Consider the following 60,948-nt stretch of genomic DNA (forward strand, 5'->3'; position numbering starts at 1 on the left):
CATGGCTGATTTTTTTGTTGACATTTTGTAAAGCTATGCTTCTTAAAATGGAAATTAAAAAGTCTAAATAATTTAAACTAAATCAAAATCTGGGTTACTTTTGGTTAAAATAATACTTGTTCACAATTTTAGTTGCGAAGCTACTTTATAATTAAATTTGTCTGTCAATTCGCCCGTCATTCCATCCGTAACGCAGGTTGGGAAATTATTGATATATTGAATTTCTCGGCTGCTATTTAAAATAAACAGCTGAATGTTTAGGTGAAGATACCCTTTTCCGAAGAGGCTACGTGATTTTCTACTTCTGTAATATTCACATATTCTCAGTTTTCCTTTTTATGGCCACTAAAAATCTGTTCTATAACTCACTTTGTCCATGTGTGATTCGCTACATATGGATGTTGGCATCCTTTAAATCTTTAAAATCTTACCTCGATATCTTGACAATGTGTAGCACAAAATATAAAACTAATAACATATGAATATCTATTATCTATAAAACAAAAACAAAGTAGGACGATGTCTGTATGTCTGTCTATTAGGATGAAAGTCTTTTGTCAATAAATCATAAAACAAATAATTTTTGTTAAATATTTGTTGGTAAGTACTGACGTTTAGATATACCCTACTTATAAAGTAGCTCAACTACTAAAAAGATAGATAGGTGCTTGCTTACATGTGAAGACCGCTTAGTTTTGACAAAAATCAAAAATAAGGGGGGGGGGGGGTAGTTTTTTAACCCCCCGCTTAGTTTTGACAAAAATCAAAAATAAGGGGGGGGGGGGTAGTTTTTAACCCCCCCCCTTAATTTTGAAGAAAATCAAAAATAAGGGGGGGGGGTAGTTTTTTCACTGTACAACACGCTAGAAAGTTGAGTGAGGTAAATCAAGTAAATCCAGTATACCAGAGGGGAAACCTTATTACAGGGATATTCATGTTTTGGGGCATAATTTCCTTATTTATTGACTGATTTTAGTAATTGATGTATCCCTGAACAGAAAATGAAAATAAGGAGGAGGGGGGCCAGTAAAAGGTTTTAATTTTGCGCAAAATTTTACCCCCCCCCCCTTATTTTTGATTTTTGTCAAAACTAAGCGGGGGGGGGGGGGTTCGGTGCTCCAGTCTACCACATGTAAGCAAGTACCGATAGATAAATATAAGAATAAAAATCATAAAACCAATTGAAGTTCGTTAGCCCGGGCTTTCTGGTTATATTCTTATAATTTTTCATTTTAATATCAGTTGAAACATGTCTATAATACGATGCAATAGATTAGATATTCTTATTCCTTAAAGAGTATAGTAATATTCTGTATAAATTAAACGGATTCATTTTTATCTGAAAAAAAATATAATCTGTAATACTATGTAGAAAGACTAGCCGCTACGCCCCTAGAAGCCTCTAGGGGTACTTAAGGTAAGAGAGGTAAAAGTTGACCGTATCCCATTTTAAATTTGAGTTTCAAAAAAAATATTTTTTGGGGGGATGGGGATGAAGACACCCTCCCCAAAAATAGTTTAAAACCTTCCCAGGACCTATCAGAAGCTTCATTATAAAGGAGAATAATATCGGTTTAGCGGTTAGCGAGATCCTTCGGGACAGACAAAAAACGCTTACTACTTTATATATTAGGATATCTGTCTGAATCTTGAGATCTCAATAACCGCTGAACCATCAAAGCTTCTCAAGGAATACAACCTCTTTCTGAAAATGCCCCTTCCCCCCATATTTATATTTATTCCAAAATTAAAGGGCAGGGAGGAATCCTAAAGGATAAAAAGAACCAAATTTGAGCAAAATTGTTACTATAATTTGAGAAGAAATTTTTCCAGTGTACAAAAAATGTGCAAAAAAGCAATGATTTTGGTAAATAAAAGATTAAACCAATAATAGCATAGTATAAAATGACATTAACAAATGAGGGAAAATTTAAAATCTTCATACTGTCTAAACCTTGTATTTGTGCTCTACTATTAAAAATATTGTTTGTATTTTTAAAAGCGAAGCTTTTCTACAATTAGGGTCGATCAGTCTGGCCGTCCGTTAGGGACCGTTAGCTCTTTAAACAGGTTAGAGTTGTCCTTTCGATTTCAAACTTTGTATGATGATTTCTATAACAATAAGGTATGATTTAGGAAGCGTAGCAACTCTTTAAATTTTTTTTAAAATTATGGTGCGGTATGTAATTTTATAGTTTGGCAGCCCGACAGCCGTCAAGTTATCCAAATTGGAGAGATAAATAAAAAAATATATCAGATGAGAAGATTTTTTTATACTGGAATTGCGCCTTTGTGGTTAATGTCCCAAAATTGATTTTTTTATCTTTAGGTCTAGTTGGCCACTATTACTTGGTAGCTTTGAATGCTCTGCTGCAAAGCGATATTTAGCTTTCAGCTGCGGTTTGTCCAATGCGGATACATTACATTTATAGTATAGATGTATAACTAGACAACTACCTGGATCTCCCTGTTAAGGACCTTTTTCGTCTGCTAGCAAATTGAATTCTGCTACTTGGCTGTGTTAAAATTCTCGACACTATTGGCTGATTTTCAAAAACCAAATTAAGAGTAGGCACAAGGTCCTTGTGATGGGAACATACAGTTATTTAACCCCCTCCCCCTATAGCGTTTGACTCTAATGCGGATGCCGAGCCATGTGTAGGTAATGATTTAGAAAACATGGTTTAAACTAATTAAAACTTATGTAAGACATATTATTACACATATTCATGAGAATATAAATTTTACCATGGGTATTCACTTCCGCGTATGTATCGAATTATCTGCACTTAATATATTACCATAGCACAAAACACCTCTCATTTAAAATTTAACATCCCTTCTAACTTAACAATATTACTTTTTTTTTTACTTTTTGGGGCTTTTAGGATAGCTACACCACAAGACCTTAGTTTTGTGTTTTTTTAACCGAATTTTCCATAATTATGGGCATATGCTCAAACGCCCATCTGACAACCAACCTTTTGATTGCACGACCTTGTTCTGGAGATCCCAACTGCGCATGGTACTTAGTTGCGCCTGTTTTCCCCTACTCCTACTAATTCTGTCGCGCCTGACAAAGTAGAAACAGGATGCGTTGTTGAGCCGTGATTCGAACCTCTCACCTTGCGGACAACGAGCGAATAGTTTGTGCTATCATGAAACACTTACGTTTTTGATTGTGCGGAATTGAAGTTTAACCATTTTACATATGTGCTACTTTTTTAACTAGGGAAAATATGATTAGTTATTGGCGTTGGGCTACTACAGCTAAGTTTAAAATAGTCACTATTTCTTCAAAATAATATTATTGCGCATTCAGAAAATAGACTAACAAAGAAAGGTAACCCAAACAGATTTATTTCAAATTTATGCAAAAATAGGAAGAAGGGGTAAATTTTTCTTGAGGCAGGGAAAGAGTTTACACCATCAACAAATAGCCTAGAACATTCGAAATTTTCTCAAATTGTGAAACAATAAATCCAGCAATTGACTAAATCTTAGAGGACAAATATTAAACAAATATCCTGTTTTTATATTACAAAAATTGTTAAAAAATGACTAAAAATTTTGATAAAAAATAAATTTAATAATATACAAATGACCTAATATTTCTGCTTTATAACAATACTAACGGCTTCGCCCCTAGCCTCTAGGGGCTTTGCCCCAAGAGGTGATAAAAAAATAATATTTATTGTTTTTAGTGAGAGAATGTTGCTATTCTTTCATTCAAAATAAATGCTGGAATAAAAAATAATAAAGGGCAGCCTGCGGCAGCCTGTAGCAGAGCAAAATAAAAAATAAGGGGGGGATTTTTTTTGTTTTTTTTTTGGGGGGGGGGGTTAGGGGTGTCCCACCCCCCAAGAAAATAGCTTAAAACCACCACAGGACCAATAGGTATATACCCTCAAGAGTAGAATCCGATCGGTTCAGTGGTTACCGAGATCTTAAGCTTCAGACGGACGGACGGACGGACAGACAGACAGACAGACATCGTACTACTTTGTATTATTGATATATCATGTTGTAATTGCTTTCAACAAAGTAATAAAACACTTTATATAATTCTTTAGAAAAGCCATCTCCCCTATAGTAATATTGCTGTCAATGATATAGCTGTGTCTATTCCACGCCAATATAGATGTAATATAAATGTTTATAGGTGAGAATTCACTTCCGCAAATATGGAATAATATGGCTGTCAATGATATAGCTGTGTCTATTCCACGCCAATATAGATGTAATATAAATGTTTATAGGTGAGAATTCACTTCCGCAAATGCTAAATAATCAGAACTGCATATTATTACAACAGTACAAATTTGCTATCCACCCGTCTTAAACTCTTTATTAATCTCTTATAACAAGGATGACAACATTCATAAAAGAGAAGCTCTGAACAATAACACTTGTAGAGTGTCAGAACTGAATAATCCTAAATTATATAAAGTAGTAAGCTTTTATTGTTTGTAGCGAAGGATTTTGCTAACCACTGAACCGATATGGTTCTCCTTAACAGTGAAGCTTCTTATAGGCCCTCAGATGGTTTTAGGCTATTTTATCTTTTTTTATAAATAAGTCTGGGTACGGTTTTAGGCTATTTTTCGGCTCTTCCATATCACTTTCAATAGAGATCCCCCTATATGCTAGGGGCACAGCTGCTAATCAGAATATAAAGTATAAGAGTCCAAATAATAAATGTAAGTAAATTTGTTTAAAAACTGCTTGAATACAGGATCATGTTTAAGGTCATACTTACATTTTTAGGACTTGATTATAGAGATGCTTCGCTTATAACATTGTACTCTATTGTCCTAGGAATCAGTATTAAAAAAATCAGAAAAATCGGATATTTATACGACATCAATTTTTTTGTGAAACAAGGTAAAAATCAACATGTTTAAAATGGACTTACTGACATTCTGGTAACGTTTATAGAGTTGCTACGCTTTCTAAATTGTACCTAACTACTACCAGAATCCCAATGTAAAGTTTGAAATTGATAGGACAATTCTAACATGACTAAATCAACGAAATAATCTATCCGTTCATTACGTACAACAACAACAACAACCCTAATTATAGAGAACCTTCGCTTTTAAAAATTCGAAGTGATTATGACAACATGGGGAAATGAAGGCCCACCATGTTTATGAGAGAGAAGCAGCAAATCAAACTTTCTCTCAAAATTTCACAAAATTAAAAAAAACTATAAAGTTCTCACATTAATTTTATCAAGAACAATATTAAAAAACTTTATACTTGTAAAATTGTATAAATTCTGTGATGGAATAATTTTAATTATTATTGTTTTATGCTGATTTTTATACATTTTTTCCATCAGCGCATTTTTTTATTGTTAAATGTTCGTATTTTATCATATCGTATGTTATTTTTCAGTAATGTTAATCTTTCTAATTAATTATGGTTTTAACAAAAATATAGCATATTTTTGAGTATGAACTTTCCTTCCTTCCCACTTAATTTAAAATAGGGGTAAGTTTTTTTTCCATTATGTCTAATCCTTGTGGGCGAACCAAAACTCCACGGGGGTTATAACTGCGTTATCCTAACCCTGCAGGGTACCCGGTACCAAAAATAACCTAACCACCTAACCTACAGCAAAGAACTAGCAAATGTAAAACTTTTCCTCTCCTATTACTTTTAATTTTAGTAAGTGTTTGAGAGGTTTCTATGCTCGACTAGGCACTTTAAGGGAAACCGCCAAATTATCATTAACAAACTAAAAAATATACCTGTTAAAAAATGTTGAACAAAATGTCAACTTAAAAGAATTAAATTAAAAACACTTATCTATAACAATGCACTATTAATACTTTCTAATCACTTTAAAAACAAATACATTGACAAAAAAGTTAAAATCGTAGATTAAATTAAAAGTAAATTTTTTTTACTTTTTTAACAACAAATTTTTATGTGATCTAATCATCCGATTGATCTGAATTTTAGTATATTGATTCCTGGTAAAACAAAGCAACTCTATAATCAAGTCCTAAAAATGTAAGTATGTACATAAACATTATCCTGTATCAAGCAGTGTTTTCAACAAATTTCTTTACAATTTTGATGGACTCTTATCTACATGAATTTGAGTGTTTAAGCAATTTCCACTGGGACAAACTTTTCTTATATTTTCTGTGCATAATAATAATAAGCTTCAAACAAAATGTTTACAGCTTATTTTGTAGATTTTTGCTCTTTTTGCACTACTTATGGACAATATTGTGCCTTTCACAAATCAAACTGCTAATCTATTCACTTAGGGATCTTTAAAGAATAACCAACTAAAAGACATTATATATTGCTTAGTAGATTTGATACCACGTAATCATAAACTAAATGCGTCAATCAGAACTATTAGAATATTATCAAATGCGTCACAACTATTATAACATTACTGAATGCGTCAAACACAACTATAAGAACATTACTGAATGCGTCAGTCATTACTATCAAAAGTTTACTGGACGCCGCTAATTGAGATCTCGTATAAATTCTCTCACATGGCTGGTTCTCAAATTGTGACCAGTGACAAAATCACAGCTATTTAATACCCTATCGCATTGGTTGAATTGTAATGTGATTTACATAAGTGTCTTATTTTTAGAAACCTTATTAAGTGCGTCGTTTGCGTAAAATAGAGTTTCCTAGATTTGTAAATTTTTATAATTTCCAAGGCAAATTTCTTTTGATTTCTAAAATAAGAAAAATATATTATTTAGCTTACAATTTTGTGTGTTTGTGTGTCTGTACGTGTTTGTACCGAAGGATATCGCTAACCGCTGAACCGATCGGGTTCTCCTTAACAGGGTAGATTCTCATAGGTCCATGGAAGGTTTATAACTATTTTGTGGGAGGGTACCACCACCCTCCCAAGAGAAATCACAATAAATCGAAATTTTTTCCCCTCGAACAAAGACTTCTACGTAACATTGCAAAGTATCGTAGAAATTTGATAGAGACTCCTTCGCAACATTGCAAGGTATTGTATCTTTTTTTAACACCAAATATTTAAAGTGCCACTAGAGGCCTCTAGGGGCGTAGCCGCTAGGAAACAAATATAGCCGTAAAATATGTAAAATAGAAGCGAAGTAAAAAGTAGCTTAAATAAGTAAATATATATTGATTAAAAAGCGAAGCACAAAAAAACCCAAAGAGCAGATGTTCAGTGGCCACTAAATCAAAATAAATTTAAAGGCAATAGGAAAATCACGAAACCTGTCACATATGTTTTATATATGCTTTAATGTTCATGCAAAAATAAAAAGTGAGTTAGACAAAGCTTTATTGAACACGTTTTTCGTGTTGATAATTAAAGATTGAATTCACATCCCAAGCTCATGACATGTGTAATAGAACCTAGATAATGGTTTTTCATCAATCTAATGTTATAATTAATTTTAATTATGCATAGCAGCGCTTGTGAATTTTATTTTCTATTCGGAATTTACCAGGGATCTAAAGGGATAAGACAATGGCCACTAATTGATGTACATACTCTATGTTAATACACAAAGTTATCCCTTCTTTAGATTACAATTGGGTTGAAAAGTTAGACCCTCAATTAAATAAGCCAACAAATCAAAAGTCTCATCTACTCATAATATATCTAATCAAAGTTTAAAATTTTATTTAGTCACCCAAAATTAACATGATATCAATTTAAAATTTGATGGATATTTTATATCCATAATACAAAGTTGAATGCTGTCTGTCCGTCTATCTGTCCCTTGAGATCTTGGTAACCACTGAACCGATTGGATTCCACTCTTCAGGGAATATACCTACTGGTACTGTGGTGGTTTTAGGCTATTTTCTAGGGGGTGGATACCCCCAACCCCCAAAAAAACAAAAATCCCCCACCCAATTTTTTTTGGAAGGCTTTAGCAGTGCCTATTTTTTAAAACAAATTCTATATAGGAGGGTTAACTTATCCATACCTCATAGGGCGAAGCCCCTAGATGCTAGGAGCGAAGCTTCTAGAATTCATATTTATACAGATATGTGCATCTGTCTGTTGCTTGTCTTTCTTGATAGAAATTCACTTCTAACCTTAATTGACCGACAAGGTTCTACTTAGCAGCTTTAGCTTAACTCAGGGGCCCAGTGACATGATTCTGAAAGCTATTTTTAAAGATGGTAGTTCAAATTCCCTAAGAAAATCCCCTCCGCGAATTTTGTTTTAAAAAAATATTCAGAGGTGAATAGAATTACACCAAAGATCCAAAAACATGATAAATATATTTTTCTGAACTACCAAAATAGCATAAAACCACTATCTTTCATAAGAGGCTTCAAGTAAAATGAAAAATAGTTGAACATTCAATTATATGGTATTAGTTATTTTACATCGTATTACAGACTGTTTTCCGTGGATAATAAAATTAAAATTACAAGATTAATTCCAACTCGGGGCTAACAAACGGCCTGGTATTGATATAATGATTTTTATTTTATCATTTATAAAAAATTGTCTTTAAAACGATACATGATTTTTCAGTAAGTTTTAGAACCAGTTCTAATTAATAGCTTCAAAGCCATACTGAAAATAAGCTTTATGGTAATTGAAATAAAACTTATGACGAGGTTTGGTGATTTTTCTCCAGTAATTATAAAAATAAAAACATCATAAAGAAAAAAGCATAAAAAAAAACAATTAAAAAACATATTATTATAAAAACGAAAATAAACAAAACAAAAAAGAAATCAAATTAAATCGCCGTTCTATAAATGTACGAAACATAGAGCAAAACAAGCTTGTAGTACATGCGGTACAAAGTGTACACTCTCCGGTAGTTAGTCGGCTGTCGGCTACTGTACAGTACGGAATAATTTTTCTGTGAAAGAGCATACTTATATTTTTCAGAGAGAGAGGTGATAATGGACGTTGTATTACATTAGTCCCCAAAGTTTTATAATGTATCTTATTCGTTGGAATAACTGTGGGTCCTGACTTAAGCAATTTTTAATTTGTTGGTTAACTAGATTGAGAGTTCAAACATTACAACCATTAATTTAATTTACAGAATGGGTAATTTTGTGTATTATCATTGGGAATATACATAAATTTATCGACCATTGTCTTATCCCTTTACATCCCTGATTTTCTTTTATTATAATTGTGATAAAATAGTTATTAATCGCAACGTATTTTAAACAACTTTCCGCGGAAAGTAAGATGATCTGATTTTAATACTAGCGGCACTTGAAATATTTTTTTATATAATATATTTCTATGTTGCGTTGAACTCTACGTAATAAATCGAGAAAATAGGAAGAAAAAAATTCGTTTTTTTGATATTTATCTTGGGAGGGTTGTACCCTCCCCCAAAATAGTTATAAACTTTCCCAGGACCTATAAGAAGCTACCCTGTTAGGAGAACCCGATCGGTTCAGCGGTTATCGAGATCCTTCGTTACAGACAATCCAGACAAACACACATCTTGTTACTTTATTATAAGGATTTTTTAAATATCGTCTTTAATGCGGTACGATACATGATTTTTATTTCAGATTTGTAAATAAATTCGGTAGTTGGTGAATTATATAGTCCTATCATTGTAAAAATTCTAAATACTTATTTGTTTAATTTGTTTCTTGTATTGTTTGTGTTAAATTTGATAATGTCTGAGGAGAACATAGCGGCTAGCGCCACTGAAAACAATCAAGGAATATGAAAATCCATTAAAATTATCTTATTTACAGCAAAATTTTAAGATTAAAAGAGAAAATTACAGTGTTATATTATTTCTTAGCGATATTAGGTATATTAGAACGATTATTTATAGGACGATATGATGAATTAGCGAAGCATCCGTATTTTCAACCGTTTAAAGCTTGCACGTCCATATCAAATGTATTTAAGCTCTTTGAGAAACTATTTATATAAAGATTTTGCTCATATTTCATAATTATATTCTGTATCATAACTATTAATAGTGAGGTTTTATATTTGTCACTAGCCGCTACGCCCCTAGAGGCCTCTAGTGGCACTTTGAATGTTTTTTTTTTATTAAAATATCTAATTATAGAAATAGTTGGTTTATGTTTCGTTCAAGTCTCTTTTTCGGGAGGGGTAATTTTTTTCTATGGGCGATTTCTCCTGAGATGGTGGTGGTAACCTCCCCCAAAATAGTTATAAACCTTCCCGGGACTTATAAGAAGCTACCCTGTTAAGGAGAACCCGATCGGTTCAGCGGTAAGCCAGATCCTTCGGTACAAACACACAAACATACAAACACACACAGAGAAACACAGACAAACACACAGACATCCTGTTACTTTAGTATAAAGATTTTAAGTTTTTTCGATAATTCATTTAAAAACATGTGATAATAGGCTTTTTATCTTTTTGAATTAAAATTCTCTAAACTTTTTTATTCTTATTATTGTTTCAAATAGTTTATTTCATGAATTGTTGTGTTAAGGACAAGCATCTATCGTCTGAAGTTAAAATAACCTATTTGAATTTCATTCCCCCTTCCCCAAAAGTTTACAAAATAAAGGTTTTGATGGTTTACTTGTAAAAAGAACTGGTTGCCAGCACAAATGACCATGAGGTTGATGATGATCCTCATACAAACCTTACACAACCAATGGCAACCTCTGAGGATGACAACATGGAAGCTCCTTCAACTGACGAAGCAAAAGATACTCCAAGTCAACTTAATCATTTGGATTCAGGAATGTGCTCTCAACTTTTGAAGAAATAAAGTTTAATTAAGTTTAGGTAATGTGCAGGAGTGGCCTACATAGTTAGAACTCGGCTTATATATGAGGTGTCCTGTAGATGTTTAAAAAAATATTTACTTGTGTCCCCCAGGTATTAGGTAAAGACAACCAACTCTTTGTTTGCACGACTTTTGTCAGGAAGTCCTAATTGTCCCTTTTTTGCCAATGCATTCCATCTAACTACTCTATGTCGCGCATCTTAATAGCAGCAGTAGGAACCCTTTTTCATTGTCTTTAGTTATGATGCGGTTTAGAACACATTACCTCCTCGACGACGAGCAGATGTGCTTTTGTTCAATCCAGGGGAAGGGGGGAGAGTAGTTCGGTTCATACTTCATATTATCAAATGGAAATTATAACATTCTTATAGATAGGAAAATGAAAGATAAACTATTCTTCATATGATATTGTTTGAACATCATTCCAGGCATTGGTATGATGGAGGAAGATGAACCCGAAACACCAAAATCATCTGACGAGGTTAAAACCGGTTTTGTGAAGACGGCTGTTGAACATATTGAAAAACAGAGCGGATTTGATGCACCTGGTGGGTATTTTTAGTAGCAAAGATACTCTTTTAATAGGATTGTTCCGTCAGTATGTCCTTCCATACGTCCATGTGGCAGTAAGTTGGGAATCATAGATTTTCTCTGAGACTGTTCAAGATGAAGAGGGCGTGTTTTACTTTGATTGACAATAAAAAACAAAGACAGCAGCCAGACTTCTTGATTTTTAGCTGCTTTAACATATTTTTTACTATCTCTAAGCTTTAATCTACGATATCCACCTTTTTTTTGTGTATATTCCCCTAATTAACAGGCATGTTTTAATATCATAAAATGACGTTGGCTGTCAGACCAAACCGTAACTAGCTTTTTGCAACTTTTATTTAAAAAAAAAATTAAAAAGTCAAGTTGATCGCCACCAAAGTTCAAATGTCCGTTTTTATCCAAGGTTTTAATAATATCAAAAGAACATAAAAATGAAAATTTTCTGATCTTTAAAGAAATTTTGACTAAGTACAGTTTTTAAATGAGGGAGATTTGATACAACCACAGAAAGTCAAGAAGTGTTTATATTAAAAGCTCTATGTCTTACTGCAATAAAGATTATTTAATTAAAAAAATTGCATCTGCTTTTTCATATAATTTGAGAGATCTTACCGACATACACACATCTTATCTTGTTTTTAATATTCAAAGATTTTTTTTAGTTGGATCAAGCCTTGAGAGTGTTAAAGCAGTAGAAAGTATACCAAATATTCAGGTATTATTATTTAGACAAAGTGGATTACTTTTAGAACCTTATTGTACTTTGTAGCATATTAGCGGCGACGCCATTAGAGGCTTTTAGGAGCCTAAAGTCGACCCATTTTGAAAGAACTACATATTTATTAAACTTTTTATTTTTACCAAAGGTTTCGTGATTTTTACTTAATTAAATATAAAACTATTTGCGGATACGCCCCCTTAGAGGCCTCTAGGGGCACTTTTGTGGTGTTGTGGTGGAGATTTTTTTAGGGGGGATTTCTCCATGGATAGTGAAAGTATCCTCCCCAAAAATAGTTTAAATCCTGTAAGTAGCTTCGCTGTTTAGGAGACCTATAGCTGTTCGTTCAGCGGCGGTTACAAAAAAATTACTACTAACTAGAATTGCATTTTTTATTATTTTCTACCGCTCATTAAGGCAATGCCACCTAAAAAGAGAAAAACCGAGGAAACTCAGGCAGATGAAGGATGCCCTAAAGAAAATAAATATTCCAGTCACATGACCGCTTTTGATCCGACCAAACATGTATTTGGAGTTTCTTTGTCAGGTAAAGATTTTTTTTCTTTGTTCTGTTGAGATATTTTAGAACAAAGAAGAGAGGGTTGGATGGGTAGATTAGAATAATTTTACTCCGGGATAAATTCATAATTAGAACAATTTTAATTTTATTTTTTTATGCATAGTTTGCTATCGTTTAAAAAAATATTTAGATATTCTCAATTCTGCCAAACGCCAAAATCGTAGTCATTTTTTTTTATTTCTCGTTCATATTTCTGCAACTTTTATGAGGAAAACATTTTTTTTTGAGAGATTCAAAAAGGATTTTTGAAAATATTTTTTCCAATTTTTCTGTCTCTTCTTATAGCACATTAGTCATTAGGTATATACTTTCTATCCTTTAGTAATATTCATAATTTTCTTAAGGCCAACCATCTGAAAATGCTTCTTCTGTAAATAACACTCTCAAAGAAGCTAAAGTAACCCCTGGTGATGCTACTGTTGAAGATAAGATTATGGAACAGATGGAATCTATTCATGGGTCAACTGAACAGGTAAGGAGACCTTAGGATTGGGTCATTTTACATTACTAAAACCTGCCCGTACCCATAGGATATGAAAGATGTACTGTACATACAACTTATCTTGGGATTTGTGTGTGGCATAATACCTTATTTTAAAACTTGGAATTTTGGAAATTTATTTTTGCATTGTCTTCCATATTCTCTGGTTAGGTTGTTATACTCGAATATAACCTGAGGATCTCCAATATTGACCGTATTTGTATTCAAATATTGTGTATCCATTTTGTTTTCATTTAGCGACTTCGCCCCTTGAGGCCTCTAAGGGCAATTAAGTATTGTGGGAGGTGTAGGTCAAACCTCCACTTTAAACTTCACTTCTGAAAAAAAAAATATAAAGAGGACTATCCACAAACCAGAGAAAGTGATTCTAAGCATCTTCCAGAATTGACCCATAGTATTTTTAGTGAATATACTAGGTTTATGTTTAATATTTGCTTTATCGATTAAAAAGTTAGGTTTCACCATGGTTTTATATGAAATAAACTTTGAAATGTAAATCAATTTTTAAAGCAATATCATCAAATGCGTTGTTGAGTTCAAAGGACAAAATAAAATAACCATCAAATGTTGTAAATTGCCAAAGTACCAAGTTACCAACCCTTTTTCTAAATATACATTTTTAATCACAATAATATACTTTTGTGTCAAAGCTTTTAAACAACAGTTTGAACTCATCAAAACATTCGATAATATTGCACCAAATAATGCTTAAAATTTCAAAAAAAATTTCATAAAAAACCATGGTGAAACCTAACTTTTTAGTTGATAAAGCAAATATTAAACATAAACCTAGTATATTTACTAAAAAAATACTATGGAAGATGCTTAGAATCACTTGCTCTTGTTCGTGGATAGTACTCTTTCACCACAAAGAATAACTATGAAGGTATATGCAGCGGTTAGCAAGATCCTTTGGTACAAACAAAAGGCAGCCACACAGACCAAATTAAACATTCTGTTTTATATAGGTATTAAAAATATTAACACTTTGCTGCGATTTTTATTTCTGCTGTCATTTTATTTAGGGTGATAAAGCTTCAACCTCTTCTGGTACTAGTGCTGATGACACTGCAGCCAGTAACACATCTGCTACCGTCGGTGCATCGGGTGATAATGCTGCTGAACCGGCAGCAAAAAGATTCAAGGTTGACATGCATGTTCAAAGGTTAGATTTTCCTTGTTATACTTAATTCAAATACTATGGTAACCGAATGCATCTAAACCTTATGCTTCAAACAATTTTTAGAAAATCCATCCCCCATCTCCCCCTCAAACATTACCACCTACCATTGGCATCATACCTAAACTATTTATAATCATGCTAGGGGCCACGCCCCTCTGTCTTCCAAGGGAGGGGGGGGGGCAGAATAATAGCCTAAATCCATCCTGGGACCTGTGTTGTAAAGATTACAATGTATTGAGAACTCAATTGGTTCATTGGTTGTCGAGATCTCGAAGGAAAGACTAAAAATTTACTTCTGTTATATAATAAACATTTAATTATGATACTTTAACTTAAACACTAAACCTTTTATTTTATTTACAGTTTTAATTTTTTGGTTATCTGTCCGATTATAACAAGATATATATGTATGATTTTGATTGAATTTTTTTACAGGGATGCTGTAAATAATTATGACGCCAAAATAGTTCATCATACACTAGCAGGTCTGTACTAGTTATTCTTTCATCGTATTATAAACGGCTTTCCGCGGATATAGAATGTACAATTATAAGATTAAAAACTAGTTTTTTTAGCCCCGAGATGCCGAAGGCATGGGCTAAAAAAACTTGTTTTAATCTTATGAATGTACATTTCTATATTCGTAGAAAACTGGATATAATACGATGCTAGACATAGTTTTTTTTGTATGGATGAGAACCGGTTCCTATCCACCGGATTCGAATGAATACGAGAAAATTTTTTCTTGTTATTTTAATCATAAGATTAAAACAAGTTTTTTAGCCCGTTCCTTCGGCACCTCGGGGTTAAAAAAACTGGTCTTAATCTTATAATTATACATTCTATATCCGCGGAAAGCTGTTTATAATACGATGCGAGAAATAACTATTATGTAGTTTTTTTTTTAAATTGGCTTCGACCATCAGTTTTATTACCTATTCAAGTAATTTTAATAAATTCTTGTTGGGAGGGACAGAAATCATATTCATAATATTTATAAACCTTCTATGCAACTTTAGAGAGCTTTCATTGTGAAGGTTATTTATATTGGTTCAGCGGTTAGCGAGATTTTAAGCTACATTCAGATAGACATCCTGCTCCTTTTATCTAACTTTTATTTGTAAAAATACGCTGAATTTTGGGGTTGGATCGTCAATTAATCTGATAATTTATCTTATTTCCTATATGGACTTTTATTCAGAAGTTAGTTGGTAAGGGGATATTATTCCTAAATGGATTTGAAATCTTATCCCTTCTTCATATTTTAGGTCAAACCCCCGCCAATTCTCCCACAAGCTCACCATCACACAGGACTTGTCAGATGCCACCAACTGATCAATATTCAGGTACAAAGATATGGCACCTCAGAATAATAATATTTACTTCACCCTATCTGGAGAACTAGAGTAGCTTTTGGTCGATAACTTCAAACTAAAGCTTTTATATGAAAAAAGTTTCTTCTAAATTTATAGTATCCTACCAATCGTTGAAACATGCAACATGTGGCTGGCGGATTTCGGCGTTCTCTTTTTTTAAATAAGAATCTTAATACTAAAAGACTTAATTTTGCTCCCTTTCCATTAGCTTGACTTGTTATGGAGTAACTAATAAAGTTATTTGGTGGTGGGGGAGGGAGGGAGCTTGTTTTCATTCAAAAAAAAGGCGGGGGGGGGGGGGTTTAATGCAACCATCTTGTAATCAGTGATCAAATGGCACTTAGAATTCGAATGTTGATCTAAACTTTTGCATGAGTAATCCTTAGTAGGTCTATTTTCCCTAAATTGAACAAAAAGTTGGTGGAAAAGTAATGGCTGGTGGCTCAGCTGTTTAGCCATTTTTTTGCCTATTTTCAGGGTAAATTCATCATCAATTACGTAGGAATCAATTATTTAAAACATATTTTTGGTTTAATTCATGTTAAATAATAGCAATAACCATTTTTGAAACTTCTAGTACCAACAGCTTCCGGCTAGAAACGTTTGAGAGCATTTTAGAGTGGCAACGAGAATAAGGTGGAGATAGGTTTCGTGAAGAATTTGTACTATAGATATCCAAAAAATGGCAAAACTGCTGAGTCGTCAGCGGTTAGCCATTACTTTTCCAACTTTTTGTTCGATTTAGGGAAAATAGACCTACCAAGGATTACTCATGCAAAATTTTAGATGGAAATTCGAATTTTAAGTGCCATTTGCTCACTGATTACGAGATGATTTCAAAACTCAATTTGATCAGAGACTATTCTAGCTCATCTTAAAATACAATATCAACTCAGCATAACCGTATATTATTTTAACAGCACAAAGTACCTTTCCATTTTGCTTTAGTCTAATCACATCACATCGCGTTGTTTGTTTGCTTTATGTCTTTGGAAATATAAATCTTAGAACGTTGTTATAAAATGCGGAATTGAAGACTAATTAAAAAGCACGTAAATATTTTTTTTTAGGTGGAAATGATAGTTACAGCTCACATGTAGCCGCTGCTAATGCATTGGATCAAACTCTGTCAGCTAAACAGGAAAAAATGATAATGTCTTTAGCGTTCCAAAAATCTAAAAGGGTTTTAAATACGGGATTATCAAAAATTCTGCTTAGGTAGACTATGTAAATTTATGGAAGAACAGATGTATTACCTATCTGTTTTCGTCCTTTCCATAGTGCACATTATTCTGATAAGACGTTTAAACTGCCACTTATTCGTTCTGTTTGTCCAAAAAAGATCTCGCTAACAACTCAACTGATTGACTAGAAAAGCTTCCATGGTTGCTTTTATCTTATTTTTTACTTTGATTTAAGCATTGCGATGGTTTTGGGCAATTTTTCTGCCAATTTCTCTTTCTTCAATTTTACTGTAGAGGCCACTTGTAAGCATATGATATCTCATAAGTATTTAAAAGAACTTTTCAATTTTATATCATAAAATTTTTCATTATTATACTGATGAAAGGCCCAGACAACACCCCTGGCTTTCCCCACCCTTCCAGTAAACCTGCAACCCAACAGAGCAGCAGTCATCCAGCCACCTGTACTGGCTAATAGGGAACAAGCACTGGAGGTTAGTATTATTTGTATTAATGCATCGTATTATATACAGTTTTCTGCGGATAGTAAAATAAAGAAAAATATAAGATTAATTATAGATTTCTTGGTCCCGATGGGCCGATGGCCTATGCGTACTAAAAAGGAATAAAGGGGGGAGGCGGATGTGCCACTTTTTGAAACCAAAAGTAAAACGCGTATGATCTCGGCCCATAAAAGAGTTACAGCTCTAAAATTCAGCACATCAGTTGCTTTTGTAAAGAACAAGAAATTTGTTTTGCGAGAAAAGGCAAAACAAATTCGGCGGAAACGGCGGTTCCGTCGCCGTTTCTTCACAGCTCAATGTTGTTCTCTACAAAAGCAATTGCTGTGTCGAATTTTATAGCTTTAACTCTTATATGGGCTGAAATTATGCGCGTTTTTCTTTTGGTTTCAAAAAGTGGCACATCCGCCTCCCTTCTTTTATGAGTTATTTTTGAGGGAAAATTCTCTAATTTATCATTATAGTACCTAACTTTTGTATGGGTGTTTCTATATTAGCGGATTCAAAGAAATACAGGAAAAACCTTTTTTGAACTGTTTTATACAGCTGGTTTACCCCTTATCTATATTTACTAGGATATATAAGTTGGAAGGAATTTTAATGTTAAGGGGAGATTTGAAATCTGCATCAAATTTTAAGTATTTTTTTTTATAAAATTCTTTTTTGTATAATTCCGTATCTAAAAGCGGAAATACAATTTAAGTAAATTAATTTTGACCAATAGGATAGGTGGCTTTGAATTTACCTGAGCTCTAATTTGGTGAATGATGTACGACACTTAAGCTTCTCCAATCAGAGCGCAGATAGTTTTCAATACACCAATCACAGATGTCAAAATTAATTAACTTAAATTGTATTTCCGCTTTTAGATAAAGAATTATACAAAAAATGAATTTTTTAAAAAAATCCTTGAAAATTGATGCAGATTTCAAATCTCCCCCCAACATTAAAATTCCTTTCAACTTATATATCCTAATATTTACCCTGGCGTGGTCTATTATAAGTGAAGTAAATCTTAAGGTTTCTATTTTAGTTTCTTACAATAATATTTATAAATATAAAGGCACCAATATTAATTTAGACCCTTAAATGAGTGTTAGAAAATACACTAGGTAATCTTTTTAAATAAAATACATACTTTTAAAAATCAAATTTCTTTTATTAGGGTTCACTTGATGAAACACCACCAGTAGCTAAGCGGCAGCTGTTTGTTGGAGGTCCGTCAGCACACACGGGATATAAACAAGGCCCCGCTCTCATGGGACACAACCAAGTCCCCGTTCTCATGGGATACAAACAAAAGGTAACTCTTTTCATACTGTTAATCTTCGAATGAATTTTTGATGAAAAATAAGCTGTCTAAAAACTCTCAAAGTATCAAGTATTTTTATTCATCATATCAAATCAAAAATAACCCACAACTTGAATCTAACTATCCCAGAGACCTATATAGATCCTCTCTACTAAGTAATTTCTTTAAAGACAACTTTTAACACCTGACTAAAATTCTTAAAATCTGTAAAAAAAAAATCATGCTAGGTACCTCGTTTGATTTTTATCATTATATTTTAGAAAGATCGAGTTTCTTATTCTAAAAAGAGTGGAATAAGTTTCCCAGTATCAAGGACCATGGCAAAGTTAAGAAAGGGAAGGTTTGTAAGATCTTTTCATTAGGAGCAAAGCTTCTCTGTAATTATATAATATCTAAGTTTATTTTTTTTCTGCTAATATCACCAGATTGCTGTTTTGTATTTCTGTCCAGCAGTAAAGCTCTAGACTTTGTAACACTTCAATTTATACATATATGTTTTAATTGAAGTGCTTTGCTTCAATTATATAAAAAAAAATCGTGCCTTCCAGGTAAATTCTTTTTCTCGGTAGTTAGATTTCAGTTTTTTTCATTTATGTTTAAAAAGTTAAGAATGAAAGACGCTAAACCTTTTATACGTAAGGGGGGGGTTTTTAATGCAACCATCTCGTAATCAGTGAGCAAATGACACTTAGAATTCGAATTTCGATCTGAACTTTTGCATGAGTAATCCTTGGTAGGTCTATTTTCCCTAAATCGAACAAAAAGTTGAAAAAGTAACGGCTAGCGGCTTAGCCGTTCAGCCGTTTTTAGCCTATTTTCAGAGTAAATCCATCATCAATTACGTAGGAATCAACTTTTTAAACATATTTTTGGTTTAATTCATGTTAAATGATAGCAATAACCATTTTTTAAACTTCTAGCACCAACAGCTACCGTGTAGAACCGTTTGATAGCGTTTTGGATTAGAAAAGAGTATTATGTTGAGAGAGGTTTTGTGACTAATTTGCAATATAGATATCAAAAAAATGACAAAACAGCTGAGCCGCCAGCCGTTAGCCGTTACTTTTCCAACTTTTTGTTCGATTTAGGGAAAATAGACCTACCAAGGATTACTCATGCAAAATTTCAGATGGAAATTCGAATTCTAAGTGCCATTTGCTCACTGATTACGAGATGGTTGCATTAAAATCCCCCCCTTTTTTTGGGCCTTAAAAAGTACGCAACCGCCAGTTAAAAAATAACATATATGTTCATTTTTTTTTTTTTTTACTTTTTCGGCTGCGCCCTTGCTTCTGGGATTACCTTCAATATAAATGAACAATTCACTGAACAATATGAAACTTCCTTATATTTGATAATCATTAGGTCCAGTAGTTTGCGAGATCATAATGGAAAACTTTTTAATTGTCTACTCTACTATATCAATAATGTTCAGGTATGCCAACCATATCCAGATTAAAGCTGGTATCTATATGGCCGCTGTTCTGGAATACCTGGTTGCCGAAGTTCTAGAACTTTCTGGAGCATTCGCCAAGTAAGTTTCACCCTTGTTCTATAAATTCCTGACTGTTTTTTTCTGGAGCATAAACCTAGTTTTATTCATGTTATAGAATTTTTTTGGAGTAAAAATTAAAAGGGGGGGGGGGGGGCGGATGTGCCACTTTTTGAAACCAAAAGTAAAACACGCATGATCTCAGCCCATAAAAGAGTTACAGCTCTAAAATTTGGCACAGCAATTGCTTTTGTGGAGAACAATATGGAACTGTGAAAAAAATTATTAATTAGATTGATCCAGAAGTAGGTATGAAATTTACTTTGTGAATATTTCAGAAAGTCCTAGAACAGTAATAGAGGAGGGGGCGGATGTGCCACTTTTTGAAACCAAAAGTAAAACGCGCATGATCTCAGCCCATAAAAGAGTTACAGCTCTAAAATTTGGCACAGCAGTTGCTTTTGTAGAGAACAATATGGAACTGTGAAGAAACGGCGGCGGAACTGCCGCTCCCGCCGAAAACCGCCGTTTTCCCGCCGTTTTTTTTGCCTTTTCTCGCCATAATAGACAATTTTGAATCATCTGAGATAAACTTTTTTTTCATAAAAAAATTCCCTTATATTTTCACATGACACTTGTAATATTTCAAACATGTCAATATTTTAAAATATTTAAAAGTGTAAAATCTTATAAGTGTCAAGTGAAAATATAAGGAAAATTTTTATGAAAAAAAAAGTTTATTTCAGATGATTGAAAATTATCTATTATGGCGAGAAAAGGCAAAAAAAAAATTCGGCGGGAAATCGGCGGTTTTCGGCGGGAGCGGCAGTTCCGCCGCCGTTTCTTCACAGTTCCATATTGTTCTCTACAAAAGCAACTGCTGTGCCAAATTTTAGAGCTGTAACTCTTTTATGGGCTGAGATCATGCGCGTTTTACTTTTGGTTTCAAAAAGTGGCACATCCGCCCCCTCCTCTATTACTGTTCTAGGACTTTCTGAAATATTCACAAAGTAAATTTCATACCTACTTCTGGATCAATCTAATTAATAATTTTTTTTTCTGAAGCTTTACCAAGTTAGTTTATGTGTCAAATGCGTTGTTTATATCAAACTGCTGTAAATTGTAGATAGGGCAAACCGTCATATTTTTTGATCGGATTCAGATTCTTACAAGAATTCCGTCTAAATAAAAAGCGGATTCTCCGCGGATTCTCCGCGGATTCCAGATTCGGATTCCGGATTCTATTTAAAAATTTAAATGCTACATATGTCCTAAAAATTAATGTTCTTGGTGTTCTCTATAATTTACTTCCCAGAATTGAACCAGATTTTAAAAGATATTATGTAGTCTTTGCCTTCAAAATAAATAGGGTAGTTACAAGATATAACTCAAGATGCTAATTTTAGCCTACCAATTACGAATCCGAATCCGCTATTAATAAACGCCAAACGGATTCCGAATTCGCCAAACAAATATTATTAGCTTATGTATGAAATAAGCTTCTGAAACTTCTAATATTGAATTTATTATGTCTGACCGTTTTTTTGGCCATTTCTAAGCTTAGCAACTAATTTATTTTGTCATTCGTTTTTTACTATTTTCTAAAAATGCATTTGGTTTTATTATGTTAGGTATACCATTTGATTTTTCCTCTTAGCTTATATGCATTATCTCAATATATGTTTGATTTAAAACGTAAATTTTCATATTTAATATTTATTTAAAATTGGTTGGTGCAAAAGGTTTTAAAGGTAAATGTCACATTTTGAAAAAAAAATTTCAAAATTTTAATATTTGTTAATGCATTTTATTTAAAAGCCAAGATTTTCTTTAATTAGGTGTCCGTCTTATCGTTAGTTTAAGCACGAATGGATATAGAATATACATAAGTTGTTATTTATTAAAGTTTAGGTTGCTAACATGCACATAATTTATTGGTCAGTTCGTTCATCTTGAGGCAGAGTGTATAATTTCGAAATTGACCCTGCTCAGGGGGGGGGGGGGGATAAAAATAAGTGATTGGAGGGGAAAAAATTTAAAAATTAAAACTGAAAACATTTTTTCCATTTCCCTCCCCCCCTTGGTGAAAAAAACTAAATAAATGTGTGGTAGGAGGGATAAAATAAATAAAATATAGAGTTCTTTAAATTATTTTTCCATTTCCCCCCCTACTAGGTGAGAAAAAACTAGGGGGGGGGGTAAATTTGTAGCCTGGGAAAAAAAATCTTGTGCAGAATATACACCCCTGTTTTGAGGAGGGGAGGGGATGAATAAAAAGGGGTTGGATGATGGATTTCGTTATTTTAGCTTACTACAAGTTTCACTTTATTAGAGTACATAATTAGGTAACTGGTTTAAGATCAAGTAATAATAAATCCAAAGGGGGGGGGGCGAAAGTGGCACTTTTAGAAACCAAAACTAAAAGTCAACAAAGGAACTCAACTAAAAAAAGAGTTACAGGTCTGAGATTTTGCATGGCAGTTGCTTTATATGGGTAAAATATGGAACTGTGAAGAAACGGCGGCGGAACCGCCGAAAACCGCCGTTTCCCGCCGAAATTTTTTTGCATTTTCTCGGCGGTTTTCGGCGGTTGCCACGCCGTTTCTTCACAGTTCCATATTGTACCCCTATAAAGCAACTGCTATGCAAAATGTCAGACCTGTAACTCTTTTTTTAGTTGAGTTCCTTTGACTTTTAGTTTTGGTTTCAAAAAGTGTCACTTTCGCCCCCCCCCCCCCCCCCTTTACATATTAGATATGCAGTATAAAATTCATAATTGTCCTGATTTGTTGGGCTTAGCCTCTACTGCTGTTGAAATCCTTGTTTATTATGAATTTAATATACACTGCAGGAAGGAAATAACAAAAAGTATAGAAATTTGCATGTTTTAATACGAGGAAACAAAATGCAAAAATGAAAACTAGGAAGCATAGCTGCATATTAAAGGGGGGAGGCGCGTGTGACACTTTTTGGAATCAAAACTAAAATTCAAAGGAATCCAACTAAAAAAAGTCACAGCACTGAAATTTGCCATGGCAGTTGCTTGAAAGAAGTACAATGTGGAACTGTGGAGAAACGGCGGAAGAACCGCCGCTCTTGCCGAAAATCGCCGTTTTCCGCCGAAATATTTTTGTGCTAAAATAGACATTTTCGAGTCATCTGAGACAAACTTCTTTTTATTTAAATTTTCTTTATACTTTCGCTTGACACTTGTAATATTTCAAACATGTCATTATAAAAAAAGTGTCAAATGCAACTATAAGGAAACGCCGCCGCTTCATTAAAGTTCCACATTTTACTAAAGTGACTGCCATGCAAAATATTAGTGTTGTAGCTCTTTTTTAGTAGAGTTCCTTTGACTTTTTGTTTTAGTTTCAAAAAGTGTCACACCCCCCTCCACTTCCATTTTCTTATGGAAGCTAATGGTTGTGGTTAATATTAGTAGCAGCGCTACTATATAATTTATTTTGTCCGTCAAAGTAGTCCAGGCATTAGTCAGTCTATTGAAGAAAGCCAGCTGATCTGAAATTTTCATTGAAGATTTCATTTCCCATGTTCTGAGTGCATCTAGTTTTTACATTTTTTGCTGTCGTTCATTAATTGACTAAAATATTTTATAGTTTCGTGATTTTCTTCCAATTTTTTTTCTAAGACCGCTCAACTTCTGCAATTTAAATCACTTTGTCTGTTTGTCCATCCATGTTTTTTTGTGCTTCGTTACTTACAGATTTTTTAATTTTAAATTATGATACCCCGATAATTAGTTTATTTTGTTGGCTTAAGATTTATTATGAAAACCATTACATCAAAATTTATTGTTTCATCAGTATTTCCTATTATTTGTATAATGGCCAAAATGATTTGTGTTTCTGACATTATTAGTAGCGAAGCTATTCTATGATATAAAATATCCATCAGTCATCTACTTTTAGTTTGACTGTTTTTGACTGATTTTCTCTGCTTGTAATCAAGTTAGACGAGTAAAATGAAAAAATATCATATACACCCCTGTACGAATGTGGTATGCGGCAGCTCTGGACCATGCAGAAACCAAGACATTATAGTGATGCTACGCACCTAGCTAAATCCTGTTGTCCTACAATTATAAAGCCACCTGAAAATATGTCAGATAACGGTACTGGTTTCATCCCTCAGTTGTCCTGCAAATGGAGGGAGGGGGTGTTACCCCTCCCTCTCCCATCTTAAGCACCGGAACCTTCCCCTTCAACCACCAAGTTATCAGCACCACCTCAACCCTGAGGATAAAGGATCTAAACCTGCCCTCACCTGATAGGATCACCCCCACACAGACTGTTGTTGTCACAAGTAATCATCAAACCTTCCCTCTTTAGTACCCAGACCTACCACTCAACCCCTCTATGCTTATCTACCTATTGTGTTGCTCCATGGGCTATCCTGCCTGCCCCAGACAGGGATAGCCATCTACCTAACCATTGCAATTACCTATGTTTTACTGTATGATTTATCTTTAACTATCTTTATTCCTAATCCATATGTATTTATATTATGGTTAACTGTATTCTTAATTCCCCCCACCCTTTCCAGGGATGGGGACTCATGATTGCCCAAACTGACTATTGTATATGTATTACAATGCTTTTATGTTATGATTATTTATTCCTATCCATTGTAGTTAATGTTTGTTGTATATAGCTTTAGTATATCTTAACCCTTCAATAAAGTGACAACTGAAAATAGATGTTGATCATTATCTAGTGAAAGCTAGAGAAGCGTAGCTTCTCTATAGTAAGGTGTCCACGTCTGTCACACTGCCGTAATCTAATTGAACTCCGGTGTCTGCCATTTATCCTCGGCGGATACCACAACTTTGGTGACAGCTGTGTGAGATTACGGCGAACCACAAGTGTAGAGCAGACGCGCATCTGAGGCTAAGGTACTCCCAGCAGTGAATCTGGCAAAACTGACGCAAGCAACCTGAATTACCCACCCTGGACAGCAAAGTTTAACTCTGCATCCGGCAGTTGTGGAAGCGAGACAGCGAAATTTGATGAATAACCGCGAGCAGCGCTGATATCTAACGGAGAATTGAGCGCCAAAAGGGCTGAAACAGGCCTGCGGACCGGCTGAAACAAGCCAAATAAGTGTAAACGGCTGAAAATAGGCCAATTTTACTGCAAGAGATAGCAGGATCCGAACCAGTGGCGCTAGCAGGACGGGACATTCCCTGCCGCCATCAGCTGGATTTGGATAAGCGGCGCTAGCAGGACGGGAAATTCCCTGCCGCCGATAGGCTGAAACACGCCACATAGCTGCAAGCGGCGCTAGCAGGACGGGACATTCCCTGCCGCCGATAGGCTGAAACATGCCACATAGCTGCAAGCTGCGAGCTAACATACGAGTGTAGTGCACCAGAACAGAGAAAAACTACGTCAACCCCGAGTATCCTGAGAGGCTACAATGCAGCCACCCATCTAGAAAACAGATATTATATCACATTTTCAGGGATTACCACCCTAGTGTGATGGCCAAACAATAGATTTATGAGCAAAGCTTGGCAAACAAATTGTTGTGTTGTGATAAATCTAAGAATAGAACAGGCTTGGATTATTGTGTATTGTGATAACAGCTAAAAATAGAACAGAGTTGGTAAACAAATCTGTTATGCAATTGTGATAAGGACAGAAATAGAAGCTAGATGTAACATAATAAAGACCCTGATATACAATCAAAACAATCTCAAGCCCACATCACAACAACAACAATACACCCCTTATTCCAAGGGAAGGGGAGGGGCCCCTCTCCATTGAAGGCAAATACAATCAGGGTGATATAATAGATAAACCTAGGATTAAGAAGAAAAGGCCCTATTACACCAGCACACAGTTACCCCCCTCCCTCACAGGGGGAACGGACGGAGTTACCCCCGTCCCCTCACGCGCTTCCCCCTTCCTACCCACACTAGACTAAGTCCGTCTGTAGTGTGGGGCTAGCGATCGGACACACAGAGCGCCATTCACGGATAGCGCAACAGAGTGCGGAAAATATCATAAATCCAACGGACGAAGCGGACCAATGAGAGAGCGAGTTGAGGGGTGAGAGCGCGTTTTCCCCGTGTGCGCGGATTTGACGGCGCGGACGCGCGTTACAAGGACAGGAGATTCCACGCACACACACACACACACACACCCACACAGGAGAGGGGCCATTCTATAGCATACATCATAGATATTTTTTTAGGAGAAAAACTTGCAAGCTCCTCCCTCCCTGTCTACAGTGTGATAAGGAAAACTAAACCAGTTCCTTAAACCCGCTCAGACCCTCAACATCTTCCTAGCCTGCCAACCCTACTTCAAAGCTGAATGGTTAGTGAAGCAAATATATGTATATATAAATACCCAAGTGATAAATAAGGTTGTTTTTTTTGTACCATGGGTACAAGTAAGTGAATACTAACCTCACCAAACAACACTGGAAACTGATATGGTAACTGAACGAAAGTACGCCCACCCTGTGGACATAGCCTGACTTGCTGCCCCACACTGGGCAGTGGTGGTGTGTACCTGGACCATCGACCTTCATAGTTGTGAACTATATACAGAGGAAGCGTGATTTTTTTGGAGCAAGGAGGAAAAGCTAGCTAGCTCTGGGGATATTCCTATACACGTATATATATATATATGGGCGTGTAGCCATGTATATATATAGATAGCCTACCTATCCATATATCTACTAGCGGATACGCTCCTAGAGACATCTGGGGATACCTAACATATTCCCTGTTACCTTTAAGCTAAGATCCGCTGGTTACCACAGAAATCAAGAGCTATACTGGAAAGGAGAACAACTCAGGCTCAACAGTTAAACAAGACGCTGGCACAAACAGACCAACCCCCTGCTACTTATCATGGGGGCGCGCCAGCCACAGAAACTCTTGAGCCAGGAGGACCGAGCCTACGGCTACGTGGACTACCACCCTAATTACACAGCTATAGTATTTATACTAGGGGTGAGCCGGCTCGAACCTCCTTGCGGTGCGGCTACTCTACTCTGCTCCTATATCTACAAGATACTGCTCCTGTTATTACTTTGGCCTACTGTGTTGAGTACAGTGAACATCAAACACATGCCAGGTCACAGACCCCTGGTCCCTGAGATGCCCTTGTCTGGAAGGATGACTGAATGTCCGCTGCACAGCTCCTGTTCAGTTGGTGCTCAACGTACGAGAAATAGCAATACTGGACTGGGGATTGCTGAACCTGTAGGTGTCCCCCTGGGGGTGTTGAACGATGCAACTGAGCCTAATGAGAAGGTGACAAGCTTCAGAAACTTAGTGGCCAGCCCCAAGATGGACACTATTACCAGAACTGAGACTCCAAAGGGGCCCAGCCCTAGGGCCAGTACCACCTGTTTCTGGGGTGGAAAGGTCCTCCCTGGCACTGGCCTCCCCAATCTGGAGGATGGGGAGCTGTCCCAGGGGAACAGGCCCTTCACCCAGATGCCCGACGCGTACCTGGGGGTGGGGGAGCCGCCACCCAAGCCTCCCTGGGAGCCCCCAGGCATGGAACGACTGGGGACCGGCCTAAGGATGGGGACTGGTGACCTGCCGCAGTGGAAGACTTTACCCAGCACGGAGGGAGCAGGGTTGACCCGCAGCAGTGAGGCTGTCCCCCCACACTCCAAGACCAGATGCCGCTACTTTGTTGAACCACTGCACATGTCCCAGCCAAGTTCCTCCATGCTGCTGAAGATGGAGGCCCACCAGGATGCAGAGCTCAAACTAGGGGAGTCAATAAGAAGGCCACCACCTGCCAAAACCAGAACCACCGCAGGGGCTCCCCACCAGCAGCTGACGGAGCCTGGCAGGGACGCAATACCAGCTGGCAACTCTGGCCCAACTCAGGTGGCTACCAACAGTCTGCTGACAGTCCGGAATACAGTCCAGGCTACCATCAGTATGGCATCTTCTGGGCCTTGCTGGTCCACCAGTGGGTACCTGTCCACACACTGGCCACAGGTACCCCCCAGAGCTCATAGCCCCCTTTCCGACTGGCACCATCAACGGCCTTTGCTACCAACTACCTGGCATACCCAGAGGGAGGATCCCTCATGTGGAGAAGCACCTGCAGAAGCTAAGGCCGAGGCTGGCCTCGCCACCCAGGGGAGGAGAGCCGCTGTTGGATGGAAGGAACCTGTGTGTATGGGGAGGAGGCTGAATGTAACCAAGGGGCCACCACAAGCAGCCCAGCACCGCCTGACCCCTAGTAGGGGAGACCCTGTTTGTCAGCTGGTGCCCCAACTGGAGGAGGAGAGACCTGGCAGGTTGATACACCCTGGGGAAGCCGGCCTGATGGGACCCAGCTGGACGAAGGGGCGCTGCCGCTTCAACGGCCACACAGCCGTCAAGTGTAGAACCGGTTGGGACCAAGCAATGAAGAAACACTAGGCCGCCCAACAACCTGCATGCAACCAGTCTGCCACCCAGGTCCACCTGGAGGGAGATGCCCAGCCGTCACCCCAATTAGCTGCCGCCGCTGGGGCCGCGGCTACCCAGGAGTCTGTGTCTCAGATTGGGACCATAGTGGCCAGGATCAACGTGCTGGGAGGAGCGGCTGAACCCAACCGGGTTGGCCTGGACCTCAGCCTCAATCACAGGGGACCGGTGTCCGTAACCCCTGTCGCCCCCAGCAAGAGCCGAGGGGCGCTACCCAGCGAGTCTGAGTCGATGTATGGAACGCCAACCGGCGTCGCCACCTGGAAGGAACAAGAGGTGCTTCCCTGCACCACCAAGCTGATGTCTGGGGCGACAACCGTCGCCGCCACCTGTGAAGACTGGGGGGTGCTATCCAGCGCCCCACGCTGGTGCCTGGGGCGACAACCGTCGCCGCCACCGAGAGACCTGGACCCCTGTGAAGACTGGGGGGTGCTATCCAGCGCCCCCACACTGGTGCCTGGGGCGACAACCGTCGCCGCCACCGAGATACCTGGACCCCGGAATGAGCCCGCAGCCCCAGAGGAAGGGGTGACACCCGTCATCCCCAGTCAGCCAGAGCCCCCAGCCAGCAGGGAGGGTCCAGCTGTCCCTCACCCTCAACTGCATCCAGCTGTCTACCTCCCTCAACCAAGCCAAGGTAATTGTATTGCACTGGTTTACCAGGAAGTTTGGGCTGGGCCAAACTTGCCTGCGCCCCCTGCATCTGCCCCAGGAGCCAGGATATCAGCCATTACCAGCCAAACTGAAGAAGCTTTGACCGCTGCCTGGGGAGTAACACCACTAGATGTGCCAAGTGCCGAGCCTACCCATAGAAGTAGAGGATCCCCAACAATTATGTCTACCCAAGATGGAGACAATGTGCCTGGACCCCTTCAGGCTAGGGGAGGAAATCCGGAGCCTTGTGCCTCCAGTCTACCAGCAGCAGTGGCCGTGGATGGGCCTGTCTCCCAGCCAACTAGAGCGGAGCCACCCTTGCAGATCCAAGACAGCCTCCGGCATAAAGGATGGACTGTTACCTTTCCCTACCCCGCAGGTCGGACTGCCATGCACCACCCTGCCAATGTCCAGAATGAGCCTGAAGGAGGCAACGCTCCTACAGTATGGCAACCACCACCTGCCCGCGTTGACAGAGACCCTGGAAGCCGAATGAACCTGACCAGCCCCGAGGGCGAAGAAACTGCGCCTGCATCCAGTAGCCAGCCTGCCAGCAGCAAGGTGACCAACACGATGGAGACCACCAGCCCAGTGGAGAAACCTGAAGAGGTGTATACCAGGCGGCTGTTGGTCCAAGCCCCCTCATGTGCTGTGCCACTCCTGGAGGTTGCCAGGGTGGCCTCAGAGGTACACATCCAACGGCCAGAATATCCAACAGGACCAGCTATTCCAGCAGATATAGCCGATTCCGTTAGACCTGGGGAGGGCTGGAGTCCACCACCATCCAGCAACTGGTATCCTGGCGGACCCATTCCACAAGGACAACAAACTGAAGGCCGCAACCACTGTCGGAAGTCTGGCGGTGCAGACAACCCCTCCAGCCTTCCGAGGGGAGAGTTGTGGTATGCGGCAGCTCTGGACCATGCAGAAACCAAGACATTATAGTGATGCTACGCACCTAGCTAAATCCTGTTGTCCTACAATTATAAAGCCACCTGAAAATATGTCAGATAACGGTACTGGTTTCATCCCTCAGTTGTCCTGCAAATGGAGGGAGGGGGTGTTACCCCTCCCTCTCCCATCTTAAGCACCGGAACCTTCCCCTTCAACCACCAAGTTATCAGCACCACCTCAACCCTGAGGATAAAGGATCTAAACCTGCCCTCACCTGATAGGATCACCCCCACACAGACTGTTGTTGTCACAAGTAATCATCAAACCTTCCCTCTTTAGTACCCAGACCTACCACTCAACCCCTCTATGCTTATCTACCTATTGTGTTGCTCCATGGGCTATCCTGCCTGCCCCAGACAGGGATAGCCATCTACCTAACCATTGCAATTACCTATGTTTTACTGTATGATTTATCTTTAACTATCTTTATTCCTAATCCATATGTATTTATATTATGGTTAACTGTATTCTTAATTCCCCCCACCCTTTCCAGGGATGGGGACTCATGATTGCCCAAACTGACTATTGTATATGTATTACAATGCTTTTATGTTATGATTATTTATTCCTATCCATTGTAGTTAATGTTTGTTGTATATAGCTTTAGTATATCTTAACCCTTCAATAAAGTGACAACTGAAAATAGATGTTGATCATTATCTAGTGAAAGCTAGAGAAGCGTAGCTTCTCTATAGTAAGGTGTCCACGTCTGTCACACTGCCGTAATCTAATTGAACTCCGGTGTCTGCCATTTATCCTCGGCGGATACCACACGAACATTAATTTTTAATTATCTTCATTTTCGTTAAATTTGTTTTGTTGACGCATTTATAAACAATAATTGTAATTATTTCAATTACGTTGACTGAATAGTACAAACTATAAAATTATATACATTGACAAAATTGTGTACTAGTAACTAGAATCATAACAATATTTGTAATCAAGAATCATAACAATATTTATAATCAATCAGACTAGAAAACGCAGCCATAAAAGAATTGGAAAATGTTCAATAAAGGGGGGCATGTAATTTTCGTAAATTTGTGCGTTACCGTTTAGTCATTCACTTTATAAGTCAAACTGTTCTTAATTAAGACCAAATGGATATATATCATTATGAAAAGGTCATAATTAGGAACAGTTTGACTTATTAAGGACAATTGACTAAACAATAACACATAACTCTTAACGGAAAATACGAGTAAAAAATGACCCCCTTATATTTCATACCAATCTTCTATTTAAGTTTATTAATAGGAAAAAGATTAGGGGAAAGCGCAAAGCTTGTAAATTAATGTTTTTTTTTACCTCCCTCCCTGAGAAAATGGCAATTAAGTAAATAAATCAGGGTGTCGGAGCCGTATAATTTTGATGCGGCTCCGGCTCCAGCTCCGGCTCCGGCTCCTACCTGAAAATTATTATATATCAATTTTTTTCATTATTGAATTTGATAAAATAAAATAAATAATATAAAATATTTTGCTTTTATTTGATTAAAGCTATATAAAAGTAGAAGGATGTGTGTCTATTTGTTAAGTAACAATAGTTTTTCAGTTTATTATATGGAAATAGACCGTTGCCAAATTATAATATTACTTTAAAAAATCATTTTTAGCTAATCCGGAGCCGGAGCCGTTTTTAACGAAAAATACGGCTCCGGATCCGGCTCCACCAAAAATGTTGCTGCTCCCGGCTCCGGCTCCAGAACACTGAAATAAATTGTTTCATATTTCTTGACATTGCTATAATTCGATTTAATTATCCTTATTTAATTGGCAATGGTGTAGGTTTCTCTCAAAGTGCCTAGTAGAGCACTGAACTCCCCAATCCTTATTTTGAAAAAAAACAGGGAAGGAAGGTTTTTTTGTTTGATTATTATTTAAAGCTAGGTTGTACTGGGTAGCTCCACATAGTTAGGACACCATAGGTGTCTATTCATTTAAAAACTAAGGGGGAGGGTCATGGCTAAACTATCTGCCTCTAGATTTGATTTTTGGCGGTCTAATTGCCCAGAATGGTTTTACTTTTGGGCGCATAAAATGGAGTTTTTGGCACATCTTTTTTTTTTTACACCATTTGCTTTAAAATTAGCTTTAAGAAAGTTCCCAAAACTGCCCAAAAGAGGTTATATAAAAGGTGGCCTAAAACTGCCCGCAAAAAAACCAGTATTGGGCTGGGCCATCCCTTGAGAGCGTTCTATGCTTAATTGCCACTTTGAGGGAAAGCATTGTAATATACATTTTTTAGGAAGGAGCAACGTGTTAGAATAACACCCAGGCACATTATGTTGACACTCAGGATGGATAGAGAGTTGGATGAATTAACCAGAGATGTTACACTTCCCCAGGTTAGATGGATAGATAGATTGATAGATAGATGGATAGATAGAATGATAGATAGATGAATAGATGGATTGATAGATGAATGAATGGAATATTTTGTTGTCCCATGAAGAATGTTTAGATATCCGATTGAACAATTTTGTAAGGTTTCTTTAATTAATAGATAGATTAGATGATTAAGATATCTAAGATGAAAAGTTATGGGCAGATATTTTATTGGGTTAGATATTTGGATTGAATACAGTGAGATTGTTGGTTAGATTAGGGTTAGATAAGTTTGTATACCTTCCCAAAATTTACCTTTCCTCAAAAACCCTTTCCTGGACCTTTAAGAAGTTTCACTGAAATGGATCCATATATCTGCTGCTCTGTTCATCCATTGTTTAGTTTATTTCTTGTATTTCCAATTTAATTGAAATAATATTTAAGGCTGGAGTAACCCCGTGTATCCATCCCGCCCTGCTTCCTCCACATTCTGCACCTATTGACACGTCAAGGAAATCATACATACATACCTAACATATTTTATATAACAAACCAAATGGGTTCCTAAAAAAGTATCACTAAATCGGATGCGGTAGCCAAATCTCCCAAAAAAAATTTTTGAGAAAATCTACCAGAACCATATATAAAATCTCCTAAAATTCATGTTAAAAACTAATCAAACCTAATATACAAAGGAACTCGACTAAAAAAAGGAAAAACGCTTAATATTTTCTTTTACTACCCCATACTATGAATACGTAGGTGGGACTGCCCTTTTTATTTACCTTCTTTAATGTTTAAATAAGTTGTTAATGTTCTTTAAACAGCATTGAATTTTAATAAGCACATGGGATATGTATTATGGTTTGATTTTAGTTTGCAATTCCACCAAGACCCTTATAAAGGACACATGGCAACTAGCAATACCACTCAAAGATAAATCGTCACAGGAATGAATATTGTTATAACTGCAACTTTAAACTATGGATGACAACATTCATAAAAGCGAAGCCTCAAAAGTCAGACGGAGAAATTTAAGATATATAAAGTGACCACAAACAAAAATTCTAGTTCAATGGCTTAGATACCTAACAGAATATTTATATAGTTTTAAGAACGTTTTTAGACTTACTATTATACGGATGTATGTCGGCGCATCTGATAACATAACATAGAAAATTTATGATGAAATATCTATGAAAAAAATTTATAATTGACTAGCGTACTTGCATAAATAGGATGAGTCTAACATGCCTAAGTTAACAATAATCCGACCCTAATTGTAGTAAATCTTTGCTTTTTAAATTTAGTTTGGTGCAGCTGTAAGAACTAAACTCTGAAAATTTAAATCAGGTGTTCAAGATGAATCTGCACATTATCAATATTTATTAATCAGATGAAAGGATTGTAAATTAAATGCTAAATAAATCTTCCAAGCCTCTCTTTGCTAATCAAATATCAGGAATGAATTAAAAACTAGAGCTTAAAACACCCAGTGAATTTAAAACAAAAATGTGATGTAATAACAAGTTATCTACCTCATACTCTTCTTGGGCTTTGTTTCAAAATAATGTTTTTTAATGTTAAAAGTTAAGCATTTATAAAACCGCCACTATTTAGTAATGTAATACAAATAAAAGAAATTTTATGTCTAATATAAATTACAAAGTATTAAAAATGTAAATTGATAATTGTATTTTTTTGTCATTGATTGAATTTTGATTGTTATTTACACCAGTATATTCCAGGTTTAATTGTATTTTGTAAAGTAATAATCATTCTGCCAATTATATGTAGCACCAGGGATATAGGGATTGGTTGTCACAGTAATTTATGAACAATTTTCTATATAATGTTTTTAAAATGGATTATTTCTAATTTGAGCAGAAATGAAATAAAAATTTGTAAGTATTTGTTTAGAAGGGTTTACTGTATAAAGAATAAAGTTTCAACAAACTATTGAAATACTGTCCAAAATGATTAAATTACAACTTACTTTTTTCTCCTTTGACGGTGCATCTCTATATTCCTGATAAAAATACTAGCTTAAACCAGTGATAATAATTGTCTAATTCTTAAATAATGTATCTTTTTTTGGAATGTATCTAATGTTTATGTATTTACAATAAATGTTTTTTTTGTTGTTGACCTAATGTCTAATTCCTTTATGATGTTGAGGTTTTTAGAGAGTCTAGGGCATGTATTAATCATCTGACTATTGTGAAACTTTGTAGGATTCTTTAATTTCCTATTTCCGAGAACATTCATCTGAAATAAACTCATGGGTTGTGCTGAAAATGGTGGGTCCACGCATTACGTGCATGATCAAGACCTCTTGTAATTATTAGGGTATTAGCCTATTAAAATCTCCTCAACTACTGATTCGATTAAGTTTAAATTTTTAGGAAGGTCTTACATAGGTCCTGGGTTGTCTTCAGGATATTTTTATTTAATTCGAAGGGTGTTATTCAGGAATGTAACAGGAAACCAACTCTTTTGATTGGCTTACCGTCGCATATCCTATTACTTTAATATAGTGTTTGGGTTCTGCGGTAAACATGTGACCCTAGGATGTTATCATCCTTGTTATTTTTACTTGTAACTGATAACACCTTGCTACAGTATTAATGAGTTGATAATAAATAATTAATATCATAGTAATCAGTGCGTAATAGAAAATATAACAAAATTTTATTGCTTTTCTTCAATATTTTACGGTATACCAGCTTAGAGTAAAGACTGTTTTCTTTAGCCAGAAATAATAGCGTTCAGTTAGGTTCTGATTAGGTTCTGCTATTAATAGCATCGTTTATGTGCAAATAGTTCCAACTGTTGCTATGTCAGATTCGTGATATTCATATGCAATAATCCCATTATACAACTAACCTAGTTTGTTTTACTTTCTATCTATAATACAGAGTTGCTTGATGTCTGTCCGTCCGCCTGTCTGTCCCTTAAGAACTCGGAACCACTGAACCGATCGGATTCTACTCTTCAGCGAATATACCTACTGGTCATGTGGTGGTTGTAGGCTATTTTCTTAGGGGGTGAGACACCCCCAAAAATCTGCCAACCCCTTATTTTTTTATTTAGGTAGGCTGTAGCGCTAGGAAGCTGTAGTAGTGCCTATTTTTTATAACAAATTCTTTATCTTACCTCATAGGGCGATGCCCCTAGAGGCTAGGGGCGTAGCCATAAGTAGGCCACTGTGGGCTAGAATTGAATCAAGACAAAAGTAAGTGCCGAGCCCTGGGACCTATGTATGGTGAAAATAGACATAAAACCATGATGATTCCAGGTAAAACCAAAATATTTCAGCGGGGGCTTTTTGAGAAAATTAGATTTGAAAATTTCAAGTTCAATTTTCACCTGCTAGGAGTTGCCGCATAATCATGACAAGAAAAGCAAATATTATTTATTTTAAATTTTGAACAACTTTGCTTTAATGAAGTCCTTCTTAAAACCTCTCTATGTATGATTTATTTTAGGCTGAATTTTCGTGACCTTTGCAAAGCAAGTGATAAAAGTGGCCATTTATTAACTCCCTTCAGGAGTGGTTTTATGAAGAACTTTATAAAAGCAAAGTTGTTCAAAATTTTAAATAAATAATATTTGCTTTTCTTGTCATGATTATGCGGCATCTCCTAGGGAGTGAAAATTGAACTTGAAATTTTCAAATCTAATTTTCTCAAAAAGCCCCCGCTGAAATATTTTGGTTTTACCTGAAATCATCATAGTTTTATGTCTTTTTTCACCATACATAGGTCCCAGGGCTCGGCACTTACTTTTGTCTTGATTCAATTCTAGCCCACAGTGAGGCTGATAAAACAGTAGCCGCTATTTCTTTTTTTCGTTTCCGTAGAAAATGCAAATGAATAACAAAGATTAAACTAAACATATTAAATTTTTAAAAAATTGGCATTGAAATAAAAATATGCAAAACTAAAATGACCTTTATCAAATTTAATTCAAGGAAAAAATATATTTTTTTGAATTGATTTCTATAAAAGTATATATTTTTTTTTATAGAAGAGGAAAAGTTATCTAAATTTGGTAAAATTCTACACGTTTTTTTTGAAGCTACTATTTGAGTCTTAATTGATGATATTTGGGAATTTTTGTTAATGTCGTTTGTAAGTAGCGAAGCTGTCATTCCGTAACTCTATGGAGAAAATGTCATGTCATTGGCTGCTATTTAAGATAGACTGCTGAAATTTTCAGTGAAGATTCCCATCATCCTATGACATAAACACTTCTATTCTATGCGCGTTTGTCGGTATTATCCTCTAAGAAATTTTTTTTTCAATATTGAAGATTTGAGTACCCCCCCCCCCCCCCCCGACAGCGAACTATGAACTCTGGCCGCAGCGCTCGGCTCCCTAGCCTGCCTAGCCGCAGCGCTCGGCCCCCTTGACTGCCTAGGCGCAGCGCTCGGCTCCCTAGCCTAAAACCTACCCTAAAATAGTTGTTCGTCGGTAGTCGAGGGGGGGGGGGGAGTACAAAATTGAAAAAAAATTCTAAGAGGATAACGCCCGTTTGTCTGTCATTCTGTCTTCCAGTCATGCTTCGAAAGACAAAACCTTATTTTATTACTTTAAAGGTTTCGTGATATTCTCTCTCCTCTCTTTGTTGTGAACATGATTTTCTAAATAATTCCACTTTGTTTTATGCTCTTTTTAATAAAAAAAGTATATAGTTATAGGGTTTCTATCAATTTAATTTTGTTACTGCTTTCTCGTCATTCGTATGGTCCCAGGAACCTCCAAAATAATGGTCGTAAAAAAGCTCGTCTGCCTGTTTTTATGTCAGTCCAACATTTTTAAATTTTGGCTTATCTAAATCATTTTAACCTTTGGTCTTAAAGCATTATAAAGGTTGTGCTAAATTAAGAGTATTCAGGGAACAAAAAGGTATAAGTTTTCAAGGAACAAAAAGGCATAAGTTTAAAAAAAACAATCTTTTTGTTTTACTTTTCTGATAACTAAAAATATTAGCCCCTAATTTTTCAACTTTTTCTTCCATAGGTAACGGAACCATGGAGTTTTTTTTATATTTCTGAACAGGTTCCAAATGATGTTATTTAAGAATGCCTAAAAATGCTGAAATAGAATATCTTATATTGTCTAGCTATTTAAAAATATATATTGATGCTCGCTTTAAAGATGAAATATTTTTACAAATTTTTTTACATTTATAATATCCTTGGTTGCATTTTTTTCACGTTTTACAAAATGCATATTTTAGATGATAAAACTTACACTTTTCATGTTTAAGTTGCAAAAACTGCATAAGCATTTAAAAATAAATATTTAAATTTTCACGTGTTTTGATAATAATGTATGTTTGACATTTATCACCTATGGTGTATGTATATAAAAGCATTGATATAGAAAAGATGTAGATAGTGTTACTTTGACTTTCAGTGCCATTTGATATAATCAAGGTAAAAACATTTTAAAAACATCTTATTCAATGGAAAAAGGGCTCTATTGAGATACTAGAGGCGGCGTTCTAAAATTATCCCGCTATTGGCTAGATTGAATATTAACTCTTATTATCTCAGTTTCCTATTAGAGCTAGAGGGCTAAATTTTTTTGTGCAAGTCCCCTGTTTGATAATGAATTTCTGACCTTTTATAAGTCTAAGTCAATTTTCGCTTCCTTCACCCTTTTCTTTAACAACCTTTGTTTTTAGGTCTTTTTTACTTAAAAATTTCAAACGGCTGTAATTTTCTTATTTTGAAGCTAGAAGAAAATTTTTTTTTCCAGAAAATGTTTATCTTTATGTAAATTTTACATTAGAAATATCAAAATATGAATTTCAGCGGCCGCAGATGTACTTAGCAGCTGCCAGCCGCCGCAATCGGCGGTCGGCGGAAAAATGGCGGCGGATCTTCATGAAATTTTAATACGTTATGTAGACATGTGAGAAAAGCTTAATTTTAAAATATGAAGTCTCTATGTCAAAAATTGCGGCCACAGGAGCCTTTTAAAGATTTCTGGAGACCTGGAGAATCAGGACCTGCAGGATCATACCTGGAACCTGAAAGTGACTTGAACACCTGTATTTTATATTAGGATGTACTACTAGAGGATTTTTTAGTATTTTGGTATGATAAAATGCTTTGTTTTAGTAAAAAAATATTTTTGCTCTTTACCTGGATGACCCTGCCAGGTTTGCTGGCATCCTGTGCCTGCCAGGATGAAGATATTCAAAAAATTTCAACTCTCAGTTATGTGTCATACCCATACTTAAAAAGTCAAGCAGTTTGGGCTCTTTATCTTTCACACACAGAAAATGAGATAGAAAAAACCGGATTGGGGGGCGTTCAACGCCCCCCCCCCCACCGTTAAGGGTTAATTTTTTCTTCTAATGGCCTATCTCTGAATATTTATCTTTTTCTTCCATTGTCCTATCCCTGAATATTAATCTTTTTCTTCCATTGTCCAATTCCTGAATATCAAACCAACTACAAAAATAGTTACTACACTTAAAGATTACTACGATTTTAGTTTCAGTTTTTCATCATTTTTTAAAGATTAAATGTCCCTCTCTCTCACTCCCCTTTCCTTCCGTCTTTTTTAAATTTCATTATTTTTATTTAAAACCGTATCTATAATTTTGTCTCTCTTTCAAATTATTTTAAATTAAGTTTTCTTTGATTTACTATTTTATAAATTTAAATTTTCTATTTTATGAATAGAAATTTAATACTCTAGTATAATTCAAATTGCAACATGAAATAAAAAAAGAATTTATTCTTCATAGAGTAAAATAATGGGTCTTATCCTTCTGGTTAATGAGAGTTTATTATGGATTATTGGAGCACTATGAGTATTAAACACTTTACTATTGGAAGACTCGAGCTCATTTATAGATGTTTATTTCCTATATAGATCTGTCATGGATCTTGATGCAATGAAGCAAGCCATTTTATAAAAAATCTGTCGAAAATAATTCATAATGTAAAAACAGAAAACGTAGTCGCTCATATAGGTATAGAATAACGTAAGACTCAGTGTTCAGTGTTTAATACATTTGAAAATATCATAGAACTTTATATACATATAGCTTCCTATAAACAAGGGATCAACAATATGGACGTTTAAATCATATGAAATATATCCCCAATAATTAAAAACAAAATCACCCCATATGCAGATTGAAATTATTGTGGAAAAGTTTAGACACAACTAGTTCCAGTGTAAATGTTAGTTGCTTCATAATATATGCCAAATGAACCAGTTTTAAATGCACATTTTAAAAAAAAATCTTTGATCTATAAGAAGTTTATTCGACTTTAATTTGAACATCCTGTAATGTTAATGTATAATTCCACATAATAATTTTTAATTGTATACCTAGGATTGTTGGTATGAAGCTAAGAGAGTTGATAACAATTATTTTGTCTGTGCTCAGATTTCAAGGTAAGTATAACTTAGTTAGGTAGCTGTCTATCTATAGTGCTCTAGCAAAATGGAGATAAATGTCACTCACTGCTTTTGGCCTACCTATTCTATTAACGTCACGAAATACCCAATACCCCATCTCTTTCTAAAGGGGTTTCTTTCCCCCTTCACTTTCTCTTTCCCTCTTATATGACGTCAATAGAATAGGCAGGGCAGAAGCTATGACATCTATCCCCATTTTCCCAAGGCACTAAACACAGCTACTACGTATAACTTATTATTTAGGACTACATGATAAAAGCTTTAGAGGATAAGGTATAAATTTCAAAAATAGAAGTTGAATTTTTTTTGAGGGAGGGGGGGGGGGGCTTCAGGGTGATTTTTTTTTCCAGGCTTGACTTGTCAGGGGATGGTCAAGGTGCCCTACCTTAAAATCCTACTCTAGTACAATAATGTAGGTTCTTTGTAAAGGTTTGCGATAGGCTATATTTTCGGAAAAGATACACAGACAGAAGGACATACATCCTGTTAATTTTATATAGCGAAGCTTCTCTACTGGGCGGACGTAGATGTATTTCATTTATATAATTTTGTGACCAAAACTAATATTTGTATAGGGGGGGGGGGGGGGATTTTCACCATCTCTGCCAGTGACAACATAAACTAATTATAATTTTCGTAAGGTTCTGCTGGTATTCGAACAATTTATGTTTATGCCAATGCTTCCAAAAATGTTCATGTAAGATATAATTTTCTATATCAGTGAATCTACTCTACAATTACCGTTGCTTGTCTGTCTCTAATGCTATGGGGGAATAAAGTTTTCGAAATAGTCCCTTTCGTAACATCGATAAGGGGCGATTCGTCGTATTTTTAAAATTGCTTTTTATAGGTTATTTTAGGTTAGGTGATTGCCCCACAGGGTTAGGTAATTGGCCCCAAAGGCTAAGAGCCCCCCGCAGGGGCTAGAAATAGGAGAAAAGTTACTGTGAAAAATATAAAGAATCGCCCAATAAGGTGCTGTCATATATTTATGTTGTGATGTCATATATTTAAGTTTGCAAACATATGTTAGTTGTTACTCTTAATTACTCTTTAATTGCTCTCAGAAAGAATAAAGAGAAAGTCTCTTTAATGTCTCTAATTCTCTAGTGCGATGTTACAAAAGGGACTATACCCAAAGTTTTTTTGCTTTTCAAGATTGGCTGCTGATTTTTATTGGAGTGGGGGGGGGGGGGGGAATGCCTCATTTTAAAAAATCGCTACTGCACTGTACATTTCTTAATGAAACATGTCTCCCTCTAAACACAAATTCTAAACTAGGAGGAGGAAATCATGTTTATTAAGCAATGTACGACAGCGTGAGAGGGGAAGAAATGAGCTAAAACTACAAAGGCATCGTACCACTAAAGGAGCACAGAAAGGGCGGGGAAACCTATTAGTTGGAGGTCAAAATTTTCAAAGGGTTTCAATCCCAATGCTTTCTAAATAAAATTCGCTTAAAATTAATATAGAACAATAGTTTCAGGTTAAATTTTAAAATTCTATTTTATTTATTTTAAATAATGAATTGCAAATTACTAAAGAAAAACATTCGAGACTTGGTACTGATTATATGAGTAGACTTACAGTTTTTGACAAATATGACTAAGGACCTGGGATTGAGTATTGTAACAATTCAGGCTGGCTGCTTAGAAGATTGTGGTGATCATGAAAATATAGAAGTGGATATAGACATACCTTGGCCTAGCCAATTTTCATTTTGCTACAGGTGCTAACTATAAATTGTGTATAATTAAGGCTGGTTGTCTGGAGTATTGTGGAGACCATGAGCTGATCCAAGTTGATTTGGACATACCATGGCCTACACAGTTCTCATTTTGTTACAGGTATATCAAATTACCTAAATCCTAATAATTGTTTATATACAATTAAGGCTGGTTGCCTTGAGGCTTGTGGAGACCATGAGCTTATCCAAGTAGATTTGGACATACCATGGCCCAGGCATTATTCGTTCTGTTACAGGTATCCTTGCCTGCAGCAACAACAAAATCACAAAAGTTGCACTCTCTTCACACCAATTTTCACTTGTGCAAATTCTCAAAAACATATCTTTGACTATGTCATGTAAACCAACTTATGCTAGACCGACATCTTTTTTAAAGGGTTGGTTTGCTTATACACATTACATATACAAGTTCAGTTTAAGTAGAATTTGTATAGTGTTGATTGTATAACATTTATGAATACTTATGTTTTGCAGTTTGTGGTAAAACTGTTTGTTTCATCACTATCTGAAATTCTTACATTTCTTTTCTCTAGTTCCTTCTCTATTAAAACCAAGACAAAAAATTTTAAAGCACATAAAAAACATCACATTACTGTATGTTACTAAATTTTAAGAAGCCAACAGTTATCTTAATTTTTCTACTAAAAAACACATGGAACAAATGCTACATACATTAGCAGAAACTGCACCATTCTATCCTGGAAGTATCTTCTTTATTTAAAATGTTTGAAACCTATATATTTACAGCTTCATATAATCTAAACCATTAAATTTTTGCAACAAAAGATACCATGCTAAAACCTGGGCAGGTAAAGAAGAAATAGATGTTGGAACTGATATGTTTACAATTGGAAAGAAGACTGTAACTGATGGAGTCATTAGTAAGTCTTCTTTATTAAAAATATTAGTTTTTAATTCTTTTCATATAATTTATTTAATTTAGAAATTAACCAACACCATTAAAAAAGAAGCATTTAAATTTATTTCCTCTAAAATCTTAGATAAGATAAACTTAACTTTAACTTAATCTTATTTAGGAATGGAAGAGGGCATATTCTATGGAACATTTAAATCAGGTATTCAATTCATGTCCTAAAGACAAGAACAACAAATGATATAAAATAAATTATTTACATTAAAAAAACTGTTTTAGCATTGTGGCTGGCAGTTAACAAAATTGGAGAAGGGTTTGAAGAGTGGATTGAGATATCAACCGTTCCGGAAAATATTCATTTGGAGTTGCTTTGTATTTTACAAACACAAAACTTGTGTTTTAAGACTTTAATGAGCTCTCCTATATAAGGAATCTTTAGATAGGTCCAGGATGGTATTAGGTTACTTTATTGTCAGATTTAAGCCTTGGATCATTTTAGGCTATTTTTATGTTTCCTTCTTCCACCAGTAAAAAAAGATTCATAGATGTTAGGAGGTGTTTACCCCTCTCTAGTTTTGAATCTCACATATTTCTCTCTCAAAATAAAAAGCTTGGACTTCCCTAGCGCAGCCCTTACACATTTGTCTTGAAGTGTAAATGGAAAACAAAAAATGTGTGCCCTATAAGAAGAAAACAAAAGTTTTAGACATTTATATCAAAATTAAATCCTGAGATTTTCATAATATTCTAACGAGGTTTTTTTTGAGAATATTACATTTATATATTTATATTAGATATAAATGTCTAAAACTTTTGTTTTCTTCTTATAGGGCACACATTTTTTGTTTTCTATTTACACTTCAAGACAAATGTGCCTAGTGTTTTCAAAATTGACTAAATTAACCTAAATGTAGGGGTGTATATTCTGCAAAAGATTCATTCTTTCCCCTGCAGCAAATTTTTAAATTTTTTTCCCCCTCCTGGTTTTTTTTCCAACAAGGAAGGGGAAAAAATAGAAAATATTTACAAGACTCTTAATTTTATTCATATTATCCCCCCTCTTGCATATTCTTTTAGTTTTTTACACCAAGGAGGGAAGAAAAATGGAAAAAAATGTTTCCAGTTCTCTTAATTTTTACATTTTTTTCCCCCAACCACATATTTTTTTTTTACTCCCCCCGGAGCAGGGTCAATTTAGCAGAATATACACCCCTGTCTAAATGCCATATGAATATATTAATATCCAGGATCCTTTTCCAGTCCTGACTTGGAAACACAGATGTGTCAAGTAAGATTTCTTTCTTCCATATTTAAATATATATTACTAGGTATGACTCTTTACAATTCAGCTTCTGGTAAAATGTTTTCCAGGGATAAAATAGATTTTACTTGATTTGCAAATAATTATTAAACTACAACAATGTTTTTATTAAAAGTAGGTATATCATTGTTCTACAGCATTTGACGAATTAATGGTTACAAATTTTTGCTAATCAATTAAATATTACTTTTAGTATTGATCTAACAACTGGTGATGTGATTGTACATAGAAGAGGAGGACCTGTCCTCAATGTAAGTCATTATTGTTGAAAAGCTTTGCTCTTTAATTTGTATTTTTTTACCTTAAGAACTACATTTATTGAACAACTATGATTTTTAATTTTTATACAGTTATCATATATTCTAATCAAAGCAATGTAAAACCAAAACTCTAAAATGTACTAAATGTCTTCTATATTTTTTCCAGAACACATTAGCCCAAGTTCCTGATGTATTTTCAAAGTACAGTGGAAATGTTGATTACATTGGTATTGGTGCTATGAGAAGTTTAGGTATTTATTTTTTAAAGGATTTTCAATTCTAATTAGTCTTGTTGTCTAGATATATAAAAAAGACACATTCAAATTTAACAGTGGATTTAACAATTAAGTTTTGAACCAAATGTGAGAATATGAATCCAAAATCAATTAAATTAAGACTTTTTTCCAGGTTTTATTCAGAATTTCAATCTGTTTCAAATTAATGTACTTTTTTTACACAAGCATTGGCGTCCATGCTTAAAATCTTCAAATATCAGTTTCTGATTTTTACACTTGTAATTATTTCTTGTTCAATTCAGATGGTGGAATGGCAACAATAAGCCAGTATACAGATGTTCAAGTTTTCAGCAGGCTTCTTTCTGATGCAGAAATACAAGAGTATTTTGACTGTAGGAACAGAGAGGGTTCTGCAGGGTAATTATTGGAATTAATTCAACTAATTACAAGGCAGCTGAGGATGGGAACATTGTAATTGAGTAATTTTGCGTATCATCATTACGGATGTGCATCAATTTTTCGACCATTGTTTTAATCCCTCAGATCCCTGACTATTTACACGTTTGAACTATTTTGAATTGGATAAAGATATTTTTTGCTTCGAATTAATTTTGTTCTTATTTAATTACTAATAGAAACATAATCCATATGATCTAGCCAGGGTCTTTTAATAAAGGTAAAGGTTTATATTTTTTGATACACATTTTCATTTGCAGACAAATGAGAGGAGATATTGCATCTTGGCAGTCAACAAGATTTTATATTCACAGTCCTTATGGTCACACCACAGAATCAGAACAGGATATAGCTGACATCTGCAAGCCTGTGGAAAATGCTTATTTTCACATTCCTGTCAAGTAAGGTTTAATTCATCCTCATACAAAAGTAACATGATCTTTGTCTGTCTGTTCTTTAAAAGGATCTTACTAACCACTAAAAAACAATATAGTTCTCCTTTACAGTGTAGCTTTTCATAGTTCTTGGGAAGGTGTTTAACTATTTTGGAAGAGGGAACTACCATCCTTCCAAGAGAAATGGTCCCTAAAAAAAAATTGACCCCCCCCAAAAAAAAATAAAATTTCTTCCCCCTCCCCTCAAGTGACCCTAGAGGCCTCTTTAGCGTAGCTGATAATTATATCTATATGTTGCATAGTTGCTCTTTGAATTTGCTATTTCTATTGATACCTCTCATATTTAGAACACCATACAATAGTGGAGCTCAGCAGTTTTGTTCAAGATTTAGTGCTGATCTGGTTGAATATGGTGATGAGGTATTTGTTTTTCAAATTTAAAACTATTTTATTTTCTTTGATGCAAAAAATATATATGCTTGTCTACAGTTTCTAGTTTTCAAACTAGCAGCTTTGCCCCTAGAGGTAATGGACTGGGTTTAATCAGTTTATTTCTAGAAAATTAAGTTGCATTTTTAAGAATTTTTTGTGAATATTGTTTACAAGATTACCTATATAGAAACAAATACCTACTAAAAAAAAATTACATACCTAAAAAAATCAGATGAAAATATTTGTTTAGGCTGACTTTGACAAGCTTGTGTCCTCCATGGCTGATGTTAAGTATGTTCTTAAGAATGAAGGAGCCTGTGTAAAGAAAATTGAAGATTCTGAAACTGAATATAAATATAACTTTTACACTGGAGCTACAAATATTGGCTTTAGAACTTGGGAGGTAGGCATTATTTTAGCACATTGTAATAAAAAAATAGAAATTTGAGATCTGATCAGGGATCTGAGGAATAAGAAATTAGAGCCAGATTAAAGTCTTTCCCGATGATCACAAAATAATTCCTGTCAAGTATATTGATTGAAAAGTATCAAAGCTAGGTATTAGTTTGATTCAAACATCAAGATTTACCAAGTGAGAAAATGTGGTAATAATACTTAGTTTACCAGTATGATTTATAGTCGAATGAACTTTCTTGATTCTTCCCTGATCAGATATACTATACTAATATCAGGAAAGGTGGAAATGCAGAAATGCTTGTAATAGTGGAAAAGTTACTCCTTATTCATTTTGTAATACATTAGATTTCATGAATTAAAAAAATATTGCCTCTCTTGTATCTCTTCCACACAATTTGCCACCATTTTAAAAATTTCAGACACCAAGAGATGTGAAAGCTGTGAATCATATTCCCTGGGACGAGGGAAGGCCTTGGGATGGAATCTGGTTATGTCTCCTTGTAAATATCTATATGAATGTTACAGGTATTTATCATTTTTATACAATGAAATTCAATCAAATTTAGACAAGCTCATTTTTTTCTGCCAAAAACCAAAAGAAGTTTTATGTTAATTCTGTTTCATTGCAGGACCAACAACAGGGGTTTTCCAGCATGCAAAAATAACTGATGAAAGGTATGTATACCATTCTTGTAATTGCATTATCCCTGTAGGTGTTCCAAAGGTATATTTCATAATTTATCAATAGGAGAATAGGGGGAGGGGGTTAGTAATTTTCCTATAGACAATGGCAACACTGATCCATTACAAGAACATAAGAATCTTTCTTTCTTTGCTTAATTTTTACAATGCTTACAAAAGGATCTACAAATGGACGGGGAGATAGACAAAGATCCAATACTTTAAATCAACATAAATATGTTTTAGATGTGATATGCCAGTTTCCTGTCCCACATGCATTTCTAAAAATCCTGTCATAACCTTGAAAATTAAAGGCTTATGCCAAATCTCCAAGCTAAACAGAATCTACAATGTGGTATGGAGGGAGGATGGTAATATTATGTTTTTAGGTATTAATAATTTGCAAATCATAAACTCACTTTATTATTCTGATAAGAATTTTATGACTTTAATATATCAGGGATATTTTTGTTACATTTATCAAAATAGTACTTTATATGGAAAATTTTAAAACAGAATGACTTATATTCTTATTAATTTGATTTTAGTTCTTACAAAGAACGTATTTTGTACCAATCTTTTAACTTGAAACTAAAACTTAATTTCAGGTGAAATATCCTCAGAAATAGTTTATGACCATGAGAGAAAAGTTTGGAATTGGACTGATGCAAATATACCTGGTGGGGTTGCAATTATAGACAAACCATTTAGATCCATGCTCATTGGTAGAAATAAAGTAGATTTTACAAATATGAAGGTAATAAAATTAGTTTTTAATTTTATTTCAGTTTCATCAATTTTAAGTTTACAAGAACGATCATATATAATATATATGAACGCATGAACTACATTCCTGAATAATAGAATAGCTGCACCACTACAAATCTTCAATTTTTATACAAAAGTTTTACCTCAGGAGGGTTGTTTGGACAATGCAAAGGAAGATGAGAAAATAATTGACATCACCCTGACAACTTGTAAAGATGATGACTTTACCTGTCATAATGGTCAATGTATTCCTATAGCATCTAGGTAATTATTTGAAGAATAAAATAGAGATGAATCATTTTTATTTATATCGGCGATTTTAACAATTTTAAAAGATAAAGTTAGATAAAAATAAATTCTTTGAAACCAGTCATTGGTCTTGACTGCAGAAAGGAATAGTTAAATGAAGAGTTTTAATATAAAGAGAGAAGATAAACAAAGAAAATATGCAAATTTTGTTATGAATGACAGCCAATATTTAATCTTAAGGTGTAATCAGTTTGAAAATTGTGCCGACGGCTCTGATGAAAGAGACTGCAAATCTTTGGTCATAAAAAGTAATAACTTTATTTTCGCGCAAATTTCAATAACACATGTTATTTGTTGTTCCATATCATTTCCCACTTTAACCCCCTCCATCTTATTTTCTATCATTTCTACACTTCATACCATTTCTAATTCACAAGTTTCTTCTTTAGCTTATGCTGAGATCAAACAAAAACTGTACTTAAAATCATATTCTTGTTTTTTTTTGTGTAAAACTTTCATATGTACGTTTTTTTATAAGAATTGTTTTAGATAATTACAACCGAAAGATTCCACCCTTCAGATTGGATCCTTCCACCAATGAGATTAAGAAAGCTGATGTGAATATTTCTGTTGATGTTGTGGATATGCTTAGTCTTACTGAGGTATAATATTCTATAATTAGTGTCTCTGTTAGTCTTATAACTCAAATAAACAAAATTAAGTGAATACATTTTTAGTTTTTTAAAATATAAGGTTTTGTTTTTGGCTTAATATTTCGACTAACTGAACTGATTAAGTTTTACAATTTATGGAAGCTTCTTATATGTCCTGGGGTGGTTTTAAGTGTGTGATTTTTTATTTGTGTCCGGTTTTTTTATGCTATTGTTTTGTTTTCCTACACTTTTTATGCAGAGCTCTTCGATGCTAGGCTGGTAGCCAATAGTACTATTGGATTTTTTTTAATGCATAAGAGTTAAAAATTTGGAATATTTACAGGTTGATCTTGAATTTGAATGTAAGTTTAAACTTGTAATGGAATGGACTGATTACAGGTGATTTTTTATTTGTTTTAATAATAAATACACACAATCAAGCTAAATTTTCAGATGAAGGAATTCTAGAAATGGAGACAAATTTTTGTCATTTTTACATAATAATGTTTTATTTAATTCCATTATCAATACATTTTCAGACTCATTTTTTTTTATCTATTTACTCTTTTTTTGAGTTTTGATACCTTATTTTTCTCCATATATATTATATAGGCTGGAGTTTTGGAATCTGAAGGTGAATGATGAAGCCAATGCTCTGAGTACTGAAGAAGAAAATCAAATATGGGTTCCAACTTTAGTATTCAGGGATAGTTAGGCAGCCACCACATTTATAAACTCTACTCTTAAATCCCTATGATGATTTTTTAGAAAGATTTTTGTCTTTATATTCAATTCAACTCATACTCTTGTTCAATTCATATTAAAGTTATGAGTTTTTTTTTGCCTGAAGATTAAGATTTCAATCCTTATGATCTGGCAAAGTAACAGGATCTCTAACCGCTGAACCAATATGGTTCTCCTTTACAGCGTAGCTTCTCATAGATCCTGGGAAGGATTATATCTATTTTTGGGAAGGGTACTATAATCCTATCGCCCCTAGAAAAAAATATGCCCTCCTTCCCCCCCCCAATTTTTTAAAAACTTTTTCTTGTAACTACTAAACCAATAAAGTTCTCCATTTCAGGGAAGCTTAACATAGGTCCTTGGATGTTTCTATTCTATTATATTTAAGTTTTTGGTAGTTATATGCTATTTTTCTTTCTATTGTCCCTTTCGAGTACACAGCACCCAGAAGCTAGGGGTGCAGCCATATTTAAATGTGTGACTGGCTAACTATCCTATGAATGAAATTAGTAATACCAAGGAGAATGATATTACCGAGAGTGAGAACAAGGCTATTCTAATTGTTGGAAGACGGGCAGCACCCAAGTAAGATTACTTTACAAATAGATTTATTACCCAAGATGATCAATCAGAAAAATAATCTGTCCATCTTAATTTATTTTTGCAGACGAAGATTTTTTTGGGACAAAACTTTTGGATGATATAATTTCCCCAATCAAAATTTATGCTAAGAAATTCGACTATTTTTATCTGACTCATTAGAAGAATGTAATAAAATAATTGCTGTCCATTCATAACAAACTGTGTACACTTTCTGACCAATAATATGGTTGGATTGGTCCTACTTTGTATTCCTTTTGATTGAATTAAGAGGATAGGTAATAAGATATCTGGATTTTTTATACTCATTCCATTGCATATAAAACGATGTCATTTATTTTCAGGCATAGTCAGGACTTGCAAGGGTTGGTTGTCTGTCTGGTGTTGAATTCATTTTGTGTATAAAAATTATCATCATTCATTTATATTTCAGGCCAAGTGATAGTTTTGAAGAAATAGATATATTTAGCGGCGAAGACAGTATACTAAAACTTCAAAGAATTTATACAAAGGTTTGTACTAAACAAGCGGCCTCACTCATAGCCTCTAGGGTCTTCGATTCTAAAGATAAGGCCTAAAGCTTACTACTATGCCTAGACTACTTAATGATGTAAACTATAGAGTAGCTTTTTTTTAATTAAAGACTAACAATCGGAAAAATACTTTTTTATTCTCATTTTTTAAATTGACGCCACGTTTAATTGCTTTTCTTTATTAAATATTAAAATTTAAACAAAAGTTTGTTTTATTCTTTTCCTTATTTCTGCTTAATTGAATACCTTTATTTACATTTAATCAGCATTGTGTCCCAAGCAAACTGTTTTTTGTTTGTAACTTATGTTATGCACTAAATTTTTAATATCATAGTAAAAAAAAAAGGATTTGGCAGCCTACAACTGACCGTTTTATGCAGATGCTGTATTTCCTTGAACATTTTTTTACCTTTGTGGATTTTTCATCATTTACTAAGTATATTTGCGATTACTTTTATTTAATGAAATCTTCCAATTTTTAACATTTACAAAACGGCCTGCTTTATTGCATCAAGATCCATGACAGATCTATATAGGAAATAAACGTCTATAAATGAGCTCAAGTCTTCCAATGGTAGAGTGGTTAAAACTGATAGTGCTCCAATAATCCACATTAAACTCTCATTGACCAAAGCGATAAGACCTTTATTTTGTTTGTTTATGGAATGAATTAAGTTTTTCACTTCATGTTGATATTTGAATTACATTGAAGTATTTAATCCTTATTTCATAAATAAAAAATATACGTTCATAATAGAGTAAATCTAAGAAAACTCTATTTTAAAATAATTCGATTGTGGCGACACTTCCTTTGTGTTAAAATATTAAAACTAAAATTTTAATCATATTATCCCTTTGATGGTAATGTGAAAAAAAATATAATTGAAAAAATCTTTTTAAAATCATTTAAAAAAATAAATATTTACTTCTTTCTTTTAGATAATAATGGCGGAGGAGGAAAATTGATTTATTGAGAAATAGACAAATAGATATGTACTTATAGAAAACTAGCCAATAGCGAGATAGTTATATTGAGCCAACTCTAGTTATCCCATATTAGGCTGCCAAAACCTTTTTGTTATACTAAGATAGCTCAAATAATAAAAAAAATTAACCGTGTTAAAAAAAACTGCGTTGGACACCCTTAATAATTAAATTTTATATACAACATGCCTACATTAATGATTTATGTATGAATTTACTTACATGCATATTTTAGTAGCAAAGTTAATAAATTGATTCAGATTTATATAAACATCTTTTAGGAGTTTAGATGTGTATATCAGCTGTCTATGTATCCTTTTGATACTCAGGTAAAGTTTAGATGTGTATATCAGTTGTCTGTGTATCATTTTGATGCCCAGGTAAAGTTTAGATGTGTATATTAGTTGTCTGTGTATCATTTTGATACACAGGTAAAGTTTAGATGTGTATATTAGTTGTCTGTGTATCCTTTTGATACAAAGGTAAAGTTTAGATGTGTATATCAGTTGTCTGTGTACCCTTTTGATACACAGGTAAAGTTTAGATGTGTATATCAGTTGTCTGTGTATCCTTTTGATACCCAGGTAAAGTTAAGATGTGTATATCAGTTGTCTGTGTATCATTTTGATACACAGGTAAAGTTTAGATGTGTATATTAGTTGTCTGTGTATCCTTTTGATACACAGGTAAAGTTTAGATGTGTATATCAGTTGTCTGTGTACCCTTTTGATACCCAGGTATAGTTTAGATGTGTATATCAGTTGTCGTGTGTATACTTTTGATACCCAGGTAAAGTTTAGATGTGTATACCAGTTTTCCATGTATTCTTTTGATACCCAGGTAAAGTTTAGATGTGTATATCAGTTGTCTGTGTATCCTTTTGATACCCAGGTAAAGTTTAGATTTGTGAAAGTATACCACTTTTTTCAAAACATGGTTCTAAAAAAACAATCCAACACTTTGTTGACATCAAAGTGACATTAATATTTTAAATGGAGTTAGTTAGTGTTTTTACGCATATTACCTTGTTGAGCAAGAACTCCCCCCCCCCCCCCTGTATAAAATATTAATTGAAAATAAGGTAGAGGGTTTGATTTTGGTTTGTTTGATTTTTAGTTTATTTCAGGTTAGGTCTTATTTGATACTGGGTAGTCCCACAGGGTAAGGGCACCACAGGCATATGTACAATATGATTAGGGACTCCCACAGAGTTTTAGACATAAGGAAAAACTCCTACCTTTAACTTTGATTTTAATTTTAAAAAAGCACCAGTTATTTCGACTCCATTTAGCATTAGAAAAATTAATAATTATCTTCATTGTTTCTAGATTTGTACAATTGATCTGGATGTGGACGAATTGGCACAATTTGGTGTACAGCTTGTACCTTCAGATATTCATTGGGGTAATTCATTTTTATACCTCCACCCCCCAACCCCCGTTTTGCCTCTTCGGGAAAAGATCATAAATGAGGCAGTATTTATGTCCTCTAATTTTTTTGTGGTAAATTAATTTTTGGGTACTATTTTGGTTTTACTCTAAAACTTTTTATGTTACTTAAAATTTCTTTTCAAAAATGCTGATAGCTTGTTTTAGGTTATTTATTTTTTTTCATTCTATAATATTTTAATTTTTTTTAGCGGGAGAAACGATTTTAACCTCATACGTGGTCAAAAATTACACTCTGGATTATACAAATATGGGTAATTTTATTTTTTCCTAAAATTAGTTTATTTAAATTTAATATTTTATTACATATTCATAAGTTTTTAGAAATGTATGGTTAAAAGTAAATTTTTTCTCTGTAATTAGGTACTTAACGTAAAAAAGAGCCGACAATCTTTTCAATATTGTTTTTATGCACTACAAGCCAATTTTTATGGCTAAACTTAATATGATCAAGATCATAAAGTTTGTACGTCAGTTTTAAACTACAGACTAAACTTTCATTATTTATGACTAAAAATCTGTATTTCTTAAATTATTATCTCTTTTTCTGCTAATTTATACTTTTTTTGCTGCAGAAGATCCAAATGAAGGATTATTTGTAAAGGTAAATATATTTTTTCAGCCTTACCATTTCAACAACAACATGTTCACTTTAGACTAATTATCTTAAATATTATTGTTTAATAGATTCATTATCCCTTATGATTAATCAGACACAAAAATCCGCATATTCAAAAAAAGTTTGTTAGACGGTTATTGATATTTAGTGACATATTATTCAATCCCGTAATAGGAAAAATATATCATCAATAATGTGGTCGAATTTTTCTTCCACTGTTGTTCTATTGCACCAATTAAAGGATTATACATTCTATATTTATATAAAACTGTTTTAGTTAACGTTGAAGAGACGACTGTTCAGTGAAATTATGACAACCTTTCTACCCTCAGCTCTCATACTTATCATTGTTTATTGCTCCAACTTCTTTAAGGTATTTTCATCAGCAGACAAAGGATAAGGATACCCATAAAAGCGAAGCCTGACACAACAGAGTAATACAAACGATTTTTAAAAATGTACATATAATAACAACGTATCTGATATTCTAAATTTTTTTCAAGTCTGCGCTAAAACATATCCTAAATTTGCAACCCTTTAAGGTCCCACTTCCCCCCGGTCTTTCTCGCTTTTACCATCTTTATTCTACAACTATTCAAATCCATCCTCGCGGGCACAGAATGACAGCAAATCTGGCACGGTCATCCAATTAAAAAGCTAATCTTTTTTCAACTTTAACAAATCTTTACAAATGGCCAAAATACTAAAATATCATAAAATAGGCGTTCTTTAATTTCAGGTTCCAGGTATGATCCTAAATGTTTTTATTTACTCAAATTTTCGTTTTTTAAGGATTTCTTCTTTGAGACTGTTATTATGCTTAATCTTACTGCTTTACTAGGTAAAATTTCATTTAAAAATTTAGTTTCCAGTTTAGTTGGCCCTGAGGTGCCTATGGCCTGGGTCAAGTAAAATGGTATTGATTTTTTATTATTATTTGTGGAAAATTGTCTATAATACGATACGATTCATGATTTTTAAGATCCAGTGGATGTTAATCGACTTCGGTGCTATACTGGAAAAAAAAATATTTTAATTTCAGTATTGACAACTCTATTTGTAAGTGTATCATCCTATCTACCTAAGACTGCATATTTAAAGGTATGTTAAATGTTTGATTTTCATTGAATTTTCAAAAAAATTATATTTTCAATCCATTGCCTTTTTTGTTGTTGTCTCATTCTAGAATAGGCTAGGTTAAGTAAGGGATCCCAGCTGGTTAATTCTTTGTGTGGGAGGGAGAAGGGAGAAGGGAGTGGTCAAAAAAGGGTGGTTAAGGAGATGGTTTCATGGTGAAACCCCAAAGTTAAAAAAAATATTTGCTCTTGTTCACTGGCTTTAAAACTAATAACGCTAATTAATTTAATCCAAACTATTAGTGTTTTAACTTTATTTAAGATGATTGATATTTGGCTGCTGTTTGCTCAATTTATACCATTCTTTGAGGTACATTTTTATATAAACCCACTTTTTTCTATGCATGTTCGCACAATTTTTGATCGGAGCCAACAAGCATTTTTAAGGGGACTCATAGCAATTATATAGACTGGTTTCAATTGCTTTTTTAGCCCCACGGCACATTTGTATTTAGCCGTTTCCTGACGCGCTAAACTGTAATTTTAATTCTGTTCGTCTTTCTGGTCAAATGTTTTGTTGTGGTCGAACTACACAAAAAAACCTTATACTATTATATAAAGTAGTAAGTTTTTTTTACTGAAGAATAAGATAACACTAACCAATGAACTGATTATGCTCTCTATCATGTTATCTACTCTCAATGGTCCTGTGTTGGTTTTAAGCTATTTCATTTTCATATTTAAGTCTTAAGATAGTTTTAAGCTGCTTCTCTAACACATTACTGCCCCTTCCAAACAGAGCCCCTAGATGATAGGGGTCTAGCATCTAGTAGATTATAATCCTAACCCTATATATCTAAATTTTTGCAAGGTATTGTTGCACACATTTATTGACTCTCAAAGAAAGATGAAAGAGGACAAAGAGGTGGAAAGTGCAAAGTGGATGAGAAGAATTGCTGTAAGTTAATAAAATCATTCATTGTTCATATTTAGTAGTAAAGTTACTCTATAAGTTTTTGTGTATGTTTTACCTTCTGTTTTTATTGATAGGGTGGTCCTTTTTTCACTACTAACACTTTAACTTATTGATATTTTTAAAAAATTACGCATGCGTCCCCAACAAATTTTAGCTGAAGGCTCTAGAATATTTTGTTTCTTCTTCTCTTTCTATGTCTTCCTTCTTTCTCTTAAACTGTTTTTAACCTATTTTTGAATGGGGGGTCAAAAATATACTAGGACACTTATAGAATCAGACTGCAGAGCCCAAATTTGAATTAAGTTCCCAATAAACTTTTTTGGGGGGATTTAAAAATTAATTTTTAGTGTTGCTGTAATCATTTTGACCGAAGCAAAAGCTCTTTTTTTACTTCGGGTAATATTGTGGCTTACAGAACATTTTTATATAATTCACTTTATATTGATACAATAAAAAAACATTACTCTGTTCATTGGAAATAATTTTTTTTTCCAAAACAATTAATTTCATTGAAAAATCTAACATTTACAATAAAACAAATAATTCTGAAATCTAACCAATAAGAAGTCCTGTTTTATATAATTCTTTAAAATTCAAAAAAAGTGATGAACTGAAATTAGTTTCCGAATGTGAACACATTTTCCTAGGTGTTTCCCAATCCTATCTCAATATTTGCTACTAGCTATAAAACCTTCAAACTTCAAAAAAAAATCAAAATTTGAATGTATTAACGATTTATACATTATACATTCAAAGTTTTAATTTTTCAAATTTTGATTTTTTTTTTTGGAAGTTTGAAGGTTTTTTAGCTAGTAGCAAATATTGAGATAGGATTGGGAAACACCTAGGAAAATGTGTTCACATTTGGAAACTAATTTCAGTTCACCGATAGCCTGATATCTAGTTGCCGAAAGTGTACGCAGTTTCCTGGGTGTTTCCTCATCCTAGCTCAATATTTACTACTAGCTAAAAAAGCTTCAAACTTCAAAAAAAAAAATCAAAATTTAAAAAATTCAAATTTATAATGTATATTGTATAAATCGTTTACACATTCAAATTTTGATTTTTTTAAGGGAAGTTTGAAGATTTGTAGCTAGTAGTAAATATTGAGCGAGGATGAGGAAACACCCAGGAAACTGCGTACACTTTCGGCAACTAGATATCAGGCTATCAAAAAAGTGACTTATTTCCAATGTAGTTAAATATTTTTTATATAATTAAAATGAAAAGAATGAAAACCATGCACATAAAAGATACATACTTTTTAAAATTATTTTAAAAGATAAATTTGAATAATCTTATTTTATAACACATTTGTATATGTGACAAAAATAAATTTGTTGTATTGCATAAACATTTGTTGTCATTTAACCCTTTACAGCCATTTTTTATGTTTTTAAAATAAGTGAGAGAACACAAACATATTAATGTTAATTTGTTGATATATTATAAAGAATTAACTTTTTAGTGAATTTTTATAGTAAAATCATAAGGCCTAATTTTACTCTATACCACAATACAATATTTATGAAGCAAAACACTCTAAAAGCTACGAATTTTACCCAAATAAAAAAAGATCTTTTGCTTCGGTCAAAATGATCACGGCAACAGTAAAAATTAATATTTAAATCCCCCCAAAAAAGTTTATTGGGGACGTAATTCAAATTTAGGCTCTGCAGTCTCATTCTACTGGTGTCATAGTATATTTTTTATACATGTTTTAAAAATAGGTTAAAAACAGTTTAATTGTTGACCTAATTTTTTAAACAGCTTTGCTACCATTGATTGTAAGTATCCTGGTTCAAAATCCCCTAGCCTAATGTTTTTTTTTAAAGAAAAAATCAATACCTTAGGGTTCCACTTTTGGTTCTTTAAAAAAAGTTTTCTTTAAATGGGGATGGGAAGGTTATTTTAATCTCTTTTATTTTTAAGGAGGCAAATGAAAAGAAAAATAATCTTGTTCATCCCATGAAGGTATGCTAAACAAATATTTAGAAATTCACCTATTTCAATGTTTTTTTTAGTAATAAAATGTATTTTCTTTTTGCTTAAACTTATGGTTGTAAAATTTTTTTTGTCGATAACTTTGTCTTTAGTTTGAAATAAGTGTAACCATCAATGTATCTTACCTGTTTTAAAGATAGCTTTTCATAAACAGGTTGAGTCCGTACTTATAATTATTTTTATATTTGTATGTCTAATATGGATGCTGTCATCATTGTTTAATAAAAAATTTATCATCTTTTGTAGAATAAAATGTCTAAAACAATATAAGATTTGCCCTCAATAATACTTTACTTACATTAATTCTTTTAAAAATTACATACAAATTTTACCCTCTTTTTAGAGTCCTCAAATAATAGAAGTAAAGGATGCAAATGGTTTCTATGCCAAGGTAATATCAATATACACATAATCCTTGTTGTTTTTGTTACTTTTATTACCTACTAGCGGCTTCGCCCCTAGCCTCTAGGGGCTTTGCCCCAAGAGGTTTGATCAAACCAATTTTTCGTATTTTAGATTTAAAATAAAAAAGAAAAAAAAATATTTTTTTTTTGGGGAGGGGGATTTTTTTTGGGGGGTGGGGGGGTAGTCGACCCCACTATTTAAATTTTAGTTTTAAAAAGAAAAAAAAAAATTTTTTGGGGGGTTATTTTTCATTTTTGGGGGGGTTAGGGGTGTCCCACTCCCCAAGAAAATAGTTATAAACCTTCCCAGGAACTATGAGAAGCTACCCTGTAAAGGAGAACCCGATCGGTTCAGCAGTTAGCGAGATCCTTCGCTACAAACAAACAGACAAACACACAAACAGACATCGTTCTACTTTGTATTATAGATTTTAAAAATGAGAAAAATCAGAAAAATCTGAAAAATCTGAAAAAGTATTAAACAATCCATGAAAAAATACCAAGATATCCCAAAATAAAAAAGTATGTCCGAAAATAAACCTTGGTAATTCCAAATTTTAAGTTTAGAAAATCTGTTACGCACAAACGGACGGACGAGCAGAAAACTTTTTGGGTACCACTGTTTTAGAGATCTTCAGGGCCTTAGGATTTTGTTTGACAGGATCTGGTGACACTAGACGAGAAGGCAAAAACAGATAACAGAAAGAATTTCTACGACGGGTTGGACACTGCGGATGAAAACAATTTTCTCAGGTATTAATTAGGGATTAGGTATTTAAAAACAAGGATAATAATACCACCAACGCAAATATTAACATATCATGAAGGGAGACAAACGAATATAAACATATTGAGTAACAGAACATTAAATAAAATAGGTATCGTATTTTATAAAGTAGTAAGGTTTTTTGTCTTAACCTTAAGATCTATACCCTTTCTGCCCCATATAATACAGAACCCCTAGAAGCTAGGGGCGTAGAATATAGTTACAAATAAAATAGACTAAATTACGTAAATACAATAGGCTTATTGTACAAGATTGTTTTCAAAAAAGAAAAGGATTAATAATATTAAAAATGAATTTAAAAATGTGAATTTAATATTCTTTATTCTATTCTTTATTTTAGAATAGCAGAGATGATCGCCAGAAAAGGAACCTTGACAGTTTGTCTTTTATTCTCTGCAGTTTTCTGGACAATTGGACTCTCACATTATATTTCAAATTAAACTAGAAAACAAACTATAACAGAATATGCATATAACAATCTTATATTTACAATAGTGAAACTATTCTACAATACAATTTCTACTAATTAATCTAGAAAATTGTACTATCACATTATATTACAAATTAAACAATGAATAAACTATATCAGAAGATATAATAATGTTAAATTTAATATAGTGAATATATTTTCTACAATCCAATTTCTACTAATTAATCTAGAAAATTGTACTCTCACATTATATTTCAAATTAAACAAAGAAATAAACTATAACAGAATATGCATATAACAATCTTATATTTACAATAGTGAAACTATTCTACAATCCAATTTCTACTAATTAATCTAAAAAATTGGACTCTCACATTATATTTAAAATTAAACAATAAATAAACTATATCAGAATATATAATAATGTTTAATTTAATATAGTGAATCTACTCTACAAGCCTAGTTCTATACTAGTTCTATAATTTAATCTGTTCCATTATATTACAAATTAGACTAGAAAATAAACTATAACAAAATATTTAATAATCTTATATTTTTAATAGTGAAACTATTCTATAATCCAATTTCTACTAATTAATCTAGATAATTGGACTTTCACATTATATTTAAAATAAACTATAACAAAATATTTAATAATCTTATATTTTTAATAATATCAGACAATCTTGTATTCAAAATATTGAAACTACACTACAAGTCAATTTCTATTAGTTCTTTATCCTAACTATTTTGTTAATCATATCCTAATTAGATATCTAATGTTAAATAATGTACAAAAAAACGATTTTATCTGCAGGATTAGAACCGGTTCTCAGCCGTAATAAAAAAATATATATTGCATTGTAATACAGACAATTTCCATGAATATTAAAATAAAAATCATGAAATTAAAACCATTTTGATATCCCGGCGTTTCGGTCCCTCGGATCTAACAAAATAGGTGTTAAATTTTCATTTTATTATGCACGGAAAGCTGTCTATTATACGATGTGATAAATAACTATAATCAATAAAATAAAGACTTACTTTCATTGTAATTAAATGAAAGTTGAAAAATTCAATTAAAATAAAAAGTAATGAGAAATCCACCAGAATAAACTAGATAATGCATTTTTAAGGGCAGAGGTTAATTCGAAATGTATATACTTAGTTGCTTGGAAAATACGTTTAAAATGTTACTTTTTAATACCTTTCATTGTTTTTAAATTTCATCCTTCCATCAAATATTTAACCGCCAAAAATAATCAAAAATCGGCAGTCGAGTGATACATTTTTTCAATAAATTACAGCTGATTAAATCATAGAATTTAAAAGCAGTCGCACAGCAGCCAGATTTTAACAGCCAAGCAGCTCTTCTTTCAGCAAGCTCAGCATTTCTATTCACACAACTACAATTAAATCACGAAAAAAATTCTATTTCTGAAGGCAAAATTTATTTGGATTGAATGCATTTTAAAGAAAAAAGATAATTTGATTTTGATTAGGTTTCTGACTCATCATCAGTCAACATGTTTAGACTTTTGTGCCTCCATTTCTGCATAAAAAAAAAAAAACCAACAACTAAATTATTTCGAAACATAGTGTTGTTTTGGAGAGCTATTTATTAAGACTGCCGTGCCCCCCACTCCAAAAAAAAATCAGGTTTAATTTACTGTTCAGGAAAACCAGAGGTTCATTGGTGAGCGATTTATTGAATCATTTTTAGCATTTTTTTGTACTTTATTTACTTACAATAATTGGCGTTTTGACTTTAAGTCAATTTGCGCTATTGCAATTTTGCGGAAACGTAGTATTACCAAT

General features: G+C 34.1%; 2 protein-coding genes across 2 annotated transcripts; both read left to right on the top strand.

The window, feature by feature from the left end:
• Positions 1–10,527: 10,527 nt before the first annotated feature.
• On the top strand, positions 10,528–34,730 carry LOC145303947 (uncharacterized). The gene is made up of 18 exons (XM_080145618.1): positions 10,528–10,701; positions 11,177–11,299; positions 11,966–12,018; positions 12,439–12,568; positions 12,946–13,073; positions 14,129–14,268; positions 14,722–14,771; positions 15,555–15,632; positions 16,733–16,801; positions 17,231–17,340; positions 18,533–18,670; positions 18,940–19,019; positions 20,115–20,213; positions 32,503–32,602; positions 33,027–33,092; positions 33,457–33,529; positions 33,976–34,399; positions 34,628–34,730. The coding sequence occupies exons 1-16, from the start codon at positions 10,617–10,619 to the stop codon at positions 33,520–33,522; spliced, it is 1,515 nt and encodes a 504-aa protein (XP_080001744.1). The 5' UTR covers positions 10,528–10,616; the 3' UTR covers positions 33,523–33,529; positions 33,976–34,399; positions 34,628–34,730.
• A 3,219-nt stretch (positions 34,731–37,949) lies between these two features.
• LOC145335031 (uncharacterized) lies at positions 37,950–59,282 on the top strand. Its single transcript, XM_080180713.1, has 38 exons — positions 37,950–38,025; positions 39,948–40,009; positions 40,675–40,730; positions 41,792–41,880; positions 42,567–42,661; positions 42,818–42,856; positions 42,934–43,000; positions 43,901–43,942; positions 44,169–44,226; positions 44,402–44,486; positions 44,774–44,888; positions 45,188–45,328; positions 45,670–45,742; positions 46,005–46,157; positions 46,591–46,696; positions 46,801–46,846; positions 47,099–47,241; positions 47,461–47,609; positions 47,769–47,884; positions 48,110–48,177; positions 48,419–48,531; positions 48,866–48,921; positions 49,135–49,225; positions 49,775–49,851; positions 50,300–50,378; positions 51,665–51,712; positions 52,712–52,787; positions 53,023–53,085; positions 53,407–53,435; positions 53,728–53,823; positions 54,243–54,291; positions 54,493–54,551; positions 54,849–54,896; positions 55,398–55,484; positions 57,435–57,476; positions 57,850–57,897; positions 58,572–58,663; positions 59,038–59,282. The coding sequence occupies exons 2-38, from the start codon at positions 39,958–39,960 to the stop codon at positions 59,135–59,137; spliced, it is 2,946 nt and encodes a 981-aa protein (XP_080036839.1). The 5' UTR covers positions 37,950–38,025; positions 39,948–39,957; the 3' UTR covers positions 59,138–59,282.
• The last annotated feature ends 1,666 nt before the right edge of the window (positions 59,283–60,948 follow it).

Source organism: Acartia tonsa, chromosome 13 (genome assembly GCF_053477335.1).
Source record: "Acartia tonsa isolate MP-2025a chromosome 13, ASM5347733v1, whole genome shotgun sequence".
NCBI classification, from domain to species: domain Eukaryota; kingdom Metazoa; phylum Arthropoda; class Copepoda; order Calanoida; family Acartiidae; genus Acartia; species Acartia tonsa.

What these genes read in the sequence shown, in the direction of transcription:
- LOC145303947 (XM_080145618.1), top strand. Translation starts at nt 10,617, where the DNA reads ATGGCAACCTCTGAGGATGACAACATGGAAGCTCCTTCAACTGACGAA. An exon ending in GAGCGGATTTGATGCACCTG is followed by an intron (nt 11,300 to 11,965) that starts GTGGGTATTTTT and finishes GATTTTTTTTAG; the next exon opens with TTGGATCAAGCCTTGAGAGT. An exon ending in TCATGGGATACAAACAAAAG is followed by an intron (nt 18,671 to 18,939) that starts GTAACTCTTTTC and finishes ATTATATTTTAG; the next exon opens with AAAGATCGAGTTTCTTATTC.
- LOC145335031 (XM_080180713.1), top strand. Translation starts at nt 39,958, where the DNA reads ATGAAGCTAAGAGAGTTGATAACAATTATTTTGTCTGTGCTCAGATTT. An exon ending in ATGCTTCCAAAAATGTTCAT is followed by an intron (nt 40,731 to 41,791) that starts GTAAGATATAAT and finishes TGTATAATTAAG; the next exon opens with GCTGGTTGTCTGGAGTATTG. An exon ending in TGTATCCTTTTGATACTCAG is followed by an intron (nt 51,713 to 52,711) that starts GTAAAGTTTAGA and finishes CATTGTTTCTAG; the next exon opens with ATTTGTACAATTGATCTGGA.